Source organism: Phalaenopsis equestris, unplaced genomic scaffold (genome assembly GCF_001263595.1).
Source record: "Phalaenopsis equestris unplaced genomic scaffold, ASM126359v1 Scaffold232056, whole genome shotgun sequence".
In the NCBI taxonomy this organism is placed as follows: Eukaryota; Viridiplantae; Streptophyta; class Magnoliopsida; order Asparagales; family Orchidaceae; genus Phalaenopsis; species Phalaenopsis equestris.
In genome coordinates, this window is record NW_018250025.1 from 66,529 (window position 1) to 119,553 (window position 53,025).

General features: G+C 33.8%; 1 protein-coding gene across 4 annotated transcripts; it reads right to left on the reverse strand.

Annotated features, from left to right (window-relative positions):
* Nucleotides 1–385: 385 nt before the first annotated feature.
* LOC110038184 (helicase-like transcription factor CHR28) lies at nt 386–36,918 on the reverse strand. 4 transcript variants are annotated; one of them, XM_020742955.1, is made up of 14 exons: nt 36,569–36,914; nt 36,356–36,496; nt 29,366–29,433; nt 29,016–29,201; nt 28,655–28,936; nt 27,319–28,571; nt 14,915–14,986; nt 14,759–14,836; nt 13,741–14,653; nt 12,454–12,584; nt 12,110–12,331; nt 4,638–5,249; nt 4,313–4,522; nt 386–895 (listed from the first exon to the last, which is right to left on the reverse strand). In XM_020742955.1, exons 2-14 carry the CDS (start codon nt 36,472–36,474, stop codon nt 791–793), a joined length of 4,251 nt encoding a protein of 1,416 aa, XP_020598614.1. In that variant the 5' UTR covers nt 36,475–36,496; nt 36,569–36,914; the 3' UTR covers nt 386–790. The 4 variants fall into 4 exon arrangements, with proteins under 4 accessions (XP_020598614.1, XP_020598613.1, XP_020598612.1 ...); XM_020742954.1 differs by having other exon boundaries at nt 29,361–29,433; XM_020742953.1 differs by having other exon boundaries at nt 29,361–29,433; nt 36,356–36,914.
* Nucleotides 36,919–53,025: the final 16,107 nt, after the last annotated feature.

The following is a 53,025-nucleotide window of genomic DNA, read 5'->3' on the forward strand; positions in this document are numbered from 1 at the left end:
CCAAAAAAACCTGCCCCAAACGGCCCCTGAGTAATTCTAGATTCAAAGTTTTCCATATCCACTGTCCATACACTTGGGTGTGTGAGAAAAAAAAAAGAAAAAAAAACATTAGAACAAGTTTTATTCAACAGCATTGACAATGCTCATCCATCAATATATATATATATATATATATATCTTAGTATTTTGTTTTATAATTGTTATAATGTATTAGGAGGCCGATTCTACAATTAGATTTTTATAATACTGCATAAAAAGGACATCAGAATATAGATCAGCCATAACGACAAATCGCATAAAAAAAGGATGAAACTCAGGGAGAGCAAATTGATCACCCTGCTATATTAATACAATGACGTAAATAATAAAAAGGCAAGAATACGAAAGTTGAAATATTATTATATCTAATATATACAAAGAATATGTATCAATGGTCTAATTGAATTGAACATGCAATTTTCTCCTATATCCTTCCAGCCAGCTATCAAAACCAAATCAGAATACAAATCAAATAATGGGAGATGGTAATTCGGGGGGAGACTCTCCGCAGACTTTGCAGAAGGGCTTTTTACATGTATTTTAATTGAAATAGAATAACCTATTGCATGATATTTTTGACTAAAACCTATATCTATCTACTTTTATGAACAGCCTACGGAGGAGCTACTTGGGGACCAAAAAAAGAGCTCCGAGGCATTGAGAATAAATAATCCTTGGGTTAAAGCAACTATCTCAATGATAGACTGCTCAGCAAGTTAAAAAGATCAAACCTTGTGTAGACAATGTGGTGTTACGCCATGAACAGATACTTCAGATCCTCCACGGTTAGACGGGTCTGCCTGCTTCCAAATTGGTCTTCTCCAAAAGCATACGCAACCATCTTTCGCTTCTTCTCCTATAAAAAATAAATGAAAAAATGTAAAGAACATCACCTCAAAACAAAAGCCTCAAGCACGGAGAAAGTCTAGCAAAAAAGCAAACTGATCACTAGGAGTAAAATGTTGTGTAAATAAATGCCCCAAAACAGAACCGGTTTTGTAGATAATGGTGTGGCATATTTGTTTTAGGGTTTAGCTTTCAAGTTATTCTGATAATTATGAGCCATATTATTTAATTTATTTTAAAATTTTCATAGTTTACCATCTTATTTATTTTTTTGGTGTTCACCCATAGATTGGCTAATTGTAGAAGCCCCAAAATTTGAGATTTGTTATAGCACAGATGCCACAAGAGGGAGGAACATGGGGAAAAGCAAAGAGATTTGAAAAATCCAAACTGGAGAAATAAATCTATAGGTTACGAGTAACAATTATTTTGCTCAATGTCAATCTTTCCATGATCAGTAAAATTGGAGGGACCTTTGCTTTTTATTCTATGATTTTGATGATTTAAACATCATTCAATTCTTTATGAGAAGTACATTATTATAAGTATCATTAACATAAGCATGATTACTGCTTGAAAAAAATTAGTTGAATTTATGATCTCAATGCTTTTAACCAATGACTTAACATGCAGTGCAGGTCATGCTTCATGCGTGCATGATGAGGATAATACTCTAATACCCAATTCTGACAAACAAAAAATTTTTGGCATTTTTAAAACATAACAAAAATTTAACATCCCCAAAATTCAATCGAATCGATTTTATAAAACTATATAAATCAAATCAATCAATATGATATATAACACGAAGCATGAAATTTTAACGTATGAAAAGATATAAAAGTATTAAGTTATAAATTTAATTACATTTAATTAATCTTAATTATCCTCCCTAATCCCGTATCCTCACTGTAGCCACAAACTCATTTGCACAACCATGGCCATGGAGATGAAAACGAAGAGCAGGGATTTATAGTAAGATAAATAAGTTCTTCTAGAGCCTTCAAATTTGTCCATTCCTCTCCAGATTCATCCTCCAGTACACTTCAGCAATTCAGTCCTGTAGAGGGGCTTGAATTGGGCGAAAGGCCGAGATGTTGAGAGTTCCATGGAGAAATGAGTAAGTAGTAAACCTCTTTTCACAATATTTGAGATATTCAGTTTCTTCCTTGCAATTCCAATTTGATGTTAGCCACAAATCAGTGCATTTTTTTCATTTTTTGTTGCCGCAGCGGGCGGCAAACTTATGTCGGCGACTACGAACTTAATTTGTGTGCTTTTGTATGGGCAATTAGCAAGAACCAACGAAGTAAAAAGAAGGAAAGTCAAGGGGGGACGAAGAGAGGATTTGAAATAATTTGTAAGGAGAATTCATGCAGAGCAACCCATTCAAAATAAATATTGGCATATATCTTTACGTGTGGGTTAAATTAAGACCTAAGAAAATAATTTATGAATATCCTAAAAGTTTTATAAATTGTAGGTTGTTTACACAAGGTGACAAGCTCGAAGCAAACGTGAAGAAACTCGTTGTAAGGCTACTCTGTCAATTCAGGTAAAATAATTCTGAGCTAACTTAAGAAAAATTACGATCTGTGGGTTTTCATGTGATTATGTGTTTGACACCATTGCATTTAGAATTTTTAAAATATTGTGAATGAATATCTGCATAGATGTATGAATGCAAATTTGATTTGACCCTACAATACTTATGATTTTATCATGCTATAAATTTGATGAATATGTTTATGAAATTATTGATTGCAAGTATTCGTTTACTCTAATTCATGCAATATAATGTCTATGATGAATGTTTATTACAAAAACTATGATTTAAGAAATGTGATAAGTGACATTAAATGACAGCTATTATATGAATATTTACAAATACAAAAGATAGGGAATGATGGGATTCTCGACCCTTAATATTCAAATGGAAACAACTCCGGGAACCATTAGGATTATATGGGGACAAAATGTAAGGAACAGTTGGTATCAGAGAGCTATTGATAACTATTATGTTGTGAGGATCCAAACTTTATCACTAATTAATGCAGCCTCCATACTAGGTGACGTCCCAATTACATAGCATGACAGAAAAAATTGAGGCATCTATAATTATAAATGTCATTCTTATAATTGGATTGATAACTCTTATGAATATGCTTATGATTTCACATGAGTGGATGAAATACATGCTTTAAATAAGTCATGATAACCTATCTTAAATGTCTTTTCTTTTCAATATTTTAAACGATCATAGCATGTTGTGATATGTGTTGTGGACATGTACACAAGTTACATGTGAGCATGCATGTTTGTTTTCCGTCTAAAAAATATTATTTTAACTCTGATTATTTTGCTGAACTTGTTGTAGCTAACTCTAAGTTGTCAACTTTCAAAAAGGAGCATCAAGGCGAGTAACCACATATGACATGTACAGTTTTTGCATTGCATAGTTTTGAGAGTTTGTACATACTTTTTGATACATATTTTTTTTATATTGTATTTAACAATTTTGTATATGTGTGTGTGTTTGGATGATATAGACTTCTACACTTGTGAGTATATGTGAATGTGAATGAATTATGAAAAGAAATGTATCATGTACATTTGTGGTGATTTAGTTATACAAGTTCATCAGGCAGGACGAGTGATAGTGAGAATTTAGTCTAACTGAATTATCCACCTTTGCCTCACCGCAGTCGAACCTTAAGGGAAGGGAACCAGTTGGGATGTGGCAGATACTCATATGCTAGCAATTGTATACTTTGTACATAATGAAGCAAAGAATATTGAAAGGTCATTTTGATCTAAAAAAAAAGTATTAACTATCAAAGCCATGCTACGTATTTTATTTGGTTGTTAGATGTGACTGATCAGTTCCCTTTGTGAGTTGGGAGTTCGTGAACACAAGGCGATACCAAGTTTTGCATTATGCTTGTTAGCATGGCAACCACATGCATGGATGGTGGGATGGACCATAAGATTGTTGGTGTAGATGTTGAGGCTAGGGCAGATATTACCTTGAATATTGAGGATTGCTTGTGAAATAATACAATTCTTGGCTTGTATCAAACTTAAATTGAAGCGAACAAGCCAAACGATGAGTTTAAATTTTGAACCATAATCGTTTTTATCCAATTTCAAGCAATGTGTGGATTGGATTGACCTGGCTCAAAATCAAATTTAACTGAGATCATATTATGCAAAGTTGAATTTGGTGGACATTTGCTTGACCCAACAGCAAGTTATGGATCATGCATGATATGATGACGCAAGTTCAGGATCCAATTAACCAAAATTAAACCAATTATATTTTTTTCAGAAGCTGTCTGAACTTCATCAAGCAGCTATTAATATAGACAGATTATTATCATTTAATCCTCTAAATACTATACCTTGAGATTTGATAAAGCATGTTTACCTGTAGAGCCAATATACGATCTTCAACAGTGTTATTCACAGTCAACCGAGAAACTGTTACAGGCCTCGTCTGTCCAATACGGTGTGCCCTATCAACTGCCTGATCTTCGGTTGTAGGGTTCCACCATAAATCTAGAAGAATAACATGACAAGCTGCTACCATGTTCAAACCCAGACTTGCAGCTTTCAGTGACATAATAATGACAGTTACCTGGAAAAAGGTAATATGTACGGATAAGTACAATTAATGATTTTTGTGGTGCTAAAAAACATCGCATGACAAATGAAATATCACCAGTGGTGAAGAAGGATGGATATTAACTAACCTCTGGAAGCATGTTAAAATCTTTTATAGCTTTCTCTCTAGCTGCAATAGACATTGTTCCATCAAGTCTCCTATACAATATATGGGAATCTTTTAAGGAAACCTCCATCAAATCCAACATTCTAGTCCATTGGGAGAAAACAATGGCCTTTTCTGTTTGTTTAACATTTGACGTTTGCTGATTAGACTGTTGCTCAGCAGAATTATCAGATGAACAACCCACTGAAATTGTACTGGCTGCATCTTCTGAGAAGACAGACGAGTCATTATATGGTTTAGCAGATTTACAAAGTGAGGGTGAAGTTTTGGATGGAGGAAGAGAGCACAAAATCTCAAGGGCGGCCTTTATCTTAGAAGAATGAGAGATGAGGATTTCTTCACAAATTTCAGACCCATCCTGCGCAGAAATTGAATTATCAGGGAAAAAATCAAGCCCTGGTTGTTCGAACAGACAGCTTTTTAAGGTGTCCATTGAAAATACAGAGCAACTACTTAGTTTTTCTCGACAGTTTGCTGAGGGACAAATGTTATCGTCTCCTGTTAAATGCTCACAAATGCACTGGTTGCAGAAAACATGTCCACATATGGAAACAACAGCATTCTCAGGCGGATCCTGCAAGGATGACAGAAAAATATAATTACTGCTAAATCTATTTTGAGCAAATAGTCTTGCACAATTTATATTAAAACTACTAATTATACACCTTTTCTTCTTTCTAAACCATCATTAATTTTTAGGTAGATTTGCATACATAACACCCAATTTCTATGTATTTACATATCTAAAACCTAAACTTCAACTTTTACATATGCCACCTTACCCATAAATAAAAAGGTGCATTTCACTTTTTAAAAGTTCAAATAGTAATATTTTTTTATATGATGCAAAAGATCTGGGTGGTATAAATATAAAAAAGTAATGTTTAGATGTTAGATATATAAATACATAGAAATTAAGTGATATGTACATAAATGTCCCTAATTTTTATTACATTTTATTTAATCATCTTCTACCTTATTTTGCATGATCAAACCATATCAATCTATTTTCCATTATCATATTTCCATTAAAAATTATTCTTATAATCCCTCTCAAATAATTGCTTCATCAATTATTCTTCCAAATTATTTCTCATGCGTCTATATTAAAACTATCATTTTCATTGTGTTGAACTTGTTTGTCAATCATTTCTTTATTGGTCAGCTCTCAGTTCCATGCAACATAAAGAACTAAGTGCAATTTTGCAAAATCTACTTTTTAAGTCTTCGTGACATTCTCTTATTATAAAATACTCGCAAAACTATTTCTCATGTTAACAACCAAACTGTTAACGGCAAATTAAATCCTCATTTTTTTTAATCTTTCTAAATGATAAATCCTAATTAAACCCCAATCACACCTAGATATCACTTTATCTTCTAAAAATAATAATCAATAATTAGTAGGAAAATTTACATAACTAGCTCACAAATCTTACGTATTTACATACCTCATATTTTACACACAAAGCACTTTGGTGCTTTAAGCCTATGCAAGTTCGATGAGGATCTATTACAAAAGTCAATTGTGATTCAAAAACACTTTTGTTACTCCAGAACTACTAATAACAGCAAATGACAATCAAATTTATCTTTAATTATTTCAACATGCCTGCACAATATTTTTTCCTTTATGTACAATAAATTAATTCTTATATTATTCAATATATCTTCTTAAGATTAATTGTTGAAATTAGACAAAAGATTTTTATTTCAAATAATAATGAGCTCCCTGCTCTATGTAATATAGCAACAGGCATATCAGTTCACAAAACAAAAAATCGGAATCCCTTTAAATTGAGAATCCCACAAAAAGAAGAAAAAAGAAATAATATGAAATATCCAATAAAAGAAATAAAATAGATATTGAAATATATTCTCAGTAAAGGAAACAACTTCCATCCTAATCAGCCACTTCCTACACTAATACAAATTATATGAAAACCATTTTTTGCCTCATATAGTTTTACTAAGTTTATGTTTCATAACCCTCCCCAAAATTTTATTATAAGGACTGATAATTTTAATTAAACATCAGTTACTATGATCCTAAACATCTTCTTTGTTCTTAAACTAAAAAATACTCGTGTGACGCATGGATAATAAAAAAATGAGAATATAATTTAATTATCAAATGTATTGTAATGGATTAAATATTTAGTACATAAATTAAGATTAAAACTTAAAGTTGATATATAGAAATGCATAGTGCAACTGATAACTGCTGGAAACTTTAGTTGTGTAACAAATCTTCAAGCACCACAACGAACAGAACCATTTTTTTTGAAATAAGTCTTCAGATAAAACCAAAATCATACAACTGCCCTTGATTCAATCATTAACTAGAAGTAAACCTCTAATTAAAGTCTCAGAAGTGAACGAATATCCGGTAATTTTCCGGTTTCAAAAAATCAGTAACAAAGTTTGGATCAACTTAGGTGTTATACTAAGATTTTATTATGTTTAATCTCAATCTACGTCAAACACACCAAGCTTTTAATATACCTATTACCAATCCGAAATATCCCTGACAGTTTGTTTCTCAACTTCCCTTCAGACAAGTTGATGCGTGAAACTCTAACAGTAAAATCCATGGGGCCATACAAAGAACCTACCATAAATTAGGACCAAGATCAAGGATGAGAATGAGACTCATTTAAATTCTACTTCAGAGAATCAATGGTGCGTCAAGTGAGATTTATAGAGATGCTAAAAAAAAGCTCTAGGAAAATCTTCAAAAAATTACTAGTATTGCTGGGTTTCAAGCACCAGATGTAAAAACTGAAGAGTTGTGTTAGGTAGTCAACAACTAGTATAAAAATTATAAAAAAAAATCATGATATAAATCGTTTTAATCATTTGAATAAATGTTAAGGCATTTGCTGGAAGCGATGCCGATATGACCTAAATAGTGAAAAGTGTGCAAGAGCCGCTACGTCAGCGCCTGGGTGTAGTATCAAATAAGCAAGGATTCCCACATTACAAACTGATTCAAGAAAAGAAGTTAAGTCTATGAAACTAATATTATGATAGGATCTTGGAATATAAGTACTCTCACAGGTAAATTAAGGGAATTAGTTGATATTATGATTCATAGAAAGATAAATATCTTATGTAGTCAAGAAACTAAATGGGTTGGAGAAAAGGATAAGGATATTGAAAGCTTGGGTTTTAAACTTTAGTATTAAAAAAAAAGCAGCACTAAAAAATTGTATGTGTAATTATAGATAAAGAGTTTGAAAGATAATGTCGTAAAAATTAATAGAATTGGAGATAGAATTATAGCTCTAATGCTAGTTATTGATACTTAAATTTTTAATATTATAAGCGCTTATGCTCCTCAAGTAAGTTGAGATATAGGTTCCAAAGAAAAATTGTGAAATGATCTAGAAGAATTATTATAAATAATATCTCTTAAAGAAAAAATTTTATCGAAGATCTCAATGTACATGTCGGTAAAGTGGTAGAAGATTTTAGAAAATTTTTGGTGGCTATGGTTTTCAAGTGATTAATGAAAAAGGTAATCATATTAGATGTTGCTTTAGCATATGATTTTCTTATAGCTAATACTTTATCGAAGAAAAGAGATTAGCAATATTATTACTTATAAGAATGGATCTAATAAAATACAAAATGATTATTTTCTTGTGAGAAGAAGAAATCGTAGATAATATAAAGATTGAAAGATCATTCAAAATAAAAATATCGATACCCAACATCGATTATTAGTTTTTGGATTTTAAGATAAAGAGTTGTAAAATAAATAATACTAAAAATCATTATCATAAAATTAGATTGGGTCATCTAAAAGACAAATAAAATTATTTTATAAGTGAACTTCAAGATTTCGAAATTTTGGATGTTCATGAAGAACCAAATTTTATGTGGAACAAAATAACAAACACTATTGAATAAATGACAAAAAATGTACTTGGAAAATCAAAAAAATGATTTTTATAAACAAAAAATGGTTTGTGATGGAATAAAGATGTGCAAGAAAAAATAAAATATAAGAAGCTATGTTATAAAAATTATTTTAAATGTAAAAGCTTCGAGAAATGAGAAAAATATAAAATGGCACGTAGGGAGTCTAAGAGAACAATCTGTAACGCTAAAAAATCTGTTTTTAGTGATCTTTATAAAAGATTAGATATTAAAAAAAGTAAAAAATGTATATGTATGAACTAGTCAAATAAAGAGAAAAGAAAAGTAAGGATTTAGCTCAAGTGTATTAAAAATAAAAATAAAAAAAGTTTCAACATAGGTGGGCGAGTTATTTTAATAAACATTTCAATAAAGTTTCTGAAAATAACTATAATAGTCATAATATCTTTCATAATAATAAAATATTTCATTTTTATCATCGCATTAGTTAAGAATAGTTGAGAAGGCTTCAAGGAAAACCACGGGTGGAAATTCTGTAGGACGTGATGATATCCCAATTGAAGTATGAAAATATTTAAGAGTTTGCGAGTTTCTTGGCTAACTAAACCTTTTAATACAATTTTAAAAATTAAAAAGATGTCTGAGGAGTAGAGGAAGAGTATTTTAATCTCATCTTTAAGAATAAAGAGATGCACAAGAGTGTGCAAATTATAGAGGAATTAAGTTGATGTGTCATACTTAAAATTATGAGAGGGTAATCAAACATAAGTTAAGACGTATACAAAGATTTTTCATTATTAGTTTGGATTTATGCTGGGCAAATCTACAATGGAAGCAATAAATTTATTGTAGTTTGATGGAGAAGTACAGAGAGAATAAAGAGGATCTATATATAATTTTTATTGATTTAGAAAACATTTACGATAAGGTTCCAAGAGACATCCTTTGGAGAGTTCTAGAGAAGAAAGGTATTGAAATGACTTATAATCAAGCCATTAAAGATATGTATACTAGAGTTGTTAATTGTGTTCGAACACAATGAGAATTGACCAAATACTTTCTTATTACAATTGGCTTATATCAAGGAACGGCTTTAAGCCCGTATCTTTTTGCTTTAGTCATCAAGAATCGAACCCTTACCTTATTTTGCTCACTCTCACAGAGTCTTGTCATCCCGCAATCGCTACTCCCTCATGATTTTCTTTCCTTTTCTTATTCCCTTGATTTCACCCGATGTAATTAGCGATTTCTTTCCTTTCCCTTCCATCGCCTACACAATCCAGGTCGATGCACGTGATCTCACGCAAATTTCCTTTCCTTCTCCCGAGCTTGCTATCAAACCGCCTCTCCGCTCTATCAAAAGAGCATAGTAGGACTCCCCTAACCACTAATCTCAACTTAGTTCAAAACCATCTCTTCGTGATACAATCGCGATTAGAGCTAGCAGAGAAGGAAACAAGGGGTTCATGGCGTATAGATGCCACCAAAACTCCTTTCTCTCTCCTCCTAGCAACTCCACAACCCCATTCCTCCTCGTGTCCTTACCCCTTTTAAGTTTTCTTATTTGAATGACAATTATATATACATATGCGTATATGTATGTAGACACAAGCACACACATACACGCGCCAAACGCACAGATAAATATATATATATGAAATGATACCAAAGTTATCCCAAAGCACAATAAAAACAACAAATATTATTATTAAAAATAAATATGTGGATACATCAAACACATTTGAAAGAAAAAATAAAACTAACACAAACAAACAGAACTAAAATGTATCCCAAGGGTGGTAGAAGTTGACTAGTGGGTCGGATCCTTAATACAACAGACATAAACAAACACAACTAAAGTGTATCGCAAGAGTTGGTAGAAGTTGGTTAGTGGGTCGGAATGGTAAGATTGGGGTGTTGGAGGATGGCAGATTCAACAGACAAGGTTTCTAAAAGGTGGATGAGATGTGATAGGGCTTGTGGGCGGCTGGAACAACAACAAAACAACAAAAACAATGTGTTGCGGGCTGCGACAACAAAGGTGGAGGGTTGCGACAGTGAAGATAGCCAAGTAGGAGGCTTCGACAATGGCTAGTAACGGGAAAATTGTAGTGAAACAACAAAGATAGGTAGTCTGGGACGGCTAGAAGGTTGTGGGCTGTCAGAAACAGCATAAGAGAGGGTCGCAGGCTAATTTGGAATGACAACAAGGATTTTAGATAGGAGGTGGCTGGAAAAAAAGATAATTGTAGGAAAGAGCGGAAATGGCGGGCTGTCCTGGGCCAGCTAGAATGGGGAAAGAGACGTGAAAGCAAAGCGAGGGGTGCGAGGGATGCGAAGAAGGGAAGGTTAATGATAAATACTCCCTCGGGAATGAGCAATAAAAGGACCCACTCGATCTTTAAAAGAATGTCACCACGGCGTACGATCTAAAACCAGAGCACCACCCACCTTTGGATAAAACCGTAGAAGAGAGAAACTAGAACAATGACGGCTGTCCTGAACATAAACACGATAAAACTGCCCAAAATCACAAAATAACAATATATATAATACTAGGGTAACTAAAGAGGTCGCCATAGGGTGTGCGGCAACCCCAAGCAAACAAGAGGGCAGATTGGCCCCTGAATCGTCTGTACCAAGCAGTCCGAACCGCGTCTAGCGCGGTCTCACAGGAAACAAACGCTCCTGTATCTGACACGGGAAACAGGCGCTCCCGGGTCAGCACATCTATAATTATCAATAAAATAAGACAAAATATGGCATCAATTGCCAGTAGATACATGAAATATCTTTTTATTACATCATTCACAAGAGAAACAAGTCGAAGCTATGTTCATGCCACCCAGAAAACTAGGTTGTGGTTGAAATGTAACAATATTGTCTGTAAGAGCTATTTCTTGAGAAATTGAAAGGTTTGACAATTAAACAGTAATTGCACTGATAAGATCTATAATCTGAGATTAAAGATTATTATACAATCTTCATGGACAAAACAAGCTATCCACTATACTTATTACAACTTTTCTTTAAGGTCGTGTTGCTTCAAAGTTTCTTCCCCTATAAGCATCCTGCTTATTGAATGGCATCCAAAGCGAACATCTATATCACATTAATTTTCACAGCAGTCTAAATTGCCGTTGAGTCAAGACATAATGATATGAACATTAAAGATTACAGGGAAAAACAGCCCATTTTTATCGTAAGACAATTAAGTAATTAAGTGCATTGACTAACTATTTAGAAAAATTAAGTCATAACGCTCTTTTAATAATTTTAATTATCAAATAAATAAATAAGTAAAACCAGTTACTAAGCATTTGAGGCAAAATAGCAAAGATAACTTCTCGAGGATTGATTTGCATGCAGTCCTATCCTTTGCAACAGGTTGCACCTTAAATTAACATAAAATAACCACAAAAACAAGATCAAAACGTGCATTTGATTCAGCAAAGATTTTTAAGCATTATATTAATTAACAGATCTGCACATTCAATTCACAATTTAAGGGAAAAAAATAGATAAAATAAACAGAAGCAAACTACTCACATTGCAAATAGTGCAGATTGCTAAACAAGCTTCAAGACAGCTTAGAAGATCCATTAGTTTATCCTTTGGTAGCTTCTTTGCTGTATTCAAGGATGACTTCCAAACAGAATTTGAATCGTGACCTTTCACTAGAAGTGGGTGATCGCAAGCTTGCCTAAGCCGCAAAAGCATCAACAAAATGTTGACATAATTTTGCTTAACGGTTCCAGCATCTGCATAAACCTGAAACAAAGCAGCCAAGGAAAGTACAAAATATAAAAATAAAATCGAAGAATATCTAAAATATATAAATGAGGAATCTGACAAACAGATTGATGAGTGCATTGCTTCTTAAAGTGACAAACCTTAAATTGCTCCCGAGATTCAGCTTCCAATGCCAAATAAAATTCATGCTCTTTATCTGAGAAATCAACCCTTCTTAAAACAACTGTCTTTGGTGGCAATGTAATAACTGGCTTTCCATCAAGAAGTGTACCTATAAACAAACATTTTTTTATTAAAAACATAAACAAATAGCATTTAAGAGCACAGATAATCGCATTGAACAAATATACAAAGTCCAATTAGCTGAAAAATTGCATCAATTAAGAATTAGTCTGGACTGCTAAAATACTAAAATTAATTGAAACTGATGAATCCCTACTAGTGCAAGCCTATAAACAAGATGCAATACTTGGAAAAAAAAAACTGACAAAAGGAGCTCAAAATACTCACCAACTTAAGGATCCAAACTTAGCCAGATCCTGCAAGCACAGAATTGGGATTTGTAGCATGGCGTTAGGATCAGGGCAACTAAAGATAGGGTCAGGTAATAGTGATGCCCGATCTCATCTCCAATAAAGCATCCCTATTCCAACATACATTTTCCAACAATTTCATCTTATTAATAACAACAACTGTATGAATCCTCCGACTTCCATTTTTTTGCAGACCTATAAATCTTAATTGTGCATTTAAGCTTAATCAATCAATACGTAACTTAGTAAGCTAGGACTGATTTGAGAAGGATGACTTGAGATGAATTTGAGTTGGCTCTAAATTGGCCTCTTGTGAAGCTAGGAGTGAGTGGTTCGATTACATGGAGATCAAGTGAGAGCCAAACTTGAATGTTTCAAAAGCTCGAGTTGTGGCTAACTTCAAACTCTCAACATATTATAACATATACAGGTCGTGGATGGCAGGGAACAATCGGGTAGGAGGCATGCATGAGAACAATAAGGGCCCATAAGCCAAGATTAACTGTCTTATTATAAATATTTAAATGTTCAAGCGCCATATCATAGAATATATCACAAGCCATGCATTGCAGTTAAAAACAGCTAACGGGCATGAATGAGAACAATCACAGCATCCATCCATGCCAAGAGTGAAAGCTTAGCTTACAAATAATAAAATGAATAAAACCCCTGAGCTCCATATACAAAAACAAAAAGTGGGGTGGGGTGGAATATAGCATCCAGGACTACCGGACCAATTAAAAAAGCCTAAAATGCAATCAAAAATTGGCTCAACCGCTGTTGCTCCTAGAATTGGTGAAAATGAAAATTGAATTTAACAAAGAAAAAGAAAATTCATGAGAGATGATAAAAAGTTCCCAAATTCACAGAACATTAAGCCATCTTAATTGATACCTTTAGTGCGTCGCAACATTACAGTCTTTAAAACTGCTTGAAGTTTTTTGTACCCATTGGACGGATTCCGGCTGATTGGGATTTTTATTGTAGAGCAGAATGACTTATAGGCAGCATAAGGATCATATCTGAGAAATCGGAAATAGCTATAGAGATCATCAATGGCATTCTGGATGGGAGTTCCAGACAAACACCACCTTCTCTTGGCCCGAAGTCCCCAGCAAGCCCTAGCAACCTGAGTCCTGTGATTTTTAATGCTTTGAGCTTCATCAAGTATTACTCTAAACCATCCAACTTTTGAAAGAGGCCAGGCAGATTCAAGTTCTGAATTGCCTGACGCAATTTTCTTCTTTGGAGTTTTCGAACTTGCATTAGGAGAATCTTTCCTCTTCTTGCTAGCCAAATTTCCTACAAAAATACCACACCCATCTTGCTTCCCTCCCTCCATGTCATCTTTATCAAGTAGTGGCTTCTTAGGAACTTCCATGCTTACAATAGCATATGTGGTGAGCACAACATCAAATTTGGCAAGTTCGTAAGGGCTTTTTGTTCGATTAGTGCCATGATATACTAGAAAGGATAAATTCGCCTTGCTTGTAATCTTGTTTTGCAGTTCGTCAGCCCATTGTCGAAGAACACTTGTTGGACAGACAACCAAAGTCCCAGCAGCAGGCCTTCCCTTGATAGGCACAAAAGAATTGGCAATCTTCATTGGCTTGATATGCATGCTAGGGCCAGAATCTGGTAGCTGTTTCATCCCATTGGCATCAAAAACAGGGTCACCATCAGCATCCTCATCATCCAAATTCAGAGGTTCAAATTTACATTTTTTCTGAGTTACAGAACAGGAAGCAGATGACGGAGATCTTTCCGTGAGAATAAGTGCAATAGTTGACACGGTTTTCCCTAATCCCTGCAAGATCAGAACCCACAACGATCAATGGCCCACATTCCTTTATGTAACTTTACCCCCAAACTCTACAACGACAACAAAAATAAAAATCAAGCTTAAAGTAACCTGGTCATCTGCAAGAATGCCACCAGAGCAATTCAGTCCAGCAGTCTCCATTTGTACCATCCATGATAAAGCTATCCTCTGTCACAAAACAAACTACAATAGAATGAAATTAAGAACTTAAAAACTTCATAATTTAAGAAATGATTCCAAACATGCCTGATGTCTCAAAAGAGGAACTGCTAAAACGCCATCCGGTGGGCTAGCTTCAGCCTTCGGTTGAGAAAGACCCTATTAAAATTGCTTTGAGAAACTTGAAGCAACCATAGCAAGTACAAAAAGCAAAACAAGAAACTAAATGAACAGATTTCTACTAAGGATATAAGAAAAAAGAAATAAACAGCCTTGATAAAATATGGTAGGAAATGAAAAATGAATAGCAGTTTTGGATCCGTTACTGACAGTTGTTATCCTAAAAAAAAAGTAATCTAAAAAAGTAGCTTATCGCCATCATCATTAGGCTTATCCCAAATACTTGGGTTTGGCTTCAGGACTCTCAATCCAATTGAGTCATAACAACAGCAACAAGCCTTTGTCCACTGAGTGGGGGGTATACTACATGAATCCTTTTTCGGCATTGTGTCTTATTGAGTGTCATATTTTAATTTAATTTGAATGAATTAAGATAATTTTTTATACAACATGCACAAATCTTTTTAATTTGAATGAATTAAGACAATTTTTTATACAACATGCACAAATCTTTTTAGCTCAACCTTTCTTAACATAAGTCAAATTTAGAACATCTACTTTCCTAATAGAGTCAACAGATAGTCGACGTTTAACATGACCAAGCCATCTAAGAAGACTCTCTAATCTTGTCTGCACCGGAGCTACTCCAACCCTTCAGATACATACATACATACATACATATATATACTCGTTTCAACAACACAACTTAATTTTATGCTTCTCTTTTACAAGCCAGCATTTTGCACCATAAAATATTGTCGGTCCCACCATGATCTTATAAAATTTTCCTTTTAAGTTCGAACGGTACATTTCTATCACACAACAAGCCTGATGCGTTCCTCCACTTCATATATCCAACCTGAACTCTACTAAGAACGTCACAATTTCCATCGCCATCACTTTGAACAATAAACCTAAGAGATCTGAAATGTTAACTACTTTTAATGACTTCATCACCAATTGTTACAAGCCCGTCACTAGATCTGCCATTACTAAAACTATAATCCATGTATTCAGTTTTCGATTTACTCAAGCCTTAAGATTCCAAAATTGACTTTCATAAATCAATTTTTTCTTGAACTTTCTTGAGTCTTACCCACAAGAAGGATATCATCAACAAACGAGGTACATCCTCTTGTAAATGTCTAATAAAAACATTCATAAGATATGTGTTTAAAGTTGATCCCTGATGTAATCTAACTGAAATAAGAAAATACTTCGTCAGCCTTCTTTGTGTTCGAACACAAGCAGTAGTTTCAATATACGTATCTTTAATGACTTGAATATAAGTAATATCAACACCTTTCTTTTCTAGAAAAATCCAATGTACCTCCTTACTCTCTTATGTACTTCTCCATCAAAGCTCTCAATAAATATATAGCTTTCATTAATAACTTGTCTGACATGAATCCAAACTGATTTTGAGAAATATTTGTGTTCAATTATTCTCTCCCATAATTTTAATGTATGACACATTAACGTAATGCTTCTATAATTTGTATACCCTTGTGCATCTCTTTATTCTTAAAAATAGAAACCAATTGACACTTTTTCCACTCATCAGGCATCTATTTAATTTTTAAAATAATACTAAAAAATTTAGCAAGTCAAAAAATTTTCAAATTTTCTAAGCATTTCCACACTTCTACTGCAATACTATCAAGTATTATTGTTTTTCCACATTTATTTTCTTTAAAGCCTCCTCAACTTTTGTTTTACTATTATGACGTTGAAAAGAAAAAAAATTATTATTTATGATATTAAGATCACTAAAATCAATCGTATTTTATAATTTTAATTGAAAAACTTGTCAAAATATCTCACACATTGATGTTGAATATCCTCTTCAAAAAAAAAAAATTCTTTTCATCTCTAGTACATTTAACTTGAATTAAATCTTTACTTTTATTATATCTATGTTTGGCAAGTCTATACATATATTTTTCACCATCTTTAGTTTCTAACATATTATAGAGATCATTAAAGACATAATTTTGAGCCTCATAAATTATTCTCTTAAATTTTCTATGGGTCATCTTTTATTTTCTAGTTCTCCAAACTTTTACATCTAAATTAATTTTTCTTACAAAACTTTTTTTATGATTTCTTGCCCATTATTATTCTAGCACCAACTATTTCTATTTACAACAACTTTTCTTTTTAATTCATCAAAAACATTTTATTTACATAAATTATTTTAATTAACACTGTCATTGTCAGGTCCCAAACCTCGGATACAAAAATTGAAATGTGTTAGGTATTCGATAGCTAGCATAAAATTGGTCAAAAAATCAAAACATGCATATTTTAAATCCTTATATAAATGTTAGAGCGTCCCCTAAAAATGTCACGTTGTATGGCCTGAATATAATAAAAAGCATGCAAGGGTAGCTACACTGGTGACCGGGCGTAGTGTCAAATAAAGGTTCCGACATTACAGACGAATACAAGTAAAAAAATTAGTTCATGAAACTAATATTAAGATTGGATCTTGAAATATAGGTACTTTCACAAGTAAATTAATTAAATTAATTGATATTATGGTTCATATGAAGATAAACATCTTATATGTTCAAAAACTAAGGCCCCATTTGGGGCATCTTATAATTTCAGACAGCATTTTCTAAACGTAGTCGTCCCGTTTGGTAGCAGCATTTGGGCTTATCCGGATAATACACTTCAGTTTATTGAATAAGTGTAGCTCCCAAATCGACCCTACAACCCGCGTTCGTTCGCGTAACATTTACCCTGCTTGCCCTCCTGAGTCTCGTATGCCCTATCGCGCTTCTCCTCTCCGTCTCCTCTCCCTTTCCCTATTACTCTTCTCCTCGCTTTGTCTCCTCTTGTCTGCCCTATCACGCTTGCCTTTTATCTTCTTTCCTCCTCCCATCGATGTCTCATAACTAAGATCTATAAGTATTTCGTGAGTTTAACCGTTGATGGAATGGGTTTTGTTATAGTTTTTTTCGCTCTCTGATTTGGATTTTCTTGGGTTGATACTTCTCTTTATGCAATTCTTGGCTCTCTGTTACGCATTTCTATGGCTCTATGATTTAGGACATTCTTCGATTTGTGATTGTTAGTAAATGATTTTGGCATAATGTATAAGTTATGTGTCTGTTTACCTGGATAAGCCTGACCACCATGCTTCGTCTGTTTTGATGGATGCTTCTTGCTAAATCTTTAACTTTCTTGAATTGAAACCAGGCATTTGTTTTATGCTTCATTCAATGTCGAAGAACATGTTTAGAATCTCTATTTTATATTTATGGATGCGGTTGAGTCAAGAGTTTAGGATTGTGAAATTCAAGATGGGTTGCCATGAAATTAAGAGCTATTTTGTTTTGATGCAAGTAATTAGAGGTTATTGAAATTCATACAAAAGTTCATGAAATAAACTTCGGATATGGTCAATACAGGACTCCACAGCTCCATGAGAATTTCAAGGCAAATGTTTTCATTGCAAATGAATTTTATTTTCTATTTCTTTTCTACCCTAATCATTCATGGCTGAAGATTTTTTCTTCTTTGAACATATTTGCATCGACTTGATTGCAGAAAAGAAGTACTTGTTATTGATTGGAACATTCTTAATTGGAATATTCTTTATGAAAGTTCTTGTTTGGAACAATCTTGATTGCTTTCTTTGCAACTTTCTGTCTTGATAATTCAGTGCAAGGGATTTCTTATTTTCTGTCTTGACTTACCTGTTGGATTTGTTTTCATTTAATTGCTGGTTTTGGAGCTTCTTTGAGAAATTTGTGCAAGAACCTCACCTACCTAATGGTTTTTTTTTTACTTGCTGGTTTTGGAGCTTATATGCTGGTTTTGGATGCTATGGTTGTATAAATGGAAGTTTTCGTGTTAGATTAGTAAAAACATAAAAATTGGGCGCTCTGTACGTAAATTCCTTTTTTTTTTGTCACCGGGTCTGACTTTATTTGTTAGATAATAGGTTGCCCAATTACAAAATTTCATCTCCCTTCAAGCATTCACATTGGTTGAGACATAAACTACTCATTATTTTGCAGTGTTCAACATAGAAAGTCGATTAATAAAATAAGAGAGTAGGATCAATTGGCTATGTTTATGGGCTAGCAAGACAAATATTTGTCATGATTGTAAAGTTCTAAGGGCACTCTCCTTGAGCTTCAATATACAATATACTGGGATAAGCCCTGTCAATTGTCTTCAACATAAGCTTACACTTCCTTCAAAGTGGTATGAAGCTCAAATAATAAGCTCTAATTGTCATTCTAAACTTTGTAAATCATTCTCTAGAGATTACGAATGTTAGATCTCTCATGTACTCGAAGCAGTCTTTCCTATGCCCCAACACTCTTTGCTTGGATAAGCATTGCCACCATGTTTCGTTCTCATGGAAGCTTGGTAGATAGTATCATCTCTCATGTGGCTAGAATTACAATATATTAAAGTGTTCTCCCCTCTCCTCCTCTTTACACTCTTCAAATGTTCAAAATGCACAAGTATGTTATTTTTAAGATTGAGAGAACGTTTAATAGATTCTTGTGGATTTTTTTTAGTTGTGTCAAAAGATGATCTGATTTTGAAAAAGAAGTTAGATGACATGTTCGGTGGGGTTGTCGCAACGAGCGCTTATGCTTTCACTCCAAGCGAGCTGGGGTTTACCGGCTTACCAGAGTTCATGAGAACCGAGCAGGTAAGTGACTCGGGAGAAGACCCCAGCCAAATCCATAGGGATGTTTAATCCACATGCGGGTCAAAGCGGTCCAGGATGGAGAAAAGAAAAAAATGAGTCACATTCATCCGAGGCACAATAATAAAACTGGTTGAATCCTACACAGTTAGACTTGGTGTCGCACAGGGCGCATCCATTGACTGTCTTCGAGTACTAGATACATATCCTGAAGTTAAGGCAGAAAAAGAGCTCTATGTAAATTCTATTAAGTTGTTAGAGGACCCAACCCGCAGACAGTTTTTCATTAAGATGGATTTAGAATTCCGAGTCGATTACTTATGCTCTTTCATGGATAAATGACAGTTCTAAGCCATTATCTGTTTATTTTCTAATTAATCGTTCAAATTTGTTTCATTGTTTGTTTAATTGCTTTCTAAGACGCACAGTCAGTATGCTTTGATCATATTATTAGTGAATATTATAGCTTCTTTTCAGATTTTCTATGTTTTTCTTCAAAAGGATAAGTTCTTCTATGATAAGTTTTGAACATTAGCCTTTTCTAAAATATTGTAGGATGGATCCAGAACAATTTCACTAAAACAAAAAAGTTGTTATCATTCTTACTCTGTTATACGAGTACTACATTTCCTACGTCGACCAAACCCAATGTATTACATCGAGTTATATTGAGGATAAATCGGTCGGTGAGCTATTACAGGGCCACCCAACACGGTTTGTCAACATGTTATGTATGACAAATGACCCTCGATACATATCGTTCTTCAAGATATTGTTTTTTAAACAAAACATTCATATATTAACATGAGTTACATGTCAAATCCTAATGAACTATATCTAATATGACAGAACTGTAATAGAGTTATTGAAGGAACACACGTCGATGCAAGACTATCCGGTATAGAGAATGTCACCTACATTGAACTCTATGGCGATCCCACACAAACACAAAATGTGATGGTCGTATGTGACTTTAGCATGAGTTGCACCTTTGTTGTGGCTGGATAGGAGGGCAACACACACGATAGCCGAGTTTTTAAGTTTGCAACCAGAAACCAAAGCAACAGCTTCCCGTACCCACCTCTAGGCACGTAAATACAACAAATACATTAGGTATTTTTGGTTCATTACTAATTGACATATTTTTGTAAGTAAATATTACTTGGTTGACGTTGGATATTCTTTACAGAGGGTGTATCTGAAGCCATACTCTGATACGAAGTACCACATTCTCGATTTTAAAAGATCAAGTGGGGTTGCATGCGGTAGGAAGAAAATGTTTAACAAGAGGCGCTCCTCATTGCGCGATATGATCAAAAGATCCTTTAGAGCGTAGAAGAAAAAGTATGTGGTATTACGTAATATGTCGACTTACTCATTTCCGAAACAAGTGCAAATGGTAAAAGTTACTATGACAATACACAACTACATTCGACGACACCCCTTTAGATCGTATGTAGACTTCACCCTCGCAGAAGATGATCAACTCCAGTTCCCGCCAGAAGCATTCAAATTCAATGTGGGACAGTCCATACCACAGCTACAAATGGAATCACAAGATGCTCACACAGGAGACCGTGAAGGTGCATCGGAGATGGCAACATTGAGAGAGTAGATAGCGGATGATATTTTTCAATATTTAATGGACCTGTCCAGTTAATTTAAGAACTTTTATGTTTTCTTTATCTCAATTATATCATAGATATTTTTGGATGTAACACATGGGAGGCTGGTTATTTGTGGGTTAAAAGCAACCAAGAACTCATTTCTTGACAAGTTCTAATATTTTCTTATAGTGACTGATTCGTTGGTTGAAGTAGTGAGTTCTATGAGCCCACAAGCCTGCATTTTTTTTGGGTTAATCTATGCTCGTATATTCAATATAGTTTTCGTTTGTTCCATTTTCTTGTATATTTTTTTTTAATTTCATCTGAGTCCTCACATCTGCTATTTTTTTAATCAGTTTTTTGTTTCTTTATTCAATATTGTTTCTTATTTTCAATTTTCATGATTTTTTTTTAATTTTATCTAATGATATGACTGATGGATTCTCTCTTGAATTATTGAAGATAAGTTCCCGGTTTTTGGGGAACTTCGAGCGAGTGTTATGCCGTTGTGGACTACCGTATTTGTTACTCATGTCATGTCAGTCACATAACAACGGACGACAGTTCTAGAGGTGCCCGCGGTGGGCAGACGGTCCGGAGACGTATGACTTCTTCAGGTGGGCAGACAGTCCGGTCGATTCCACTATCGATAGTGATCGGGGTGTGATGGTATCTCTATATGACAACGTTGCTCGTGACATGCTTCTGTATTTTAAAATAAATATTATCATACTTTGTAATATGTGTTTTCTTTTTTTAGGTTTCTTGATACTCAATATTAAGTGAGGTGTATATTCTTTTTTTTTTGTACTGTTATAAAATACTTTTTTGGTTCCAAACTATCAAATATATAGTCATAACAATTCTGTTGCAAACAACACAACTGCACAATGGCAGAATGGTCATCTATTTAGAAACTGTTTCAAATCAGTTGTTTTCGAAAAGCACAAACCAAACAAATAGAATGTTTATCCAGATTAGTGGCAGAATAGTCATTTATCCAGAAATAGCTGCAAAATAACTGTTTTCCAAACGCACAAAACAAACAACCAACTAGCTTATCTGAATCAGTTGCTGATCAGCAGATTATCAGGATAAGCTGCCCCAAACAGACCCTAAATGGGTTGTAGAAAAAACTAAGGAGATTGATAGCTTAAGTTTAAACTTTGATATTCAGGTAAGGATTGCACTAGAAATGGTGTAGGTATAATTATAGATGAGCTTGAAATATAATGTGGCAAAAATTAATAAAATTAGAGATAGGATCATAGCCATAAAAATTGTTATTGATATTACGATTTTTAATGTTATAAGTGTTTGCGCTCCTCAAGGTCTAGATATAAGTTCAAAAGAAAAACTCTAGAATGACCTAGAAGAATTAGTATAAATGATACCTATTGAAGAAAAAAATTTTATTGGAGGATATATAAATGGACATGTTGATAGAGTGGTGAAGGATTTTAGAAATAATCATGGTAGCTATGGTTTTAGAGGGATTAATAAAGAATGTAGAACCATATTAGATTTTGCTTTAACTTATGATTTTGTTATTGTTAATCTTTATTTGATAAAAAGATGAGCATATTATTACTTATCAAAATAGATCTAATAAAACATAAATTTATTATTTTCTTATGAGAAAAAGAGAACATCGAGAGTATAAAGGATGTAATATCATTCCAAGTGAAAATTTAAATACTCAACATCGATTATTAGTTATGGATTTTAAAATGAAGAATTGTAAGATAAAAAATACAAGAAGATATTATCATAGAATTAGATGAGGGCACCAAAAAAACACAACTAAAATTATTTTTATGAGTAAACTTCAATATTTTAAGATTTTGGATGTTCATGAAGAAGCGAATTCTATGTGGGATAAAATAAAAGCACTATCAAACAAGTGGCAAGAGATGTACTTGAAAAATTAAAAGAAAAAAGTTTTTATAAATAAAAAAATTGATTGTTGAATAATAATATATAAGAAAAGATAAAATATAAGAAGTGTTATAAAAATTGATTTAAAAGTAAAAGGTTAGCGAACTAAGAAAAATAGAAGGTGGCCTGTAGGGTGTCGAAGAAAATAATTTGTGATGCTAAAAATTTTATTTTTAAAGATCTTTATAATATATTAGATACTAAATAGGGTGAACAATATATGTATAAAGTAGTCAAACCAACTGAAAAAAAAAGTAAAAATTTAATTCAAGTAAAGCATATTAAAGATGAAAATCAAAAAATGTTTTTCTTAGATAAAAATATTCAGCATAGGTGAGTAAGTTATTTTGATAGACTTTTCAACTATGATTCTGATACGATGAACCTTAGTGATCTTAATAATGTTAATAATAATAAAACATTTTATTTTCACCATCTCATTAGTAAAAAAAATTGATAAGGCTTTAAGGAAAACCAATGGTGTGATATCCCAATTGAAGTGCGAAAATACTTCGAAAATTCAGGAATTTCATGGCTTACTAAACTCTTTAATATTATTTCAAGAACTAAAAAGATATCTGAGGAGTGTAGGACGAGTATTGTGGTCCCCATTTTTAAGAACAAAGGGGATGCGCATGAGTGTAAATTATAGAGGAACAAGTTGATGTGTCACATTTTAAAATTATGAGAGAGGGTAATTGAATATAGGTTAAGATGTCATACAGATTTCTCATAATTAGTTTGGATTTATGCCGAGCAGGTCTATTATGGAAACTATACATCTATTAAGGTTTGATGGAGAAGTACAAAAAGGATAAGGAGGATCAACATATGATTTTTATTGATTTAGAAAGAACTTGCGAAAAAGTTCCAAGAGAAGCTCTTTGGAGAGTTTTAGAGAAGAAAGGTGTTGATATGACTTGAATTCAAGTCATTAAAGATATGTATACTAGAGCTGTTGCTTGTGTTTGAACAGAAGGAAGATTGACCTAGTATTTTCCTATTTCAGTTGGATTACATTAGGGATCGACTTTAAGCTCATATCTTTTGCTTTAGCTATATATGCTCTTATTTACGTGACATTTACAAGAGTATGTAACTTGGTGTACGCTTTTCGCTAGTGATATCCTTCTAGTGAATAAGACAAGAGAAAGGGCTAAGGAAAAAGTTGAATTATGGAGGTCTACAGTGGATTCTAAAGACCTTTGTTTGAGTAGGTCTAAAACTGAATACATGGAATGTAATTTTAGTAGTAATAGCTCTAATAGCAGAGTTGTAACTATGGATAATCAAATTATCAAAAGATGTGAACGTTTAAGATATCTCGGGTCTATTCTTCAAAACAATGGTGACATAGATGGGATGTTATTAGCATAATTCAAGTTGGTTGGTTGAAGTGGAGGAATGCATCGAGCTTATTGTGTGATAGAAAAGTATCTGATAGAAAAGTAGAAAAGTATCGTTTAGTCTTAAAGGAAATTTTTATAAAATGGTGATGAGACTTGTAATGTTCTATGTTACAGAATGTTAGCCTTTAAAAGAGAAGCATAAAACAAAGTTAAGTGCAGCTGAGATGAGAATGCGTAGGTGGATGAGTGGCTTGACACTTAAAGATAAAATGTGAAATGAATAATTCGTGATAGAGTTGGTGTAGCTCCAATGGAGGACAAGATTAGAGTAGAGAGAGTCGTCTTAGATGGCTTAGATGGTTTGGTCACATTAAACTTCGACCATCTAATGATCCTATTAGGAGAACAGAGGTTTTAAATTCGACTTATGTTAAGACAGGCAGAAGTAGACATTAAAAAACTTGGTCACGTATAAAAATTGGTCTTAGTCTATTAGAACTAAATGAAAATAGGACACTCACTAGGACACAATGGAGAAAAAGGATTTATGTAGCCGACCCCATTTAGTGGGATAAATTAGTGGGATAAAGGCTTGAGCCGACCCCATTTAGTGGGATAAAGGCTTGTTGTTGTTGTTGTTGTTGAAACACATCTTTTATAACTCACTCAATAGTATTCGTCACTTTATCCCACATAGTATTAGTTTTTTTATGAACATTCCAGATCTTAAGACAATAAAGCTTACTCATAAAAATAATTTTATTTATGTCTTTTAAGTGCCCTCATATAATTTTATGATAAAATTTCATTGTCTTTTCGATTAAAATCTAAAATGAATAATTAATGTTGGGAACTTAACATTTCAATTGGAATGACTTTACAATCTTTACCATCTCAAGGAAATATTTTTCTCCAAAAAATTAAAAAAACATTAATTTGTATTTTAATATATTCATTCTTGTAAGTAATAATATATTTCTCTCTTTTCTTAAAATAAAATATTAAGAATAACATAATCATAAGCTAAAACAATATTCAATATGACAATACTTCTTTTAATCACCATAAAATCATAATCCGAATGAATGCTCCTAAAATCTTCTACCACTATAAGAATTCTTTCTTCAAGTGATATCTTTTGTTATAATTCTTCTAATTCATTTTGAAAAAAAAATTTTGAGACTTCTAACATTAAGAATCTTAGTATCAATAATAATCTTTAGAGTTATAATTATATCTTCAATTCTATTAATTTTTATAATATTAACTTTCAAATTCTAATCTATTGAGCCACATTAGATATCACCTCTAATTTACAAAATTTCAATAAATATTACTTTCAATTTACCATTTACCTTCATATCTTAAATCTTTCACATTAGTTTACATATTTGACTTATTGATGCATCTTTCACCCTCAATTATATATGCTATAACCATCCAAATGATTGATCCATTAATTTATCTTCAATATGTGCAACTCTCACCATTTCTCTAATATTATCATTTTTATTTTCTCAGCACAAACATCTCAAAGTTATGACATCTGTTTACATGCATCTTATGTATCAATAATCCTATTTTAGCTCGCAGCTCAAATCAATATATGATGGCCAATCTTTTTGCATTTTAAAAAAATTACCTTTAAGCACTACATGACATTTTTTTTTGGCACAAAGTGTTGTAGATGTATTTCTCCATTTTAACTGCTCAACATTAACTCCATAATTTACCCACTAATCTAGTTCTCATTGTGATGAATAGCTTCAAAATAATTAAAACTTTCACATCTATTTTTCTTTTTATTGTCAACTACTGTTAACTAATTATCATCTCTATCAAACCAAAATAAAGTGCATATCATATAACTGAATTATATTTAATAACATTAAACCTATTATCATCTAAATCCTTTAATGTCCTAAAATTTATTTATTTAAAAATTCCATTAAATTCCCATCATTTCAAACCAACTACAAACATCATACACTACTTTGATTATCCATCAATAAATACAGAAGATCCAAACTTAATTTCGGTCATTGAAGTAAACCCATTGTTAGTTTGTCACTAGAACTCTTTGGCCACCTCACAATTATCTTACTTATCAATACTAAGAGGCTGATTATGCATGCCTCTGTAATACATGAACGCAAAAAAATTACTCAATAATTATGAAAGAGAAAAAAGACAAAAATAGGAGGTAAATCATTTACTAATACACATTTTAAAATACAGAAAATGGAATAACAACAATGACAATTTCAAAGGTCCCCAACCCCCAAATCTGGGTGGTAAATTCTACTCATTTAAACAAACTTTGTTGAGAACGCTTTAGGCTGTAAGTATTTGCATTGTCAGGAGATTCATGAGCTGTTGATCAATGTAATGCATTGTGATAATCATAAATTTACAGCAAAATTCACAGGCTTTTTGGAATACAAATTAAAGAAACAGCTGAAACAATTCTAAATAAAAAAATTTCACAAGAAATCAAATACTTCATACACCACCAACCAAATATGCAAAGCATATGTATATATGAAAACCAAAGAGTACGTTCTAATAAATATGAATATTAAATTTAGGAGCTTTCACACATATATATGCCGCTACATATATGATAATTTGTCCCATATGCATGAAGATTCTTAGTAATCCACGCATGCATATCAAAAGAAGATATATTGATAAGGGTCAAAGAAAGCTGTATACCAAAAAAACCTAAAATAAAACATTCCTTAAACAGAAAAACTCAAAACTTCAGATGGTCATCAACCAAGGAGTTTATCTGATTACCTGCAAAGCAAGCTGAAAAGTTAACCTCTCATCATCATGCCTAGATTTTAAGCTTCCTGGGCCCGCATGAAAATTACTAAAAGTACATCGCTGTTTCATTTGATTTAGATTCAGAAGAACTGGAGGTGGAGCACGAGGAACAGGATCACTAATATCATCAAGGATATACAGGTCAACATCCTCATCTAAGGTTGACATTTCTCTAGAGTGTTTGCTCTGAATGGCAATCTTGGAAACTTTGGGAAGTTGATGCTGCTGCTGCTGAGTGGGAGAGATCTGAAACTGTTTTTTGTCCTTTATCAAATATTTTTGTTCCTTCCTTTGTAAGATCATTTTATGATCAGAAATTAATTGTCTTACACTTTCGGTAGAAGAACCATCAAGATTTAGTAACATAGGTTTGTGATTATAAGGCAAAGGTGAAGAATCTGTGCTAGAATCAGTCATCATACCCATATCCTCACATCTATACTGTTGAGCATACAAGCCGCAAGGCAGCAACGCATCCATATCTTCAGCAGAGTCCTCCAGAACAGAGCTATGAGGAGATTGTTCCTGAAAAGTGCAATTCACCGAATCTTTGGACAAAAAAAGCTGAGCTCCTTCTCCATTTTTCCCATGAAACTGTGTCGCATTATGATGCAGTAAGCCCCTCACTTTAACCGGCAAACTCGGACATGATACAGCTTTCACACTAACCAAGAAGTCTCCAGGACTTGCTAAAGAACTACTGTTAGCATCATGAGAATGTTTGATTCTTTCTGTGGAATCTATGTCAGAACTAGTTTTATACTGCTGAGATAAAGCAAGATCCATCTCTACAGTAGAGTACTCTGGAAGAGAGCTATGAAGAGACTGTTCCTGCACAACGCACTCGCCTGAAGCTTTGAAGAAAAAAAATTGAGTTTGTTCTCCATTCTTCCCATAAAACTTTACCACCTGATCATGTGGTAAACCCCTCACCTTTTCTGAAAAGCGTGGCCTCAATACAGCATCTGCACTAACCAGTAAGTCTCCAGAGGCCATTAAAGGGCTATTGTTAGTATCATGAGAAACTTTGATTCTTTCTGTAGAATTCATGTTAGAACTAAATTTATAGTGCTGTTGTAAAGCAAGATTCTCTAAATTGCATGCTACAGAACTACTGTGAACATTTTCACTTTGCACTGCAGAATCTAATATAGCATTTCTATTCATGTGAGAACACCTTTCGCTAATGGATCCATACTCCCTCAACATAATATTAGCCAAACCTGGAAACGGCTAGCAAAGGTTCAGATATCTGCCAAAAAATACAACAATACCAAAAATCAAACCTAAAAGAATATTTACATACTTCTTTCCCCCGATTGCAACAAGCAAGGGGATGAAATAGCATCCGAATCAGTAAAAAACTTGCTAAAACCATTCTGTAATGGAGTTTCACAATCCTGAGTCTCAAGGTGGTCTTTCAGACCAATCAGAACAGTATCACTGGTGGCATTAACTTGTTGTTGGTAAAAATGACCAAATTCATCGGCAGTCCCCTTAGAAAATCTGCAATTAGGGCTATTATTTTGCAGTTTATTAAAGTTCATATCCTCAGTTACAATATTTCCAAATGAGTCGCCATATGAATCTGTTAAAAAAGATATCAAAATCAGTAGATGTCAAACTCAACCAATTGGAAGAAGAAGCTGATGGAAAAGAGCAAAGACCATTAGATTCAACTAGATTGGAAGAACGAAGGTTTCTCTCATCAAGAGGTTCTCCAAAGAAGATGCCATTGAAACTATTGGAAGTCCTTTTAAGCTCAACAGGAGGTTCAAACCATGGCTCAACAGGAGGTTGAAATGCAGATTCATCCAAAGAGTTTGGATGGTCCAACTCAGATGGCCGGGGTTCTAAAAAAAAAATACAAGCAACAAATGAAGAAGTTACACAAAAAACAAAAAAATCAAGCCTGTAAAATGTTAAATCAATTTGATGAATTTAAATTGGAAATGAATAAAGGCATCCTTATGCACCATGAAACAAACAATAAGCAGATCACAAATAATTACCACACCGAGGATGCAAAGCCTCCAGATTCCTCTGACAAACAAGCTGCTCTGAATGAGAACCGGATGGAATACCCTGTGAGTAGTGTTTGTCCAGCAATACAAGATCAACAAAACAGATACAGGGAGATAGATACAAAATACCAATGTAGAGAATATTGTTCATACTTAACTTTATCTAAACAAAGAAGACATGACGGGAAATAATTTTTAAAGCAACATAACAACACACTCACAAGTGACCTCCCATTCATCGGAAAGAAACAGTGGATATTCAAAAGTAATCAATTCTAATAGGCAAAAATATGAAAATGAAGAAGGAAATTAATGCTGCATATAGAAAGTAGAAAAGATAAACATTTGCTTGTTCAATGCCAAAAGATGCTAGAAAGTGCAGAACAAAGGGAAACTAAAAGTGAACTAAAACATGCATGATCATTTCAACCAAAAGCTTTAAGGAAAACCATTCTTATCTCTAGGCCAACATATTGTCCTAACAATCTAATGTAGGACAAAACAAAATACTCTTACATCCTCAAAACCATCACTATTCAAACGATCAAAATCTGTTCATATAATTAAAACTATTCAAAGGTAAAAAGTGCATTTTGTAAATCTGGAACAACAAAAGCAGCACTTTTCATATTACAGATGCTCAATTTAGTGATTAAACATCTGATAGATGGTAACTGCTACTGCTCAATTAGCACACTAGGTAAGAGAAAAGCATATAAAATAAATGTGAGAACATGTGCCACTTTAAGCACCCACTTCCCAAAATGGAATACATGAAAAATTGTGTCCAAGGAAAGGTATCAATCTTTAAATCACTAATGAAACAATAGGAAATGCACGAAATCAGAAAAAGAAACACAGGTGGCATAATTGAGAACATTTGCTCCACTTTATGGAGGCTGAATAAATCAGAAATTCTCACTAAGCTCATTGCCAACTTCACAAACATTTATAAGTAAAACAGTTTATCTACTGTTATACTTAGGTACCAGGTGATGGAGACATCAGAAAATCAGATTCCAGAAGAGAGTAAACAGTGCATATATTAAACATGAATAAGTTGTCATATTTGGCTCGGTTTGCCAACTAGTGATCCAGATAAAAATAGATCTCAAGTTTAAGTTCAAACAAAATCTATTTCAGTCAAACACAAAGATGATGCCTTTTAATGGTAACATACTATAACACATAGGTATATATATGTATGTATGTATATATATATGTATAGCTTTTCAAGGAAAATCCAGTTTGTTCTTGTTCATTGGAGCTGCCCTCCTAAGGGTTAGATCAAAGTTAACACTGATGGAAGCTTCATTGCTCCTAATGCAGGGGTTGGAGGGGAATTCAGAAATGACAGTGGGGAATGTTTACTCTACTTTCAGTCTCCTGCCTGGGCTAAGGACCCTTTGGAAGCATAAGCTCAAGCTATTTTTTGGCAGTGTTCATGGCCAAAAAATGTAGCTAGAACCAATTAATTGTCGAAATTGATTCACTGACCTTAATCAACATTCTTGATGGAAAGATACCTACCCCTTGGTATCTGATTAATTGGATTACTGGCATACAATCCTTGAGCCTGGAGCTTAGGCTATCAATTAGCTTAGGCTATCAATTTCTTTTCTCATACATATAGGAAAGGTAACAGACCTGCACATTGGCTTGCCAGTGCTGGCCTACACTCTCAGAATCCCTTGATAGATACTTGGACCACTCCTTTAGATTTACTGTTGAAAGGAAAACTTGTTGATCTACCTTTCATAAGAGTTTTTTCTGCTTAATTTTTGGGAAGTGCCTTGTTTGTGCCTTCCTTTTTTGTAACTCTTTTCTTTTTAATGAAGTAGGAGCCCGTCTCCTTTTATATATATATATATATATATATATATAAACAGCTTATATGCATCTTCTCCCGGCTCCCCCCGCCTCTCACGTGTTCTGTCGCTTCCCATCTCGCAAATTTTGTTCTCGGCTTTGCGGCTCGTCTTCTCGCAATTTCCGGTCTCGCGAGTTTTGCAGCTTCCCATTTCGCGAATTCTGCAGCTTCCCGTCTCGCGGCTCCTTCCCGTCTTGCGAGCGGCTCGGGAGTACTCGACTCTGCGGCTCCCGTGTTCTCAACTTCGATCGACGCCACTTTCCACCTATTTTTTTCTATTCTCAGCTTCAGTCGACGCCACTTTTCCCCTGTTTTCTTCTTAGCGCCACACATGGCTTCAGACAGATCGTATGCAGCTGCCCTCAAGGGTGTCCACGCCTCAACTACACCTAAATCGTGCTCTTTTCCTCCTTCGTTTGTGTGAGAGGAGGACATCAATAAGCCTGGTTGGAAGAATGAGAAGCGTGTCATATTTTTTACAGAAGCTGAAGGTATTTAACTTGATTCCTATCGTATCGTCTGAATTTGGTTGGGAAATTTCTATATGGTCATCCCGAAATGGAGCTTATTCACAAGGAATTTGAACTTATGCGCCTTGTTGGGGAGTGGAAAATTGTGTTATTAGATAGGAGACACATTCTTATTCAAATTAATAATGAAGAAGATTACACACGCTTATTTGCTAGAAAGATTATCTGGATTGATAACAGAGCAATGAAGATTTTGAAATGGTCTGTGGATTTTGACCAACACACGGAACCCCCAATCATTCCGGTTTGGATTCATCTTCTTGGTCTGAAATTTCATTATTTTTCTCAAAAGGTATTGTATTTTATTGCCTCAGTTTATGATAGGTCATTCAAGACGGACAATCTTACTTTTAATCTTTCTCGTCCATCTAAAACTAGAGTACTTGTTGAAAAAGACATTACTTTTTCCGCTTTTGAGGAAATTTGCTTGGTCACACAACATTATGAATATTAGCAGAAGGTAGAGATTGAGCATTTTCCTTCGTATTGTTCGAACTCTCATATGTTAGGCCACTCCAGTTCTCAATGTCATCATCTACATTCCCACCTCAGACCAAAAAAACAAAGTACTCCGCTAGAGAGAGTAATTTCTACTCCTCCTGATCAGCTCCAACTTATTAACATTATCGATCATCAAAAGGATACACCTGAAGACGTCACTATTCCCGCAGGCAATATATCAATCATTCAGTCTCCACATTGTTGTAGCTCCCCCGTCTTTGGAACCTCCTATCGTGGAGGCAAGGGAGATTCTTCAGACTCCAGCTGCTCTTGAACCTATCACTGATATTACAGGTGAAAATACATCTGTTGCTTCACTACCGTCTCATCAGGTTCAGAAAGATGTCAATGCTACTCAGACTCAACAGGATCATGATGTGCAATGTCCTACACATGTTCGATTACCTTTGGACCAATCCATTGATCAGATGAGTCAATCCTCGGATGAGGAATGACAAATCTACACATTCAGAAGGAAGAAGAAGAATGGAGACATACTTGAGCTCAGAAATCTGATAGATGATACTTTGGTTACTTTGGGTAATAGTACGCACCTTACCAATTTGTTAGCTGACTCCCTTCCGAGAACTAGAGACAGAAGAAGAACTAAAGTGGGACGTCCCTAACACCTTTGCACCTATTCGTAGATTTTTGGTTATTTTATCTTTATGTATCTTTGCTTCTTTGGGTTTTTTTGTGTGTTGTATTGTGTCAGTTGAGTCTTCTTGTAGGTCATCTCATACAACCTATCTGTACCTTTTCTTCTTTAATATATTAGCCCTTGGGCTTTATATCTCTGGTCAGTTTGCCAATAGTGATAGTGGTCCTTGAATAGTTAGGCGCATGAGGATGGTTGGGGGCTCGTAAAATAGCCTCCGGCCATTCTTTAATATATAAAGATATTATATGAGTCTCGGTCATCCCTCATGCGCCAAGAATTCGAGTACTACACCCTACACTCGGGGGGAATCAAACCCCATACTAGAGAGGACTTACAACTGAAAAGCAAATATCCGACCAACTGATCTGAGTATATATATATATATATATAAATTAAAATGAATCGTTATTCAAGATGGACTATCATATCCCCTAAATATTAGTTCCCCATATGTGCTAATTCGACCCCGAAAGAATTCGAACCCGCGATAGAGGGGACTTGCACGTAGACTGCCTTCCAACATGCCATGGTTGCGCACACAAACGCGTATATATAATAGATATATACATGTACATGTTCATGTATGATGGTGGGTAGGTAGGTGGGTGTGTGTGTTTGTTTGTGCGTGGCAAGCATGTGTATTTATTTATATTTATGTAACGTTGCAGCTCATATCAAACCGAAAAATTAGAAGAACTTCAGAGGATACAAAAAGCTATATCAACATAGAGAATGTGTACTCTAAAAATGGCTTGGCTAATAATAGATGTTGAAACAATTCATAACCGCTTATGACAACCAAAAATATAATACCGACTTAAAAGGATAACAAAAGCTATAATAATTTAGAAATATAACCTCCTAAAAGTCTAACTAGTAATGGGCACTGAATTAATTTGAAATAACATAAAAAAAACATTTAAAATCGATTTGATACATGCACAAATAATTTTCAATTTGATATACAATATTTACTTCTCCAATGAAGAGGATCTACCAAATCATTCAACGTTAGAAAACACATTTAAGTGTGAACTTTGTGCAAATGAGAGAAATTCATGTGGCTTGAATTCAATAGTAGATCTTCCCCAAAAATGCTGGCCATTAAATTTGGACACAAAGGCTCTCCCCTCAAAACTTGGCAATAAAATCATACAAGGAGAGGAAAATACTGCACAATAATATTGGAAAGAATTACAATATTATAACTATTATATTTTATGCATATCACCAATCAGAACTTTATTAATTTGTTGTGTAGGAAGACAAATTAATTAGATCATAAGAATAAAAAGCCACTGTCAAGATTTTCAAAGAAATTAACAAAGTTAAGCTTTCACTTATCTAAAACGAGACCTCTAACTTGAAAATCCCTCTGAAATTTGTCAAGTACAAACTAATAAACAAGCTCTTCAATGTTGCCTCTAAAATTCCTCTAAATCGTTAGCAAGAAACAATGCTAGTTTATTATCGTTTTGCTTAGGAATGTTGATAGAGCAGTAAATCATTGATGATACAATTTAATGAACAAAATTATCCATCATACTGGGAACCGCATAACAGCAGTAAAATTATTACTCTTGACTATGTAACATATTAGGGGCATTTACATACATAGCTTATATTCCTACCGCCCAACCCCTATAATCCCACCTCCCAACCCTGAAACACTAGGCCTTCAATATCTCCGTTTATAAAGCCTCTACCATTCCAGAGGCGAAGCATTATCTTTCCATTTTGTTCTCTGGTATGGTTGTTGTTTGTCGGGGGAAAGGGTTCTTTTTTTTTTTGTGGTTGCAGATAGCTCGAGTGATGTTGTTGTTGGTTGTTCCTCTCTTGATTGTCTTTGGTCAGGCTGCTGTTAATTAGTGGTTTTTGTTTGTTGGTTTTCTTCATGATCACTGATGAAAGTTTAGATTCTTATTTTTTTTATTATTATTTTTTTGCTTTTGGGGTTGTTTTTTTTTCTATGATGCACTATTTTCTTTCTTGAATATTAACCATTCTTTGAAAATTTTTCCAAGTTCGCTCATTTACATTGATTTGATTCATTAAACTTGGTTGTTTTCTCAATTGTTAAATGAATTCTACTTATAGTTCAGTTTCCCTTTAAATCATGTCTTTGTTTTCTTTGAATATGGATGGATATTTTGGGACAGGATAATGATTTGGTTGAGCTCTTATCTTTCAATGGTTTGGTTGTTGGTAGAATGGGATCCTATTCTATGGTTGTTGTTGGTTCGAGCGATGGTGTTGTTGAGTATTGTTCTTCTATTGGTTGATCTTTGGTGTGGTTTCTGGTAGCAGGGAGTTTTGTTAGGAGTTATTTTCCTTGGTTGTTGATGACTCGGGTGATGTTGCTTTTGGCTTATGTTCCTCACTTGGTTGACTTTGGTAAGGAGGTTGTTTGTTTTGATTTTTGTATGTTGGTTTTTTTCTTGTTCTCCGATGAGTTTTGGATACCACTTTTTTGCTTTTGGGGTTATTTTTTTGGTTTCTTATGATACACCATTTATTTTCTTGACTATTAACCATTTTTTGAAATTTTTTTCTTGGTTTACTCATCTAAATTATTTTAATTCATTAAACTTGGTTGTTTTCTCAATCGTTAAATGAATTTCAACTTATATAGTTGGCTTTCCTTTTAAATGAGGACTTTATTTTGTTTGAATATGGATGGATATTTTTGGATTGGATAATGGTTTGGCTAAGCTCTTTTTCTTTTACTGTTTATTTTACTAACTTCTCTTTTGTTAGTTGTGCTGATTTATTGTTTGTTGTTTTGGAGAGGGTTCTTTCCTTCTTTTTTTATCTTAGGTTTGGTTGGTGGTTGAACGGGACTCTATATTTTGGTTGTTGTCGGATTGGAAGATGGTATTGTTGGTTTTTGTTTGTCCCTTCGTTGATCTTTGGTGTGTTTGTTGGTAGCAAGGGTTTTTTCATTTGGTTAGTGATGGCTTGGGTGATGTTGTCGTTTGATTTTGTTCTTCTCTTGGTTGATTTTTTGTGTGGTTTCTGGTAGTAGGGTTCTTTTCTTTGGTTGCCGATGGTTTGGGTGTTGTTGTTGTTGGCTGTTCTTCTTCTCTTGGTTGATCTTCGGTAAGGTGATTGTTCTGTTATGGTCTTTGGTTGTTGGTTTTGTTCTTGTGCTCAGAAGTCTGTTATTGTTGGTGTTTGTTCTATTTTCCTTCAGTCTGGGTTGGTACTTTTTGGGACTTATTTAGGCCTTCCGGGTTGTGTTGTAATTGTGTTTGTATTAGTTCCTTTTTATTTATAAAGCTGGTCAGCAAAATTAAAGCTGGAAAACAAAAGTCCCATGAAGTTCAAGAATATAGCAACCAGAAATGTAAATCAGGTAAACCAAAATTCTCCAGACAAGCAAACCGCGATAAAGAAACATCAAACTTTAGGCAGTACTCACCAATGAATCTCCGATCGGCGGAGCAGGCTCCTCGTCCAAAATCTTAAAAAGGCTCTCCAAGCTGATCGAGAGATTGTCCGGGTATTCCCCTTCCATGGGAATCTCATCATAGCATTCATTCATGCTATCCATCGCATCCTCCTCCAACATAGAAGCTAGCATCTAAGTACCAGCCCAGCAATGAAACTATAAAAACGAAGAAGAAGAGAAAACCTAAATTCCGGCCCTTAGCGGACCGTTATCGGTAAATCCTGCGCCATTTCTCGGAACCCTAATCCTACCGAGTCGACCACATGAATCCAAAAGCGAAGCCCGAGTAGGAAACAATCAGGAACGCGGAACTGGTCTGATCCGATGCAATGAATCTGTGAAGCGAGAATAAAAATGCGCTCTCTTGCTCCTCTTCTTCCTCTGAACGAGAATAAAAATACCGAGTAGTTTCCACCTCTTTCTGACGCTTACTTCTCTGTTTTCCGCGTTAGTGGTCCTGCCGAAAGGCGTTTGCGACGGGCAGGGCTGCGGCGATTAAGCAACTTGTAAATACCTGTAAATACATTTAAGTATTAAACGGGACTAGACGTTGCTGGTTTTCGTTACCCTTTTTCAGGCGAATTTTCATGGGCTGCGCTACAATCGTGCTTCACAAAACACGAATCTGCGTTTTCTAAAAAATTCTGTTTTATTAGAAGTTAAAAATGCAGCATCACAAAAAATTTCCGATAATTGTTCATGCGTAGGGTATGTAGGGCTGTAAATGAATCAATGTTCTCTAGGAGCAATTCAAACACAATTAAATTCAGATTTGATTATGTTTTTTTAAATTAGTAAATAAATAAGTTTGAATAATTTTTAAAAGCTCCGAACTTAAATGAGCTGAACATAAAAAATAGTTGAACTTGTTCATTTATATTCATTAACAAAATCATTTGTTGTTCAATAACTAGTTTGATAATACATGATATTAAGCTCTATGATAACCCATTTTATATCAATAATATTTTTTATTAATGATTAATTATCTACTTATTTTATAAGAATTTAGGTGGTATACGTGAAATTATATTAGATTTATGTTGTATGTATGAAATGCCCCATAAATTATCTTTAGACTCCCTCAAACCCCACTTCCCCTTTGGCTTCTCATAATCTGTGTCTCTCAATTTTGTCTGAAACATACGAAACCCTAAGTTGTTAGGGCATGCATGCATTGAAAGCAACGACGAGATCGTGGTGTGCATGGATCTCTAAAACTAGTCTCTCATATTTCATTTTTTCCACTATGCTCATAAATTCTACTTGATTTAAAAGTTGTGTTGAGAAAATGCAGTGCAATCCTTATAAGTTAGATATGATTAAAAATCAGAATGGTACAACAACTCAATATGAAAAAGATCTACAAAAATTGTCCAAAAAAGCTAAGAAAATAACAAGTGCATGTCACTATGGTAAAACCAAGACCTACATCTGAATATGGAAGTTCGTTGCAAACTTAGAAGTATAAATATGATCATGCTAAAATATAAGAGATTACATCTCATATGATCATGATTCATGAGTTACCTTTCATTTTTATAAAGTTTACAATCGATAAATTAGTAGGTACGATTAGATTTGTAAAATTGTTTATTGAATTTTATATAAAAATCTAGATACTCGTTTGAATTTTTAGCTCATTTATTTCCTCGTTTGAATATTTGTTTACTTGTCATAAATAAATCAAGTTTAAGCATTGAAAAATTTAAACAACTCAAGTTTGAACAATATATGAAAGCTCAACACGAGGTTAAGTCGAATATGAACAACTTATAATTATAATAAGCCAAGTCCGAACTATAACATACTCAGCTCGATTACAGCTCTATGTGTACGTATAATTTGAATAATATATGAAAGCTCAACACAAGGTTAAGTCGAATATGAACAACTTATAATTATAACAAGCCAAGTCCGAACTATAATATACTCAGCTCGATTACAGCTCTATGTGTACGTATATGAATAAAGGAATAAGATCAGTGGGGTAATAAAAGTGTCAATTCTATGTTTTGAGAAAAGATGAAGGCTACATTCAACTTTATCATCAAATAAAATTTAACAAAACAACCCCACAATACGACATTCTCAGGCACAAGATGTCGATGAAAGCCTTTCACACAAGAATCGGTCTTAATATGTCTTGATCGTCACCGAAGTAGGTAAGAAGACCTCTGATCATAAAACGGACTATGTGAGAGTTTCCAAAACATTGACTACCTCGGAAGAACACTTTTATTGTTGGGGTTTCATTCACAAATTGGTAATGAATAGATCGAAAAAAAATAATTAATATAAATTTAAAAAAAAAGTAAAATAAAAAGGAGATAAAGCCCTTGCTGCCTCATTCATTTCCCTTCTCTTCTAATGCCATAGACTTGAAAATCTCTGCTCACGAACACCTCGCCACCAAAACCCACAATCCCACGCTTTCCCGTTGATGAAAACCTCACTCTTGCCGCTGGTGACCCTATCAACATCACCCCCATTGGCTCTCAATCTCCATGTTGCATTCCATTGTTCATGCAATGTAAGACTTAGGGCTTCCCTTCTCTCTCATGCAAAACACAGATGGTGAATCTGGCATCTCCCTGTTGCCCAAAAAATCATGAAGGCTCGTGCACACTTCCTCCAGCCAGCGAAACTCACTGTTGGTTTTTCGCCTCACCTGATTTATATGTCGATGTTCTTTTCTAAATGGTACTTTTTTTCTTATGCAATCAAAGCCTTAATAGCGTTCTCTTAGGTTTTCCCCTGCCGACGCTCTCTTAGTGAAGCCCTTCTGGCGGGGCACTCTCTCTCTAGGCAAGGTTGTTGTCATCAATTTTTAATGTCATAAGTGTAGGATGATCGCATGAAGGATTTGAGACACTCCCTCTCTAGGCAAGGTTGTTGCCATCAATTTTTAATGTAATAAGTGTAGGATGATCGCATGAAGGATTTGAGACAAAATTTTATTCATTTGTATCATCGCATAGCTCTAGACATCCATCTAAGCCTCTCAGTATGAGTTCGGGCCATAGAACCAGGGTTGACACTATTACAGCCTTACCCGAGAGATCTCATCTTTGGGTGACATCAATTTTGGTATGGGGCTCATATGTTATCCATTGTAATGCTTAAAGACCAAGCATCATCCATTCAAAGCCTCTTGTGGTCATCAAGGTCCTCTTTGGTAAAAGGAATTCATAAAACCATCCTGCTTGAATTTTGAAATAAATCAAGGTTTTTTGTTGGTACACCGACATAGTGGTCTGGGATGCTTTATGATACTAAAATTATTAATATAAGACCTTTGAAATGTTCTTTTCTAATTTTTGTAGTCATAATTTGAATGATGTGTAATTTTCCAAAGTTTACAAAACCATAGATTCTCCTAAGATGCGTGGTAACACACAAAATCAGGGTTTAGCTCAATACGATCGTACCCGCAAGTGCCCATCATCGTTAGGCATTAGTTGAGTATATGACACATGTTTAATGTACATTTCAATGCTTTAATATCAAATTTCAATCATAAACACTCTCCCATAATATATGAATGAGAAAATCCTTTGTTGGAAGCTTCCTGCAAAAATTGGGGTTTTTGGGCTAGACCGACGTCTAATATTTCAATGCTTTAATATCAATTTTCAATCATAAACACTCTCCCATAATTTATGGATGAGGAAATCCTCTACAAAAATTGGGGTTTTTGGGCTAGACCGACGTCTAAGTGCAAGTCCCGGGTGCCTAGGCGCTAGACCCTAGAGCCAGTTTGGACATCTAGGCACCCAAAACTGCATTTGGGACCCCAAAATTGAGATTTTGAAAAGTAGGCACCCAGTATCGAGCGTATAGGCACCCGCCTGCAGCTAAACAAGTTAAAATTATTGACTTGGTCCCCAAATGTGAGCCCCACATTAGGATGGGATTGATTTAGGAGGGAGTGCTTGCTTGGATCAAGTCATGTATTCGCTTTCCTTGTAGGTTTTAGTGATTCCATTTCAAATTTTCCTATCTAGGCTTTAATTAGCATGTGTTAAGAATATGATCTTTCCTATAATTCAACCCGAGGATCCTCGGTAAGGTTGTTAGAAAGGGTGTAGTTTGTCATTCACCATGTGTATGACATTTAATTTATGTTGCATGACATGACTCTCTTAAAATGAGCATCAAAATCTCTTTTTGTGTTTATTTTATGATTGGCCTTTATCATCAAAACTGATCAAATCATTTGTGTCACAGATTTGGTTAATCAGTTGCAGCTAGTCAGATCGATCAATTGACCTTTTTTGATCGACTCAATATACCGACTACTTCCAGTATGACTGTTAGATCAATCATTTGTTGATCGACCTGATCCATCAGATGCCATCGATCCAAATCATCAATGTACCTTAGTTTGATTTGATGCATCATCATATGTTTAAAATTGCTAGCGTTAACATATGTATGTTTTGTACCTACATTAGTATGCCAACATGTATTCACAAACAGATGTTCTCATATGGTCATCACAGATATTTATGTCCTTCCACTTGGACAAGTTATCTCGTGCATTGGCTTGTTGACATACTTGTATGTCATCAAGTATCCATACAGCATTGTGTTTGTTTCTTCTTTTGCATAACATAACATGCTCAGGTCTTGTATGCTCATGTCTTGTATGCCCATCATCATCATGTAAGTCTGTGCCCTTGCTTGCTCACTTTATTTCCCACACGGCTTATGTGAGGTATCTAGCACTCTAAGCTTGTATATTTTATTTCTCTCTAGAGAGAACTATGACATATGTTATCTTATAGCACCACTCTAAAATGTCATAGTTAAAGTGCCTCGTGCATCCCCACTAGTGCAAGTCACTCTATCATGGCCTTTGAACTTGTTTGGTGTACCCTAGGTGCCCGTTAGTGTATGTCATGCCTCCTTGACGTCTAAACTTGCTTGGTGCATTGTGTATTCCTACGAGTGTGAGTCATGCCTTCTCAACATCTAAACTTGTCGGGCAAATTACGTGCACCTGCCTCGACATGTGCAACTCCCACCAAGCATTGGTCAAGCTCCATAGCATTTAATCCTATTTAGTGTGTTAATTATGATACCCACCTTCTATGGCAAAGTCTGATATTGTCATGGGCTATCATGATATAGAGTATGTGCCTACTTGTTTGTGTAGTGAATTACATTAAAATGTATGCTTACTATTTGTGTGCATGTATAATCATCATGCATGCCTTGCATCAACATCCATGCATTCCTTGTGTTCTTCATGAGCTTGTGCAAACATGTTCTTAATGATGAATGCTTATCACTTAGTGATCATCTTGACCTTGGTAGGGTGGTCACAATACACTTAATCACCCCACACCTTGCATCTACATCTATGAACTTCTTGTGTTTGTCATAAGCATGTGCCAACATGTGCTTAATGACGACCATGTGCTTAATGATGAATACATATCACTTAATGATCATCCTCACCTCAGTAGAGTAGTCGCAACACACTGAATCACCCCTGCACTTTGAATCTGCATATGCACGGCTTGCTTGCCTCGATGACAACTTGTATCCTCTATGGGAGTGGCCTAAGCTCTTTAAATACACTGAATTATAAACTTTCTATTAAGAAAATCTTAATAGTAGATGAAGATTAAATAAAATTTAGGATTAACATATTTTCAGGATTTTAAAATCTGTACTTTTATTTCTTACATGGCCTCCTTACAGGAATTTAAATGAGTTGCATGCATGGACATATCGCCATCATGAAATTAATAGGGAGGCTGTGGGAGAGGCTTTGGTATGCTTTGGGATCTCTGGTGGATCTTCAAAGCTTGGGTAGAGGAAAGAAGATGGCTCGAGCATGGGTAAAGTAGCTTTCCCCATTTTTGATGCATTGAGCATGGTGAAGCTCCAATGTCCATGGAGGTGGCATGGCAATACCTAAAGATGATTGGAGAGGGTTTGAAGTTGGTAGCTTGCCTCAGTATTGATCATCTATTACTCCCCTTAAATTTAATTTGGGTTAGTTTACCAAGGTGACAATTGGTGGCACTCTTGGCTAAGTGTGCATGGCTTGTCTTTTAGTTTTTATTTTACATTTAAATTACTTTTAATTATTTCTTATTTTGATTGTAGTGTCATGAGAGGTAATTTTGGTCATGTGAGCATGGGTTTACCTTTTAAGGTTACAGGGCTTGGGCTTAAGTTTGGGCATTGGATAGTGGGCTTGTCTTTTGATTTTTGGGCCTACCTTTTGATTTTTGGGCCTACCATTTAATCTCCTTGGGATTAACTAATCTAACTTATTAGATTAAATAATTTAATTTGTTATTTCATTTTCTTAATTAGGCTTGATCTAAGATCAACTTAATATTCTTAGTGCTTTTGGTATGAGCTTAAGTTGATTAGTGGTTTTAGGTAGTGTTTGATGGTTGATGTTTAACTAATTATTTTATTTTGATTTTTTGTTAAGTACGTTTGATTTTAATTTCCTTAAGGGTGTTGAGTATTTTAAGCTTAGGGTTGAATTTAGGGTATTTAAGTGGTTATTTGTTCTTAGAGTTTCTTTAAGTTTGGTGAAGGCAGTTGGGTGGACTCCAAGTCCTTGTGGTGACCCAATTTTTTTTTTTTTTTTAATTTTGAGGTTTTAGTCTTCTCTTTATCTTATTTTTAAATTTTGGTCTAAAGAGTGAACCTTTCTTTAATCTGGAATTTGCCTCATACCTAATAGGCATCTTCCAAACGAAAATGGGTGTAGGGCTGGTCAATAGGTCAACACAAGGATACCTAGGACTTTAGGCTTCATGGGTTGCCTAAGGTCTTCTCCACCTAAAGAAATTTAGCTTAGGCTTCTACCAGATTCAACCCTCAGCATCTCAACCAATAGTTGAGGATTTGGGCTTAACCTTATGAAACCATAAGTGAATGTAGAATTGGTTTGAAGTTCTATGTTATTGAATCTATCTCTAGGCATCTAAGAAGGTCACTAAGAAACCATAAGACTAGATCCTAGGATTCTATAGAAAGAAAAGAGGTTCTCACAAAAGTGAGGTCAACAGCTACAAGTGATAAAAGGATTCTTATAAAATTTAGTTTCACTACAGGGAAATGTCTCTAATAATAAATACCATTGATCTAAGTGAATCCCTTGACAACCTATCTGCCTTAGTACTATTCTAAAGACCAATCATAATTACATTTAAGAAATCATTTGCATCTGATTGTTTTCTTCCTTCAAGATAGATCAACAAATTCCAACGTGTTAGTTTTTTTTCCAAAGCTGTCATCTCCTCAAAGATAGCTTTCTCCTCATAGAAACTCTTAGAGCATCCTCCAAACTATTATGAATCTTCATACAAAACAAATGTGTGATAAAAACTTGAAAGAATATGAAAGATTTTATTTTACACATAATAAGAAAATAGATTTTGGGAGCAAGACCTCACTGCCTTACAAGCAATAAAATCATTAAATTTATGATTAGGAATAAAATTAGGTTCGAGGCTAGAAGACTCAAAACTTGAAGATAAAGTTGGTTGAGCATAAGATAAAAGCATAGTGATGACATGTCTTGGAGGATTCATGGATTTGGGGCAATGCAATGGATTCGTAGACTCTTTATTTTGAGTTGTCTTTTAATTGCTAGTAGACAATGTCAAATGATACCAGTGTTGTAATTCTTTCTCATATTTCCTCTTTGTTAGTTGTTATAGAATTATGAACATCATGAGAAGATATTGTAGAAAGATCTATATTGTCTTCAATATTTAAGAAACTCGACCCACCTTCTCCTTATTTAATATAGTTTGGACTTTTCAATTGAATAATCAATGTCAGAAAGATAATGTCTTTTGAGATTTTGATTTAAAAAAATCATGAAAACTAGTGGTTGAATCTTTGTTTTTCAAACCTCCGACACCCCCCCTGTGGCCCCTCCCTTGAAGATTAAATTAAAATAAAGGTTGCAATTCGAAAAAAGTGGCATCCATGTAAACAATTTTTTTTAAAAAAAGTAAAATCAAAACATTTGTACCCCTTTTAAGTGGGACCATAACCAACACACGCACACTTTTTGGCTCAGGTTTCATGCTTTCCTTGATTATTATTATGAAGGTGAGTGAAGGTAATACACCCAAATATGTTTAAAGGTAAATCAAAAGAAAATCAAATTGTTAGGTAAATTTTATGAAAAACATGAGAGACATTTCAAAGTTTGAAACTTTATTAGGTGTTCTATTAATGAGAAATGTAGCATTAAGAATGACTTCACCCCAATGATATTTTAGCACCTTATTTGTAACTAATAATGCACGAGCTACTTCCAAAAAAATGTGTTTTTTTTTCTTTCAGCCACACCATTTTATTGTGGAGTGTTGACACAAGGCTTTGATAACTATTCCTTTTTTGAAAAAAAATTGATGCAAAACATTTTTGAAACACTCTCAGTGATTATCACTCTGTGATATTTGAATACTTTTTAAAATTGTGTTTGTACCATATTGTAATAGTTATTTAACATCATTTCCATTTCAAATTTTTACTTCATTAAATATACTCAAATTAGTTTTGTGTGATTATTAGTAAAAGTAACCAACAATTTCTTTTCAGAGTGTGTAAGATGTTTGTAAGAACTCTAGATCTCATTATGAGTCAAAGTAAAATTTGTAGTTAGTTTGTAAGTTTAGAGAGGAAAAGATGCACGATAATATTTGGAAGGCTAACAGACTTCACATTGGAAAGGCGATAAATTTTTATTTTGAAACAAACATTGAAAGAAGAATTTTAAAATACTAAAAACTAGGATGATTTAACCTACAATGTAATGGCACAATATCATGATTTTTTAAAACAAAAATAGAATTTAAACAACTACTTTGACATTTTCTATTTGAATCAAATCCATCATCAAAATATTGGAGTTCATTTTTCTTAGCACTGCCAATCACCCTCCTAAAACTTATAACAAAAAAGTAGAATTTAACTTGACACTGATAATCAAAAGTAATTTTGCTAATGGGCAATTGGTTACAAGAAAACTTGGGAAAAAGAAGCACACCATAAAAGCTTAACAGTGATGTGAGTTTGGCAGCTCCTATCGCGACAATTATCGAGAGGGAACCATCAGCAATTTTAACCCTTTTCTGTCTGAACAAGGCCTATAAATAAGAATAATTTAGAACAACTTGTCTTATGATTAGTTGTGCAATAATCAACTATCAAATAATGACCAAAATGAGGGTTAACGCACAATAATGTGGTGGTATATGTTCCATCTCAAAATAACCTATTTTCAATGCATGTTTGATAAGCATTTTATGTATATTTTTTATGATATTTGATGTGCCTAAAAATGTACTATTTTTTATGTTATATTTTATAATGATATTGGACTTTAAATATATTTTTTCTTGTGTTTTTGGTTGAAGCTGCATAATTGAAGAATTTGGAGTGATTGGAGCCAAAGGAACAAAAAATGGACCAAAACGGAGCAAACCGGAGCAAATCGGGTCAAATCGGGGCACACGAGAGCCCATAGGGCCAAAACAAGGCACTTAAGTGCTTGTGCCCGACACTTAAGCATCCAAAATGGCGCTTAGGCGCCACCCAGACAGAGAGGAGGGCGCTTACGAGAGGAGGGCGCTAACACACCCAAAATCGACGCTTAAGTGGCAAAAATAGTTTTCAACATATCTTCTAGAATATACAGCACCCAAAATCGACGCTTAAGCGCCAAAAATAATTTTCAACATATCTTCTAGAATATACATCAAATTTGGACAATTTTTGTAACGTCGGATTTGGACAGTTTTTGAAGTGCGTGTCTCTTGGGGAATTCATTAATTCATTAGAAATGATAAAAGGGACTTTTTAAAAAAATTTTGGGTGGTTATAAGGAATTTTGAAGAGGCACCTTAAGCATCTCTTGGAAAATTATAATTAAGGCTTGGAAATGTTTTTAAAAGAACTCTTAGACTCTTGAATCAATTGGAAGCGGAGAATAAGACTTGGAGGAAAAGAAGAAGGCTTGGGTGTGAGCCCCAAGGGGGGCGACAAGGTGAGAGAGAAAGAGAGAGTGTGAGAGATTACTTACTAATACTACTTTTAATACTAAACTAAAATACTAGTGAAAATTCAAAAGTGAGGTTTAATATATTAAAAGTACCATTCCTCATGCAATGAAATTAGTGACATGTGTTAATCCCAGCAGATTAAGCCCCGAATATCGATCCCATGGAGATTGAGGTTAATCCCAGCAGTTTTCAAGAGAAGTTTTGGTTTAGAATAACAAGCCCTAGCTTATAAGGTTGATAAAGGTTTGGTTTTGATTATATCCTGCAATTATCACTACAATACTACTTTTAATACTAAATAAAAATACTTAGTAAAAATCAGAAAGTGAGGTTTAATATATTAAAAGTGTCATTCCTCATGCAATGAAATTAGTGACATGTGTAAAAGTAAAACAATAAAGTAGTGTGAGAGAGAAATGTTGACAAATAGGAGCAATTATATTTTTTAACCTTACTAGAGATGCTATCAAGCACATTGGTTAATCTAAAGTTTGAATAGTTCTGAAGACAGGCTAGGCAGGGAAGATACTAACTCTCACTCCAGAGCTCCATCTTCTCCCTCCACCTGGGGCTTAACTTCTCGTATCAAAACCTAAAGAAAAGCTAAAACAATAGACCAAATTAGGGGGTTTTTTTCCATCTAAGTATATCAGTTTAGTATAATTGTGTCGTATTAAAAGTAGTATTATAGTGATACTTAGTAGTATTTCTTACTAATAAGAATTTTGAAGAGGCACTTAAGGCATCTTTTTGAAGATTCATTGAATCAGCACATTTTTGAAGAGATACTTAAGCATCTCTTGGGAAATTATAATTAAGGCTTGGAAATATTTTTAAAAGAACTCTTGGACTCTTGAATCAATTGTAAGAGGAGAATAAGGCTTGGAGGAAAATAAGAAGGCTTGGGCATGAGCCCCAAGGGGTGCGACAAGGTGAGAGAGAAAGAGAGAGAGTGAGAGATTTCTTCTTTTCTTTTCACTTTGTTCTTGGAGAGGATTGTAAGGAGATTGATTTTCATATACAAGGAGAGTTTGATTTCCATCAATGATAAGTAATTTTATTATATTTTAATTTAAATCTTGTACTTTTTTTGTATGGCTTCAAAGTCTTGTTCAATGAAAAGTTAGGGGATTTTTTTCCATCTAAGTATTTCAGTTTAGTGTAATTGTGTCGTATTAAAAGTAGTATTATAGTGATACTTAGTAGTATTTCTTACTAATATAAAATTGTAATGAATTAGTAAGCATATGTAGGATATATAATTGAGTAGAGTGAGAATATATTGTGATGATTTTACTTTTTTCTTAATTTATATGCAAACTTGATAAACATGCATGTTAAAATCTATTGTGAGGACATATAAAATCCATGATGGTATTGTCTAAATCAACTGTAGTAGAATCACATGAGATTGTATGGATGAGAATGTAGTTCATATGGTTGAGTGCAAATAAATAGGAAAATAATCTATTATGGGTGTAAAATGAGAGTACTTTAGAGTGACAGGCTAAAACCCCCAAATTTGGTCTATTGTTTTAGCTTTTATTATATTTTAATTTGAATCTTGTACTTTTTTTGTATGGTTTCAAAGTCTTGTTCAATGAAAAGTTTTTGTTGTTTCTCCATGTGTAGTGAGTAGCTTTATTTACTCTTCCCTATTGTAATGAATTAGTAAGCATATGTAGGATATATAATTGAGTAGGCTGAGAATATATTGTGATGATTTTACTTTTTTCTTCATTTATATGCAAACTTGATCAACATGCATGTTAAAATCTATTGTGAGGACATGTAAAATCCATGATGGTATTGTCTAAATCAACTGTGGTAGAATCACATGAGATTGTATGGATGAGAATGTAGTTCATATGGTTGAGTGCAAATAAATAGGAAAATAATCTATTATGGGTGTAAAATGAGAGTACTTTAGAGTGACAGGCTAAAACCCCCTAATTTGGTCTATTGTTTTAGGTTTTGATGCAAGATGTTAGCCTCCAGGTGGAGGGATAAGAGAGAACTCTGGAGTGAAAGCTAGTATCTTCCCTGCCTAACCTGTTATTAGAACTATTCAAACTTTAGATTAACCAATGTTCTTGATAGCATCTCTAGTAAGGTTAAAGAATATAATTGCTCCTATTTGTCAACATTTCTCTCTCTCTCTCATTACTTGTTTTACTTTTACACATGTCACTAATTTCATTGCATGAGGAATGACACTTTTAATATATTAAACCTCACTTTCTGATTTTTACTAAGTATTTTAATCTAGTATTAAAAGTAGTATTGTAGTGATAATTGCAGGATATAATCAAAACCAAACCTTTATGAACCTTATAAGCTAGGGCTTGTTATTCTAAACCATAACTTCTCTTGAAAACTGCGGGGATTAACCTCAATCTCCATGGGATCGATATTCGGGGCTTAATCAGAAAGCCCTATATTACTTGATAACAATATGTATACTTGCGTAGAATCCCTACTACTTAACAATATAATTGAAATCTTACTTTTCTTGGGATCAAGTTTTTGATGTCATTGCTAGGGATTAAAATCTTCAAGTAGTGGTGTCAACTTCATAAATCCTTACATATTAAAAATATTGGGATCAAGTTTTTGGCGTCGTAGTCGGGGATCGCAACAGTTGATCTTGACTTTTAGGAGAATTTTAGTTGAAGTAATTAGGCTTAGACTTGGAAAACAATAGTGTCATAAAAATTGTTTTTATGTTAAAATTTTTTTCATATGAAAAGTGTTGTGAAAAAATTGTTTGTATGAAAAACAAAGTATTTGTGAAATTTTTTTGTTGTGTTGAATATTTTTTTATTTTTTTTTGTTTAATTATTAATGTATTTTTTTTTGTTGTGTACATGAAACAAAGGATCTGCAGGACTCGTGCCTTCTGATCCTGAGTTTGAAAAAAAAAAGAAAAGAATTAAAAAATAGAGAGGACTTGAGAAACTAGAAATAGAAATGAAAAAAATTCAAAATAATAACTTGGAAAATCATCATAAATTATTGAGAGATTATGGAAATCCTATGATAAATGAAATTCACTAAAGTATACAAACCCCTGTCGTAGAAGCTGACTCGTTTGAACTAAATCCAGCGATTGTGCCTTATGATCCCGAGTTTGAAAAAAAAGAAAAAAATTAAAAAAACAGAGAGGACTTGAAAAACTAGAAAGAGAAATGAAAAAAATTCAAAATAATAACTTGGAAAATCATCATAAATTATTGAGAGATTATGGAAATCCTATGACAGATGAAATTCACTCAAGTATACAAACCCCTGTTGTAGAATATGACCTGTTTGAAATTAATCCAGTGCAACTGGTGCATAACAACCAGTTTAGGGGAACTCCTTTGGAGGATCCCTATTTACACTTATCAATTTTTTTAGAACTTTGTGCTACATTTCGTTATAACAACATGTCAGATGTTGTTGTTAGACTAAGGTTTTTTTCTTTCTCCTTAACGGATAAGGCTAAAATGTGGTTATACTCATTAGCACCTAGCTTTATTAAAAATTGGGAGGAGTTAACTCAAAAATTCTTAGCTAAGTATTTTCATCTTTCAAGGACAACTAAACTTAGAAACAATTATCTCATGTTGTCAGTATAAAGCGAAATCAATATACGAAGCCTGGGAAAGATTTAAGGAACTCTTAAGAAAGTGTCCACACTTTGCTCTACCCGATTGGTTAATCATTTAAACCTTTTACAATGGGTTAGTAGAATCCCTTAGGTTTACAATTGACGCTGCCGATGTTTGATCATTAATGTCAAAATTATTTGAAAGCATATGTGTTAATTAAATAATTGGCTACAAATGAATTTCAATGGTCTTCTGCAAGGGTAAATTCTAAAAAGGTAGCAAGTGTTTATGATATAGATGCGATTGCAATTTGCATCTTAGGTTATTAAATTATCAAGGAAGTTGGACCAATTTGGAATGAACCAACCTCAATTTACTTCAGTAAGTGAGGAAAGTTCATTAGGGCATATGATTGATTCTAACTCATCATATGAGACTTTAAATACCATAAAAAACACATATTCCAACTTTTACAACCCTGGTTCGAAGAACCATCCTAATTTTAACCGGTATCATACTACTTGGGGTGGAAACCAACAATGGGAAAATAATCATGCAAATCCTAATGGAAGTTGGAATAATCAGGGGAACATAAACTACAGACCTTCATATCCACTGGACTCTTACAATGATCAACAATTTGAGGATAAGAAGATGTCTATAGAAGAAGTGGTATTGCAAATGTGTAACCTGTTACAAGGTCAAAATGCTGTGAATAGAAACATAGAGATTCAACTGGGAAAAACTGCTAATTCGCTTAGCAATATACCTCAAAGAACACTTCCTAGCAACATTAAGATCAAACCTTAAGAGAAAAATAATGAACAAGTAGAAGCTATCTAATTAAGAAGTGGAAGAGAGAGAGGATATGGTTAGAAAAGATAAAAAAGTTGTGAGAGAAACAAAGGAAACTAAAAGACCTGAAGAACAATTCTAAGGATCGGGAAAAATTAATATCTCCAACTAAATTTACTTTAGAAAGACCACCACTTCCATTTTCTCAAATACTTAGACAATATGAGTTGGATAAACAATTTTCAAAGTTCATGGACGTACTTAAGAAGTTAACGATCAATATTCCTTTCGTTGAAGCTTTGAAACAAATGCAACTTATGCAAAGTTTATGAAGGAGATATAAAACAAGAAAAGGAAATTTGGGGATTATGAGACAGTTGCACTAAGTGAGGAGTGCAACACTATACTTCAAAAAAATCTTCCTCATAAACTTAACGATCCTTCTAGCTTAATAATTTGTTATGTAATTGGAGAAAGATTATGTGAAAAAGCTTTAAGTGATTTAGGAGCGAACATTTATGTGATGCCTCTAACTATATTTAGAAGGTTAGGTTTATCTGATATTTCTCCCACTACTATAACCCTTCAGTTAGTTGATCGATCTATCATTTATCCAAAAAGGGTTATAGAAGACGTGATTGTTAAAGTGGATAATTTTATCTTTCCTATGGACTTTATTATATTAGATATGGAGAAAGATAAGGAAAATGAGATAAAGAAAATCTAAATATTTTAGGGAGACCTTTTCTTGTTACTGGATAATGCTATGATAGATCCACAAAAAGGAGAGTTGACTATGAATATTAATGACCATGAAACCACTTTTGATGTTTTAAAGGCTATGAAGTATCCAACTGAGAAAAAAAATGATGATTGTTTCTGGGTGGATGAAATTGATTATCCAAGTAAAGAACATTTCCAAGAAAGTTTTGAGAGTAAGTTAACATTTATTACTTTCTTTATCTAACTTTATCTTGATTGAGTAAAGTCATGAACTTACTTAGTGAACAACATCTGGATGAATTGCACTATTTTATTTACCAGATTTACCAGATTATGCATATAATAAACTTAGAGTAACCCTGAAATTGGAAAAATATGAGGGAATTCTGGTCCATGGGTGATGACCACATAAAGTTTTATAATACACACACATTCTTAGTGTAGTTTCTTCCGTTAGAAATTGAAATTAAGGAGGGGAAATGTGAGTAGAAGGAGATCAAATTAACCTCAGTTACTATTTGCTTATGAATCTGTGAGTCTATATAGTAGAGTTTGTGTGTCTATGTTTATGAGTCAAGTTGAATGATTCATTGGAAATTCATTGGAAATGACACAACTTATCTCACTATTTTAAACTTGTTAGCATCCAACAATTCTTTTATAAAGTTTCAAATGTGTTCCTGTTTAATCTTCAGTTTGTGTCTGTTCTACTATTTCAAATTCCTTTATAGTCTTATCTTATGTCAAGCATGATTAGGCTATATTTACTTTCTACTGCAATATTCCACTATATTTATGTTGATCCCCTATATAATAAGGTTTTAGTCTATGTCCATTTACCGTTGATCTTTACCTGCCGCATATTTTTTTACTTCATTGTTTCACATGTTTGAGCTTAAGTTTGGGGGGAAAAGAAAAATATTTTAAATTTAAACCTTACTTGTTTTCAAAAGTACTATAAATAAATTTGTATTTTATTTCTGATGATTATTGTTATGTGGAGTCACCTTAAGGATGCTAGAATTTTAAGTATAGAAATTGAGGTAAGAATCTTTCGATCATGCCACAATTTCATCCTTTCTATATAAATCTTAGCACTCTCATAAGATTCATTCCTTATCTATTCAAACTTATTTAATTGTAACAATCTTTTCTCACCAGCATATTTTAAATTATATTTGAACTCTTTAATAGCCCAATATGCTTTATGCTCAAGTTCAACTAGTAAGTGACAAGCTTTCCCAAATATTAGCCTATATGGGGACATTCCTATAAGAGTTCTATATGCAGTCTTATAAGCCCACAAAGCATAGTCAAGTTTGACTGACCAATCCATTTTTGTTGGACTCACAGATTTTTCCCTAATTCTTTTAATTTCCCGATTAAATAATTCATCCGAACCACTTGTCTGAGGATGATAAACAGTAGCAATCCTATGATTTATATGATATTTCTTTAATAACTTCTCCAT

Bases quoted from the DNA above. Each gene is read 5' to 3' on its own strand.
- LOC110038184 (XM_020742953.1), bottom strand. From the start codon at position 36,517: ATGCTAGCTTCTATGTTGGAGGAGGATGCGATGGATAGCATGAATGAA. The intron at 14,654-14,758 runs GTTACTTTAAGC...CTGATCTTGCAG, and splicing joins GCATTCTTGCAGATGACCAG to GGATTAGGGAAAACCGTGTC. The intron at 5,250-12,109 runs GTGAGTAGTTTG...TCATCCTTGCAG, and splicing joins CAATCTGCACTATTTGCAAT to GATCCGCCTGAGAATGCTGT.